A 57,500-nucleotide genomic window follows, 5' to 3' on the forward strand; every position below is an offset into this window, starting at 1 on the left:
CTTGGTCGTTGAAACGTTGGCAGTTATATAGGCTAGGCTAGGAGATGTTTATATAGGCTAGGCTCTGAGAGGTTGGTCTTATGTAGGCTAGGCTAGGCTAGGCTATGAGAGGTTGGTCTTATGTAGGCTAGGCTATAAGAGGTTGGTCTTATGTAGGCTAGGCTATGCATATAGAAATCTAAAATAAGAGGTTCTAAAATAAGAGGTTCATGATGAGAGGCTTAAATCCTAAAGCACACATAGAACTCTTTAGAAGTTTATAGAGAGATAGCCTCAAGTCATCAATAGTCTGAGGTTTCCTCTCATCTTCCTGTGGAGACCATCCCTTTATTTGGTTAATGGAAACTGGACGTAGGCCTTGGCCTGGTTGACTGAGAGGGAGTCTACCCCACTCCAAAACAATCTTACTTCATTACTTTTACTTGACGGATTCAATTGAATTGAGTTCCTAAAGTTGAACCCAGTGATCAGGATGAACTGGTCCTTTGTATTTCTGGTGGACATATGTGAACAAACGGCGCCCTCTGGTGGAGATGGAACCATACTGCAGTTGGACTTTGGCTGAGGGCAACATAACAGCAGCCGTGTGCTGATATAAAATGACCCCAAAACTCGTCAACAAGCTTCTTCCTCCCTCTCTCTCTCTCCCTCTCTCTCTCTCCCTCTCTCTCCGGTGTTCCTTACTGCATTTCCTCCATTCTAAACATCTGCGATGACTCTAAAGCATTGATGATGCAGCCTTTTGAACTTACACACATACTATTGGGGGCGGCAGCTAGCCTGGAGGTCAGAGAGGCCGGCCAGTAATCGGCAGGTCGCTGGTTTGATCCCCTCCAGGAGGGAGCCGGATGTGAGCTGGTGACTGGAGGGTCGCTGGTGTCATATCTAAAGTGCCTACCACTGCCGTTGTGCCCTTGAGCAAGGCACTTAACTGCTGAATATGGCTGACCCTGTTCTCCCTTGGGGGTGTGCATGTCTCAGAGGGGGGTGCAGTGTGTGTTGTCTTGAAGGGGGGGGGTGCAGTGTGTGTTGTCTTGAAGGGGGGGGTGCAGTGTGTGTTGTCTTGAAGGGGTACATACAACATTCCTACAATTTATGAGATTGCATGGCCAAATAAACAGTCTTCTCTACTCATACTATTGTTACTGCCCAATATTGTTGTTGTGTTTCTGCTTATTATTGGGGGGGGTTATAATTATGATATTGCATTGCATTGTTGATTGTTTGATTGTTGATTGTTGCATTGTTGAGAAGCTAGCTTTCCCTAAGCATTTCATTGCACCGTCTATGGCTGTATTCTGTATATTTTATTAAAAAAAACTTTGATTTGATTTGATTTGAAGTTGAGCCAATATGATCTCTGCAATGTCAAACTCCTACCCCTAGATGGCGTAGTTCTCTAGCCTATATTGCGAACTTCTTCATCCTTATGAGGAGTGATTGGTTCAGATGAAGACATGTCTGTTTGACATCTGCAGTGATTAAAGTGGACGTGGTCGTGGTGCAGTCCTAATTGTTTACAGATATTATTGTCTTTGAACATCTATGAAGGCGAAGCTCCACGGCTTGTGTTGATGATATTCACATCTCCGTTTGGGCTCCGTTCTTTCTCCTCCCTCCCTTTGAACTCGAACAAGTAAACTGAATTTATGGGTTAAACTTTCAACCGGTCTGCCATACCTTACAGTCTACGCATGCGTGGAGACAGTAAAGCCTTTTAGTGACCGCAGGACCATATTAGTAGAAGACTAGAACCGTGTCTCCTAACCGCGCTGCACCCCATGGACCAGACTCCTCACGGCTTGAACTGTTGACGGGACCCCAGAGCTGACCTACGGATGGACCATGGAGGTCCTCATCAACTAGAACGGAATAACCAGGAAGAGCAAAGTAACGACATACACAGCGAGTTTTTGGACAAGGTGCACTTTAGAGGGACTATTAGGATAAAAGAGATCGACATCCATTTACTGCATTTTGATTCAGCGTGAATGTTTAACATCTTAATCTCGGAAAATGGCAACATTAATAACATTATTTCTTCATAAAAACACTATTTCTTATAGCATGATAAGTTTAATATTGCATTTATCCATTTACAGTGTGTTTCTTACGTCATTTTCCATCCTTTCCGGATAGAAGAGAAGTGAGGTTGAGATTGACCCTGAACTTTCTTCCACAGTGGAAGACACCCAGGGCCACTCTCAGACAGGGAGAACCCAAGACGTGTTAACACTATAATATAATATGTGCCATTTAGCTGACGCTTTTATCCAAAGCGACTTATATTGCAGTGAGTGGATCCATTTCAGTCTAGATGGTCCCAGCGGGAATCAAACCCACAACCTAAGCGTTGTTAGCGCCCTGCTCTACCAACTGAGCCACAGAGGACCGCAATGACGTATGTGTGATATCCCTGACTCCAACGTCTTACTTTGGGCGTCATGTTCCGAGCCGTTGGAAGACTAATAGGTTCAGACGCTGTCAGGTGTGTCACAAAGAGCCCTCCTTACTTACCTGACCATCCAAAAATGTCACAGAATGCAAAGTGTATTTTTGGGAAAATAGTGTAGGTAAAATATATAGCCAAGGCCATATTGCAACGTTTACAGATCTTGACATATTACAAGCAAGCACATTATGAATAGGTGAATAATGTGCAGAGATATGGGCCTATATGTCACTGTATCAATGGCCTATGGTGACAAAACCTTTCATCTGGACCAGAATTATCCGGGTTCTTGTCTGCTATCCAGGATCAGATCGAGTTGACTGATTTCTTCTATACTATTCAACTGCCAGGTAGATCTGATCACGGACAGCATCATTCTGATCCAGATGGATGGTTTTGGAGCTCCGGTCCCCGGACGTCCCGATCGCGTGGATTTGAATTTGAACCTCAGAGTTCTGCATCGGCGCGCGCTTCAGGAAGGAGCTTTAATCCAAGTTAAAGACTGGTCGGTCGATGCGGATGATGTTTATAAATGCATTCATGGTGAAATAGAAAATGGAGGCCTATTCAAAGTTGTTCCTTTGTTTATATAATTTGCAATAGGCCTACAACAAATAGAGATAGAGTTTTACTTGTATGAAAGAAAGTGGAAAGCGAAAGGCCGAGGCCCTGTTTTTGAGGAATGAGACCGCGACAAGAGAAGCAGAAATGTCTGTGGAACGCTTATGGGCTTGAAATTGTCACTAGAATGGTAAAATATTAAATGGCAATATGCTTATATGATATACTGAAATGAGCACATAAACTAAGCGTTAATCAAATGGATATTTAAACTTGTTCTCCATAAATATGTTAGCTCCAATTCGTCATTATCGACTGGTAGACCTAATCATTTTAAAAGTTCGGTGATAAAAACTAATCTTCTGTAGTTCTGCTTTACTCATTTCACTTTAAATTTGTTGTGTTTGTCATGGAAACTTTCATCCCCGTGTGCGACTCTTTCTCGGCTAAGAATACGCCTCGATCAATTCATCAATTTTATCGGTTCATTCGTTATATTGCGTGGGCTGAACGTGGACTTTTTCCAAGTGAAATGCGTCTAGCATATCAAGTCCCTGGCAACCCACGGAACACGCGGTATATCAGACTAAAGGCTCGCATATGACGCTTATGAATATAGTCACCAAATTATAGTGTTGCTACACGCATAAGGACAACTGTAAGCCAACGTATTAAGAATCACCCTAACATGAAAAATAAAACAAATCTGACTCGTATTCACATTTTTATTTGACAACCTAATGATAATAGAAACTACAAGGAACGGCTGTCTGATCAGCCAGGAAAACGTCCTTCGACTCTACAACCTTGACGTAGCTACACGCCTGGTCTCTGACCTTGACATCATTTACCAAACAGTATGTTTATATGATACAAGGATAACAGATGTTTAATCGGAAGAGTTGGAACATTTAGAAATATGATTTACAGAGAAAAGTATATTTCATATTATGGAATAGTGGCCTAAAGGCTATTGCTTGTTTTGAAAATGCAAATAAAATCCGAAGCAAAACCAGAAAACAGTAAATAACCTCGACCTACTCATTAATGTACCATCAATGGGGAAATAGTAATATCCGATTTGCTAGCATGATATTTTAAGTGGTATTTAAAGCCGCAGAGCGAGGTGAACAGGCGCAGGCCAACGTGGCAGCAGACACGTTTCTAATATAAGACATTTTCATTTCGTGTTCCACGCCGGAACGATGTAGCCTGTTGGTCACCTTAACAGGCCTCTGCTTTACGTGTTCCGTCATCGCTATGTCGTTATTATTGGTACTATAGGCTGTGTATTTTGAAGCTTTATTCCACTATTTTTGGGGACATTCAGAAACACTTTTACACTAAGCTCAATATCGAATTGGCTATAGGCCTATGACGTCATGATCTGAGAGGACGCATGTGCTTCTTCGACATACATTGATTTCTTAAAATGCGAACAGAAAGGCGAGTTGTAAAAACATGTCACAGCGCCTCTCTAGATGTCTCAATGATCTGTAAATATGATTCGTCTGTAAGTGTAAATATAATAATTCTAAGTGTATTGTCTCTTGGCGTCTTAACAGTGTATTAGTGGTATTTTATTTTAATGTCGTGAAATATTGTGTTTGTGTTCCTCTTGTCTCTGTCGTGTGGTTGACGTTCTGTGTGGACCTCAGGAAGAGTAACCCTAACCTTAACCCTAACCCTAATCAACTAAACTAAGCCTAACAGAATAAAGAATAACATAAAATAAAATAAACCCGTTGTTGTCTGATGTGGAAAGGAGGGTTTCTCAGTGGCAGCCTGAGACATGAACAACATATCAGCAGCACTTGTTAACACGTCCACTACAGTGTGGAGGATAGGACGTTCACTACAGTGTGGAGGATAGGACGTTCACTACAGTGTGGAGGATAGGACGTTCACTACATTGTGGAGGATAGGACGTTCACTACAGTGTGGAGGATAGGACGTTCACTACAGTGTGGAGGATAGGACGTTCACTACAGTGTGGAGGATAGGACGTTCACTACAGTGTGGAGGATAGGACGTCCACTACAGTGTGGAGGATAGGACGTTCACTACAGTGTGGAGGATAGGACGTTCACTACAGTGTGGATGTTATATTCTAGGATAGAACATGAGCAAAATATGAGATGTGCAAAATGTAAAGCGGGGAGGGTCTGTGACGCAGTAGTCTACTGGTCAAAGGGGAGGTCTATTACGCTGAAACCCTGGGCCCTCTGCAGACGACATTATTAAATAATAATAAAAATAATAATAATAATAATAATAATAATAATAATAATATAAGTCTGCAGTGGAGGCTATTCGTCAGTAGCCTAACCGAGAGGCGACGTTGTCGTGTCGCCTCTGGCTTTCTGTTTACACCGGACAGCCGTATCATCACGTGACTACAACGACATGCACAATTTGGCTTCGTTTTATTGGTGTTGAGTCTGAGGGGTTTGTCGGTCCGCCATGAAGCCGCACACATGTTGACGCGCTTTTGATCTTCCTGTACATATAGATGACATTCCAAATGTAAGCGATGCTGTCTGCTCATTAGTGGGTTCAAATCTGGGCCTGTTTGGATGTCCTGCGCATGTGCTGTGGCCGTGGACATCGTCACACATGTCAGTCTATTGGCTGTTTTAGCCAACAACGTTACAACTGGTTCCACGTGAAAACAACTTGGTTACAGTTTGATGAATCCACCATCATGTGGAACATGTCTGCTGGCTTGGATGTGTTCTGCTGGTACAGGGCCCGTCCGATGAGAATGCTGCATGCTCTATTCCACGCGAATCAGCACAATGGTTAATATGACGTTTTAAATCTTAGGCCCAGAGATATGCCTGTAGCATCAGAGACTAGGACCGTGACCTCCACCGTGGACGGTCCCCGTGAACATCAGACAGACGGGCTCTGCATCGCCGCCTCTCGACGTCCCTTTGAGGCCTATACGGCAATATACTACCCGACCGGAACCCTACTGTCAGTGGTTGAATACATATATACATTATCCAACATATCTTTTAATTCAGAAATGAGCCTACAAAATGGTGACTGCATGTTTACAAAATTGTACACGAATTAGCCTAACTATTTTTTTTTCATTCCGTAGGTCTAAATGAAAATTTATTTTCGTGTAAGGTGTAGGCTATTTAATCTTTAGGTCTAAGTTGACACTAAATGACGCGAATTACTAATTACTGAACGTTGTATAACAATGTTACATAATAATTCTGTATTTGGCCTATCGAGCGGTTTTTGTAAACATTGATTAGGACCGTTATATTCTAAGCTATTGCGTAAACTAATGAAAATAACAAAGTAACTACAAACATGATATGTAGCTAACATGTTACTCATTAACTTACAAATTGGAGTCATTCTGATGGTATCGAATCTTTGCACAAATTTCGCTTTTTTGCCACTTCCATGAAAATTAAAATATTGTTGACCAATAAACTTATTACACTTCTAACGTGAATGAATTAAGTTTCACGTTATTTAAATGTTTGATGTTTATTTTGTTTTAGGACAGACGCGCCCAAGTTTGTTGACATGACAACACGGGTCATCTAAAAACGAGACGAAAACGAACTTTTCTAAAAAACCTCGAAAAACTTCAAACCTCGAAGAATCATGGACGTCGAGAGCATTGTTGCCTCAGTTGATAAGCGGGATGTCGGCCTTCAGTTGGTAAAGGCGTTAGGCCGAATAACACACACACATTCAGCTTGCTTTAGATTGTTACACATGTACGGTTATGAGATGTATGTTTTAGCTTTTGTCGACAGAGACAGTGTGGAGGATTTTCACGTAAAAATATTCAAGATGAATTCGCCCTTTTCCCTCTGAAGAGTTCTAGTCTGTGGATCATTTGGAAGTTTGACACATTAATCAATATCTTGATATCTCTTTTGACAATGTGCTGTCTCACTGTTTAGTTTGATCGTTGGATTTCTCACCGGACTCTTAACCAGTGTGTTTTAACAAGTGTATTTTATTTGAGTCTTTGAGGATTTGCACAAGCAATTCACAAGTCTCATGTTGGCATTAATAGACCGAATTCTTCGTTTTTACGCACGGGATTTCCAGGAGATGTATAAAACAACACTGATTGACTGAACAATTAAAAGCTAATGTTATACGCTAATGATTTTGTTAATTCCAAAGTTAGCCCTTGCCTTGTATTTGTTAATATGGACACTGGTGACAATACGGTCATCGTTTTACTTGTTAAATCCAGATGTAACGGACCGTGTAGATGACAGTCAGCAGCGGGATTCTCCCTCAGCCGAGCCGTGGGACCCGAGTACGCCTGCATATCTAGGGCCACCATAACAACGTTAAGGTCAGGTTAGTCAGAATTCATCTAGACATATACATATAATTATATATTAATGTATATAAATACACTATTTTATTCAAAGCCATTCTTGTAAAAGCCGAGGGGAAGTGTATTACATATAAGTATGTGGCAACTCGTAGCTGCGCTGTTGTCCTCCAGCAGTCTGCAGTCTGGGGTGGCAGCCCCTCCAAGCCCCTCCAAGCCCCTCCAAGCCCCTCAGCAGCCCGATAACGCACCATAACAGGCCGGGACGCGGCCGTGCTAACCGGGAATGTACACATCTCTGACGGGAATAAACCCGGGAGGTTAACTCACTTTAAACTGCGGTTACAATTCTAGAGACGTGTTTTTTTTGTGCCTAGTTATAGTCCCGAGGCTTTACTTGACGAAAATTCTGACCTACTTTGTACTGAATATTTTGGGTGACCTGTGTTGAAATCAAAAGAGAACAGGCCTACATCGTAATTCAGTGTCTGTTATTGGATTATCTGTTTAATGCATTAGAGCACTTTAATGTTGTTTTTATGTTGTACTGTGTGTGTGTGTGTGTGTGTGTGTGTGTGTGTGTGTGTGTGTGTGTGTGTGTGCGTGTGTAGATTAAGGCTTGACATACATAATCTATTTGATAGAAAATGGTACATTACTTAGAATATCATCATTAAGCAGCAACATGTTGAAATGTGCTAGGTATCTCTGCTCTCACATCCCGCCTTGTCCCCTGCTGCCTGCTGTCGCTCTCTACTTTACACACAGACACACACACACACACACACACACACACACACAGACACACACACACACACACACACACACACACACACACACACACACACACACACACACACACACACAGACATGCCACTATTGTTTCCTGATCATCAAACCGTGTTCCGTTGTGACTCCTCCAACCCCAGGGAGAGTGAGTGCTCCTCCAGCCAGTGGGGTGATGACTGGGCCATCCGCCTCCAGCCGGACGTCCCTTTGTCTATCCTGTAATAAAGTCATGTGTCTGTGGGTGATTGGGGATAGCTGGACACCCGGTCCCAGACCACAGCAGAGACGTTCAAAGCCAGGAGAGTTGTTTTGGACTTGGCAGTGTGGTGGAGGCGGGTTACCGTTGAACGGGACATGTGATCACACGACACCGGGGATTTGGACAGAATTGTTACATTTGTTCGATTTGGAGAGAAGAAAAATGCGTCCGATAAGGTAAAGATGGATGTTATTGTGAATGTGTTGCGTAACTTTTTCGGTGGGGAGGTTTTGTAAAGTGGAAGAGGAGTTGGAATTGTTTCATTTCATTCTGTTTATGCAGAGCTGATTCACATACATACCTCCTTTCTGCCCTCCTTCCTTCCACTTTCTTTCTATTTCTAACTGTATAGTTCTTCCTTTCAATTATTGTCTTTCCATCAATCTATCTATTTTCGTCCCTTCTTTTTCGCTCATGATTAAAACATTTGAGCGGGACGTCGTTAAGTCAAGTCTGGCTGAATTATACATTATAAATGTTAATATCTATAACAGACTATATCTCTTTACCTCGACGCGTTTTAATATTGGGAATTTCACTTCTATTGATCACATTGTCTGGTATAGATATCTGATATTATGTCATAAGGTGAACTAAAGTTTACTTTGGAACTAAAGACATTATGTTTGTATATGGGCGCTTGGCTTCGTTCATGTTTTTCTATGGTGGTTTTGACCGGAGCCAGAGGCTTACTGTAAGGATGTGCCGTCCACTGGTAGGCGGCTGGATAAAGCCCAGTCCCCAGTACGACCAGGATACTTGAATGCAATGACGCAGGATGGGATGCATCTTATTTTCAATAGTTATTAACATTCTAGATTAATTTAGCCTTTATATTGACCTATAACTTGTATTCATTTAACTATAAATGAATGAAAAATTAACTTGAAATCAGATTTTTCGGATCTAATCGTTGTTAATAGGTTAGAGATAACATCTCCCGTTTTCTACATTATTGTACAGTTATAGTGTACAGGTCGGGAGTGACTGCTCGGCTTCCATCATATATACGAGTGATCTTCAGAGTGTAGTCTGTCTGTACAGCTGCTAGGACACATAGGAATTGATAGTCGGTAAGCGTCCAGAAATAGATGTGCAATCTTAGCAAAAAGATCTGTTTTTATCCGATCTTAATCTGATCACAGCAGAGACTCAATACAAGGCTGTTTGTTGGTTAGAATTCGCCAGGACTGGGCGAGATAAGCATCTGATTATCGTGGACGTTTCAGGGATAGTTTACGAATGCCTAATTCGTGCAAGGAAAATGTTGAGACTTATATTGGAGGTCTCGACAGCAGCCAACCAATGAACTGACTCGCTGCTCTCCTATCTCGAGCCGATTTCTCCAGATAGATCTTAATGACCGATATTGATGTATGGTCATTTCTATAGCGGGATCACATGACACAATTACCTCAAAGAATCGATCAAGATGAATCGCACGTCAGCTTATGTTTCCAATTTTCTCTCCTCGCGGATCGCGTCCTCACGCCTATAGTGGAATAGAGACGAAGTTTAGCACACTTAGGGCTGCCTATTCACACGCGCTAATAGGAGACATGACGGAGTACGAGGAGCGCGGGAGCGGCGCGTCAAACATGTACATGCCCGGTTGTACGTACTACGTGTCGGCGCCTGACTTTTCGTCCGTTTCGCCGTTTCTACCCCAGAACACTTCCTGTCAGGTCAGTTTTCCATATTCTTCCAATATCGCTCCGGTCCAACCGCGCGAGGTGGCGTTCAGGGAGTACGGACTGGAGCACCCGAGCAAATGGCACTACCGGGGGAACTACGGTTCCTACTACTCAGCAGACGAGATCATGCACAGGGACCGTCTACCGGCGTCAGGACGAACGGAAATGATTTTCAAAAACGACTCGGTGTACCCCCATCACGGGGGGACCAGCGTCGGGTCCGGTAGTTTCTTCACCGGCATGGGAAGGAACGGGGTTCTCCCGCACGGATTCGACCAGTTCTTTGAGGCTTCGAGCGCCGAAAAAACGTCCAACCACTCCAAAGAAAATACCGATTCCGGAGATGAGTCCAGCAATAAACTGTCGTCTACAGACACTTCCGCGCAGGAGAAACGAGACGAAGCGGAGAATAAAGACGACGACTCGCCTTCGTCGAGCTGCCCGGAGGAGAGGTCCAGCGGCCCGGGTAGGTACAGGCATGAACAGGGGTTAAGGTACAAGTGCATTACTAGTGACTCTCTTTTTATGTGGCGCTTTATATGCATGCAAACGTTTTTATATACCCTTTAAGAAGTGCTATGGTGCTGTTAAAATATTTACGATAGGGAAAACTGTTTTGTTGGACGTTAGGGACAGTTTACTGGACGTGCTACCTGTTCATTGGGTTTTACCAGTTGAAAAGAATTCGATCATTTTATCCAATTAAATATAAATAGACATAGCCTACAGTGAGTAAAACGAGAAACTCCAAATGTATATTGCACAATACACGTGCAAGCTTAGGCCTATTTCTTTACTCTAAGTTAGGGTTAGGCTCTGTGGTGTGGACATCTAGTTTAGATCCATTTCTTATTTGTGTATAACTAGCAAGCTTTAGGAATTAACATTTCATTAACATTTTATAGCCTAAACATTTAAAGAGAAAGAGAGAGAGAGTGTGTGTGCGTGTGTGTGTGTGTGTGTGTGTGAGAGAGAGAGTGAATGGCAGAAAGCATGAGAAGGTAGACAGTTGTGATGTCTTAGTGTTGTGTTTCGGTACCGTGATGGTTCCTCATGGATAATACTGGACTACTGGATTGTTTGTGTTTCTCCTCAGACTCCAAGTCCAGGAAAAAGAGATGCCCCTACACCAAATACCAAATCCGAGAACTTGAACGAGAATTCTTTTTCAACGTGTACATCAACAAAGAGAAAAGATTACAACTGTCGAGAATGCTGAACCTCTCCGACAGACAGGTCAAAATCTGGTTCCAGAACCGGAGAATGAAGGAGAAGAAGCTAAACCGAGACCGGCTCCAGTACTTCACCGGGAATCCGTTATTTTGACTCTGATTCTAGACGGATTGTCAGATCAGATGGTGGTTGAACAGTGTCGGTGGAGGGACGTTTACACATTTACTGTCAAACAACTAACAGCGACACGCAACCAAAATAATACCTTCGAAAAGGACTTTGCAATAATTGGCTGCGAATTACGGGAAACTATGCAACACTTGTGGTATGACATGCTTCTGTGTATTTATACCTCAAGAACAAAGGATGAACCTCGTATTTAATGTCAGTAGTTAGTTAGTTGTTAGTAGTTCATTTGTAAGGCCTGATATCTTGACAATCTACTTTATGTTAAACTCTTAGTGTATATGGCTTAAATGTTGTTAAATGTACCACGTTATTTATTTCGTTGTTTTTGTTTTTGATTGACTTATACTTAATCGCAATAATTCAAAGAAAAGCATAATTTGGTTACAGTATTAATATGTAATTTCACTTACGGACTATCTATTAATTGTTTTCGTGGTGGCATGTGTATATGGGACGATTTAATAAAATCAAAACGTTTCAATGTTGAAATGGACGAGTGATCCACAAAATGGTTTAATTGTCTGTGTGTGTCTGTGTCTTCTGTTGTGTATGAGGCTACTGCTGTGTTGTGCGTGCGAGAGAATAGAAGAAATAAGCATTTGCTAAAAGAGAACGTCTGATTGTAACCAAATGTCTATCATTTCTATTCATGTTTTTATTTTTATTTTTTATTTTTTAAGTGTTTCAGACGTTATTTCAGTTAACGATATACGGGCCTAGCATGAGTGTTTTGTCCCACAGTTCTCCATTTCGTCGCGTATCCAGATGTCCTTTAGGATGTAGCCGGTCCTTAAAAAGGTCTAAATGAGCCTTTGTATTTCCTGTATATTCGACTCTGAGTCCAAGGCTGTTTACTAAACCTTGAACCGTCTAGACAATCCACTAAATGCGGCTGTAAATGTCTAAATTGGGGCTATTCGGACCGGCTGGTTTTTCCAAATGAGCCTTTGCGCGCAAAGGAAACGAAAAGGGGATGAAAAACGTCCATTATTGCTGTTTTGGCATAGAATATTTAACCAGTGGGCCTCCTCAACATATACTTTGTTTAAATTCAAACTTCCCAGCGTTACCAGCTCCTGCGCCCAGATTCCTCTGCTGTGGTCTCTGACAGAAGCACGTACAGCGCTATGTTGTTGCTACACGTCAGTAGTTTACAGTCTTTCTAAAACAACATTATAGAACTATAGTATATTTTTCAGAAATTGTCATTGAACTTCCATAATGTCAAGGTTGTCACCTTTCACCTCAGAGGTAAAAGTACAGCTCTGTGTCCGTTTAAACTAAACGACGCCCTCAACATATCTGCACTGCAGCAAAGACATTCCAACATGGCGACGCCCCCCCCCCCTCCAGCATACCTCCACGTGCAGCCTGTATGTCTGGATAGATTTATCATCACGTCACACAATCGTATTTGTATATTTCATTTTCAGAGGTGATATGGCGAAAACCTTAACGGGTAATGTTCTCGTGTTTGTCCACATCCACGCAGGGCAAATGGTTGGCTGGACAGAACTATCAATCTGGACACGAGGCCGCGACCAAATGGCCTTGTGAATATTACTCACGGGACATTCCCAAAAAGCCTCAGAATTAATCAATATATTTACATGAATCAATGTAATTAACCAATATATTTTTCTTTATGATTAATTTGACCAAAAATTACCTTATATTCTTTCTAAATAAGATGAGTGGTAGAAGATATAGATGGTTTCCGGACTTCGGGGGATTGAACAAGTGAACGTGGAAGGAACACATTTGGTTTATTAAACAAAAACAGAATAGTGTGTGTGTGTGTGTGTGTGTGTGTGTGTGTGTGTGTGTGTGTGTGTGTGTGTGTGTGTGTGTGTGTGTGTGTGTGTGTGTGTTAGCGGATTGTGTAGTGTGTAGACGAAAGGAGAGGCGGCTTTACCAAGGCTACTGGACCAGTAATTAAATGGTAATAGTCCGAACGGTTTAGGCCTAAAACACTGGTCCTAGTTTCAAGGCCAACAGCTCTAGAATGATCCTAGAACTCAGTTCGCTGAGGATATGGACTAGATCATAATAAGTCTTCCATTTTCCTCTCCAGACAAAGGATGATGTCGTGCTTATAAGGTCTGTTCTTGCAGCCTGATGTTGCATTGTAACCACAAGGTGGCGCTACTCACACAGTTTATCAGCACAATGCATCGCAGGCCTTAGTTCAATCTAACCCGCATTGCCGTGTTTACCCAGGAATAGGCGGCTGTGTAAATAGCAGGTATCTCTGTTTAATAAGGACGAGTATTCTAGTTAAACAGCCCCAGGGTGTGGAAGGGCAGCAGGCTGTAGCCATCCAAGGACGGGCTTTACCGGAGAGAGTGGTCGGCCCCTGAAGTACCGTAGATTTCTTCCATGTGTCTTCACATTTTTGGTTCAATTTCCTTGCTTGTCACGACAACGATATCCAGCATAATTGACATTAGCTATAACTTAATAATATCGACAGAAAGTCTTCAGCTTTCTTGCATGCCCCATCAGGCACAGTTGGTTTGATGAATACTATATTTAGCTTTTATGGAATGTTGTGATACAAAAAATGTGTATCGAAATAAATCGACGTGTTCTATCTGGTGTAGTTTAGAAGGTGATCCCGGGCAGATCTGTGCTGCTGATCTGTCAGGAAATATGGAGTCTCGTAATAACATTGTTCGACCGCTTAATATAGTCGTGTGTGTTTGAAGTGTAATTTAGTTTAAGTCTAAGGCTCAAAAACTGTTATATTGTATATATGTATATACATATACTATGCACTGGAGTTGTATTTTACAATAGTGTAGGTTGGAAGCAAATGCATTACAAACATTTAAAAACAGCTTCAAAATACATTAAAAATGCATCCTAATAAATCCGGAATAGCTTCAGGACCTCAAGACAAGAGACGCTCTCCTCCTTCAGACCAGGACTAAAACCTCTTCAGATGGGACTAAAACCTCTTCAGACGGGACTTCCTGTCTTCTCTGTGTTTTTGTTTTTCTGTTTAAATATTTAAATCCACTCAGCTTTGTACACATGAAAAGCCCTTTACAAATAACATGTATTAGGCCTATAATAATAATAATAATAATAATAATAATAATAATAATAACTAACCCTAACCCAAAATAAAAAAGCATCCGAATACATAATAATACCTAACACATAATAATAATAATAATAATAATAATATTTATTATTATTATTATTATTATTATTGCTGTTATTATTATTATTATTATTATTATTATTATTATTATTATTATTATTATTATTATTATTATTATTATTATTATTATTATCCGAATAGACAATAATGACACGAGATATCTGCTTGATAAATGCACCGGTTGGATATTAGCTTATTATTTGAACTTGAGATGGGTGTATTCCTCATTTCCGTTGGTATGGACATGTTTAAGGTCTGTTAAACCGTAGCAGCGTTCCTGGCAGCTTCTCTCTGAATCACCCTGTAGCCATGGAAACACTGGTGAATAGTCCTGTACTTCAGGACTGATGTGACAGCGACATGTGTCTGTGTCATTATGAAGCTCTTTGTTTCTGCATGGTTCCGGCTTGGACAGACAGTACACATAGGCGACCCGTGAGCGTCACGCAGACCCGTTTAGTTGTTTATTTTGTTGTGAAGACGTTTCTTGTTTAATACTTTTTATCACGGAGGATCAGTTAACGGACGTGTCCAGATAGGTATTTCATGTGTTGTTGGGGGTGTAGTAGAGTTGTTCATGATCGGTTAGGCGTCGTGTTGTAAAATGTATCGTCTTGGCGCCGAGACATATTTTAGCTCCAAACCTCGTCGTGTAAAGATACTTGGGACTAATGTTACAACCCCGTGGACGCCGTGCGTAAAGCTTCTTAATTTACAACACGAAAAACAAGGCTGGTATTTTTGTCTCGTTAATTGGAAGCTGGGTTAATTCAATATTTTCATTCTTATCAGACCTACGTCACAAAAGTCACAACGGAGAACCACGGGAGTCAGAAGCTGGAGGCCTGAGATGGCAGAGCCGACAGAGGCCGAGGCCTCCCGAGTCACCACGCCGTGGACAGCCAGGGGAACACGGGGAGATGGAGCTGGCTGCGGCCCCGTGTTCCTGCCATCAGCTGCTGTAAGTCATCTAGTATTTTAGTCTAGTCTTCGTGCACGTTGCTAAAATAAACTTGACACTACAGACTGTTACCAAACACGAAATAAAATGGCCCATGTTCTGTCCTCCAGGCTGCCAGTGTAAGTGTGTGTGTGTGTGTGTGTGTGTGTGTGTGTACACCAACATTTCCCGCTCCTAAAACCTTCTAACCTGCATTTTTAGTGGAGTTATAAATGTTCACATAGCCTCCCTCTCATAGACAATTCTAAACGGTTACCTTCAGTTAACCGTTACTTGGGAATTTCAAAATGAATAGTAGACAGTAATAGTAGACATCTCATTAGCTTGTATCTAATTAATGTAGATATTTGTCATCTCTTTATTGGCATCTCTATGCAGGCGTGCCTGTGCGTTAAAGTCACAATAATCTGATTCATTCATTGGATTCATTCATTAGCCACCATTTACTAACTGGGCCGCTAATCAGAACACCAAACAGCGACGAGGGAACGATGTAGAGAAACAACCTGAGAGCTTTTCTGAAGCTGTTTACGGCCTCCTGGTTCTGTTTATTCATATGAGCCCACACAGGCCCGTCGGGGCAGTTTGGACCGATGATGGACTTTGGTGATAAATATAGAATTCTCCAACCGCAGATCAACATTGCTGCATTCAGCTACGACTGTGTTTCCACTTCAAATGCAGAAAGCTTTGGCTAACCGCGAATGCGCTAAAATAACCTGGACTGTTGCTGTCTGTCGGCGGCAGCCTGAAGCTGTGCAAGTGTGACACAAAACATTGCATTCATATTGAATGGACATGTTCACGAAATGATGGTATGAAATCTGATATTTAATTTTTCTTAATGTCTCATGCCACGGCGTTTCATCTTGAACTTGAATCAAAGTTAACAGCGACATAAATGTGACATTTACAAGCCCAAGTTAATCGACGCGTCACTTTTATAAAGTGCCTGAAGCCGAGTAGACCTCACATTACACTACATCCTCATTACTGGGGGTGCTGTGGTGGGTGATGCTGGTGGGGGTGCCGGGGGGGGGGGGGCGCGGTGGTGGTGGTGGTGTGTGTGTGTGTGTGTGTGTGTATGTGTGTGTGTGTGTGGGGGGGGGGTGTTCAATGCTGCTTCTGCTTTATCAATCTCAAGTCCTCTACCGGGCGTTGCTGTTCGCCGCATCTGAGATCCCCATCAGCCACATGGTCACGTGACGCCGCGTCTCAAGGCCACTTCCAGTCCTCATTGGTGGTTGTCACGTGGCCGCGGCGCTAGGCAGGGGGCTGTTGTGCTGTAGACATGTCCGCGTATACAAAGGACATCTCTCTCTCCCTCTCTCTCCTTGAATCCATTCCAAAATGTCTTTCACCGACAGCTCGCCCGTTGCAAACACGTTTCTAGTAGATTCGTTGATCGGCGCGTGCAGAACGGACAGTTTTTACTCCAACAACAACATCAGCAGCAGCGTTATGTACCTGCCGTCCAGAGACATGGGGACCTACGGAATGCAAACCTGTGGACTTCTGCCTTCTCTGGGCAAACGAGGGGACGGGAACCACCATCACATGGCCATGGAGGTCCACTCGTATGTGCCTCAGTATGAGACCTGGACAGAACCGAACCGAGCCTGCAGGATAGAGCAGCCACCAACCCAGATGAACACACCATGCCCGTTCTCACACAGCATCAAGGAGGAGAGGAACTGCTGCATGTACTCCGACAGGACCGGTAAAGTCGCCTCGCCCGAGCTCCCCCGGTCCTACTCCAGCCTGGTCCAGTCCGAGGCGTGTTCCGTCGACGGTCCAGAAATCCCGGTTCCGGGGTACTTTAGGCTGAGTCAGACCTACGCCTCCGGGAAGCACCAGGACTACAGGGACCAGGCGGGTCCAGAGTCCATCCTCCAACTGAACGGAGGTCCCGGGTCTCACGCCCCGCAGCGGTCCGTTCTCGTCGAGGCGGAAAAGACAACAACCGAACCTCCAACCGTCCGAGAACCGAGCAGGACTCCGACTCCCGCGGAGAGCCCGAACCCAAAGTCGAGTTCGCAGGAGGAGCGGAACTACTCGTCAGAAGCGTCCGCGTCCGCCTCCAGCCCCGAACCACCTCTGAAGGAAGCGAGAGGTTGGTCTGATGAAAGGACGAGTCCCCGCCATCATAAACCCCGAAATAAAACACAAACAACCCCGGAGTCGTAACGTTTAATGGGAGTCTTCCTCCAGTCGCAGTAAAACGCTTTTACAGGAACACAGACCGCGGTGTGAAGTTACTGTCCGCGTAAATGCTGCTCTCTTCCTTGTTTTTAACTTCAGGCTATACTTATCATTTTCATCTAAATTATTATTTTCTACGATCTAACAGGCATTTTGTACTTTTTGGCCAGTAAATATTGAAAATAATACGCCTATTCAGTTTGTGCTTTTAAAGTAGGCATGTAAGCTAAATAAGACGTATTTGTATTCCTTATTAATTAATAAGGAATAATTACAATATTAATGCTATATAAGCCTTGTAGTACTGCTCGACTAAATCATGTTAATACACAAATAATGGAATTTTCCTCACAGGCCTGTATGGTTTGTTAACGTACAACTATACAATATGTTAATATGATTATTATACAAAACTGCAGACAGGAAAATACCACTGAGTAACAGATTAAAAATCTATGCTGTTATAGCAGGCTATTTATTATTAGTAGCAGTATTATTATTATTACTACTACTACTAGCCTACTATTATCATTATATTCTTTATTTTTTTACTTACTATCTATTTTACAAAAAATAGCTCTGTTATAAGCTAACATTTATTACTATTATTGTTATTATTATTGATTATAATAATAATAGCATTATTATAATGATTATTATTATTGTCCTCCTATTGTTATTATGACTAGTTATGTCATTTATAGTTTTAAAACCAGTATCTCTGTGATAACTTGTTTCTTTATGTGTTCAGAGTGTAAGACGGAGCCCGCGATCAGCTGGCTGACGGCGCGCAGCGGCCGGAAGAAGCGCTGTCCGTACACCAAGTACCAGACCCTGGAGCTGGAGAAGGAGTTCCTGTTCAACATGTATCTGACCCGGGAGCGCCGCCTGGAGATCAGCCGCAGCGTGGACCTCTCCGACCGGCAGGTCAAGATCTGGTTCCAGAACCGGAGGATGAAACTCAAGAAGATGAGCCGAGAAAACCGGATCCGCGAGCTCACCTCGAACCTCACTTTCTCGTGAGCTCTCGGAAGAGCCGACAGCACCTCGCCGTTTCCCCTCCTCCTTCTCCTCCTCTTCCTCCTCTTCCTCTTCTCCTCCTCCTCCATATGACTGGGATAAGCTGGAGTTATGGACACATCTCTGCCATTCATTTCCTGCTGCTAAACTGTGACATATTTCCACTTCTTCTTCGTGTTGTCTGTGATGTTGTACATAGTCGACGGTTATCATGTATTTAACGTGACGCGTTTATTTCATGACAATATCTTACCACAGGGTATGGACTGGCTCGTATGTGGCAGACTTTAGTACTGACATGTACTATTCACGTTGGTCTGAACTTAAAGACCCAAAAGCCTCTTTCCTGTATGCGTCTGAGACCGTGGCGTCTCCGTTGGAAGCACATTGTTAATAATAAGACGTTAGTAGGCCTCTTCAACAGGACTAGTCTGTTTCTATCATGGTGTATTCTTGTTTACAGCGGCTGTGTTGTAAATGTGGTATTTATTGTTCACCGAATTACACGAGTTTACCCTCGAGGCATGTTTTGTGGCATGTATTCTATTGAATAAATTATATCTGACCAAATATGTGTTAAGTTATATAAGTTATTATACTTATATAAGTTATAGTCATTCTTCAGTGATAAAAGCAGTGAAAATCGAGGTGTCAGATGTGAACCGTGGAGATGGAAACCGGGTTTGTTGACCGTCCGGTGGCGCGTGGGCCTTCTTTGTTGTGAGAGTAAAATCACGCGCAGGGAAAAAAATAATTGTCTCGAATATGTTTAGATTTTTGAACTAACTTTGAAATGTAAAAATGTAATACATTTGTAATACATGTAATACAAAATGTGTATGTGTGTGTGTGTGTGTGGCACGGCCTACGTGTTAGGTCTACGGACACTGCTAAACATTTCACGAAATTCTAAAAGCAAATCGACAGAATCATTATAAGGTGTGGATGAAAACATTTGACCACAATATTGAGACATTTTTGTTTTGTTTTTAACACTAAAATACACACACACGAAAAACTAAATATAGTTAAAATAATGTATAATTGTTTTTAATTTAATTTAGTAATGAGAGGTGTTTCTTAAAATAAGCTTATATTAATAAAACTTCTGTTGATTTAAATGGAGCCTCTTCCTTCCATGTAAAATTGGATATCGAAATATATGGTTTAGAAAATAAGGGATCACACTACTTCTGAATAGCCTCATAGGCCTAAAGGTCTGTAAAATACCCTAAAAGCCTTAAACTCTTCAGTCATGAAAACCCAAACAGGGACGACTCGCTGTCCGCCGCGCCGGTACACTGGTGTTCCTATAGAACTGCGGCTAGCCGCTGAACTTCCTTTGGTCCAGAAGGCCCTATAGAACAGAACCGTCTAAAACACCAGACCCAAACCAGACACACCAGCTCCCCACTGTTCCGCCGAACAGTCCTGTTTTTATTAAGGGCGGATTAATGCCTAATGAAACACACCTCGTAAAAGTTTTATTGACAGACATAAAAAACATGACGACAGTCCTCTTCATAAATACAATCAGTACACAAAGTTCACTTGATGCCAAATGCATTTACACTTTACCGGAGCCGGTGTCCGGGACATACACACCAGACAAATACAACACCGATTATCTGTCTGTGAGGCGAGAGATGTGCCATTCCTGGTTTTTACTCTGAGGAGTTACAGCCTACCTAAGTCTATAAAAGATTTTACAAGCACAATGTGAAGGACCAGGACCTCTGACGACTCCTTAAGAGGTTCTACACTCATCTGAAACAAAAACATGTATTTCAAAAATAGAGGTTTGGAGTTAAATGTACCCATTCTGTCCAGAGAAATACGCCATCTCTCCACCGCGACACGGGATATGTGTGAACCTTGTAAAACGGCTTAAATATGAATCCTAGATTCTCATTGCGCTGGCCTTCGACGGAGGTCTTGTTTAATAAATCCCGCATTAAACCTTTCGTTATTTACCGGTTGATTTACTCGCTGTATTGGTAAATATGATCACGTGATCCGCGGAACCAATCACCGGAGATGAAGCCAGCAAAAATACTATGCTCGTGGAGAGAGAAGAACCTCCGTAACAAAGTCGCTGTTTTATGACTCCGGTAGGATCAAAACATGTCGACTAGTAGTCCGTTAACGAGTTACTACGTCGACTCCATCATTGGGCACGAGACGGAGGACCTTTACGGTGGAGCGCGCTTCGTCCCGAGCTCGCTCCCGCCGCCCCCCAGGCCGTCCGGTGTCATCGGGGAGAATGTCGACTTCTCCTCCTGCAGCTTCCCCGCGTCCTGGCCGGCCCCCCACCCCCAGCCTCCCGGCAGCGCCACCGCAGTAGCGGGGATATATCACCACTACGTCCCGCAGCCCCACCTCGCAGCCCCGGAGACCAGGTTCCACCGGTCGTGGATAGAGCCGGTCCCCAGCTCCGGTCCCTTCCCGGGCTTCCACCCGGAGAGCAGCCCACATTACGAGACAAAGAGAGAGGAGAGTCCCCGCTACGACCCCCCGGCCCCCGCCGCCTCCTCTGGGTTTGTCCGTGAGGAGGACGAGCCAGAAAACAAGGAAAAGACGAGTAAAGAGACGACCGGCAGTGATGTGTCGAGTCACAGCGAACACGGAGAGGAAACGCTAAAGCAACTTGACCCAAGTAAGTTAACGGAATCACACCCTGGTTTACAGCAGAACCTGGCCGAGCAGGGCGTGTACACCCCGGGCTTTTACTAACCTATAAACCCATGGACCACAGATGGACAAACTACTGCTATTATCTGCTAGATAACTGTGTGGGTTATGGGTTGGCGGAGAAGGCGAGTTATCCCACAGCTGCTGTAAGGAAGGATAGTAGTAGTAGGATAGAAGGTACACGGCCTATGAGACACGTTATTCTTCCATCTTTCTCAGCATCGCGTCCCATAACCTGTGGCCAGTGGTCTGCACGGTGTGATGCTTTACAATGTGTGTGATGTGTCATATACATGCGTCCTTATGTTAACCTATGTTGTGTTGCCTAATATTGGCCTGAAAAATAGTACATTGACACACATATACACACACACACACACACACCACCACCACCGCCGCCACCACCGCCGCCACCACCACCACCACCACCACCACCACCACCATGCTGTTTCTCTTGTGAAGCATTAAGGCCTAAAAAGACTGTTCATAACTGAAATAATTCCTGCGCACATACAGTGATATCAAATCAAAGTTTATTTATCATATACACAGAATACAAACCTAGACGGTGTAATGAAATGCTCAGGGCAAGCTAGCTCCTCAACAAGCTAGCTCCTGAACAGAGCAACAATGAAGTCATAATTAAACGAAGTAACGCAGTGTTATAACGACAATAACCTGTTCCTTACAGCCAACCCGTCAGCCAACTGGATGTATGCTCGGTCCACCAGGAAGAAGCGGTGTCCTTACTCCAAATACCAGACGCTGGAGCTGGAGAAGGAGTTCCTCTTCAACATGTATCTGACCCGGGACAGGAGGTTCGAGGTGGCGAGGACTCTGAACCTGACCGAACGGCAGGTTAAAATCTGGTTCCAGAACCGGAGAATGAAAATGAAGAAGATGAACCGAGAAAGGAATACCAGGGATAAACTGACTTAAACCTGACTTAAACCTGACTTAAACCTGACTTGGGACGGAAGAAGACCTCACCTCCATTTAAAGTGTTAGGACGACATTTTGATAGTTTAACAGATATGATGTGTTGGTTTGTCCGGGCCTGTGTCTGCACTCTTCCACTTGTAACGAAATTAAGTCTTAAACGAAGAGCGCCTACTGCTAATATCTTCCGGATAAATGTTTCCGTAAATATATGTTTTGCCTGGTATCACACTTGGATCACCGTACCCGCATATGCTCAGAGAATGATGAGTAGGATGAGGAAATGTTAGAAAAATAAACGTGATCAAACATTAGATTCACAATGTACAAAGTTTACTTTTAGTTTAATTCCGTACATTTCTGACAGCCCACTTCGCAGCAAATTGCGTATTCTGGAAACACGGGTTCACGGCTCAGCTTTTTAAATCAATTTCAGCAGATCTAGATTTTCTGTTGTACATGTCTAAGAAAGCTAGTAGTGTTGTATGTATATCATGGGTATGTAGAGCTCCTGAAAAGATTTGTAAATTCTCCTGAGTTTTTAGTCCCTGATGCATGTGGACCATATTGTTAGTATTGACCGATATGTAGTAGGCTAACATTTAATGCATATATATATATATTATTTATTGTTATATCTAGACATATAAAATGTAATTGTCCATGCTCTGAGAGCAACAGACGTCATTACATTTAATAATACAGTGGGCCCATTCCTCAAATATATGTTTATGTAATAATTGATATTACTGATATTATTATTTATTATTATTATACGTGTATTGTTATAATTATTATACAATTATTTCAATTTCGACCAATAACGAAGGCAATCATCACGAAGCTTGATTTCACTCCTCTGTGCTGGAGGTTAGAACCATGGCTATTACCATAAATACTGTCTGACGCTATCATCAGCAATACTCTTTTATCCCGCCAGATAATTGTTTTTAGACCAAGATAATAAATAATAAAATGTAATTTAAGTGTGTTCATGTGTGCTAATTCCGTACTTTCAATATAAAATTCATTTTAACGTAATTTTACGGGAAACATCTGAGAGAAGGTGTTTGCAGGGAACTTATTGTCTGAATGTTCCTATAATGAGTTTAGAGCAGGAAGAGCCCTGGTCCAATAAAGCCAGAGATGGCTAGACGTCTGAGTTAAATGACTTTATGGGCGAAGGACGTCATTGTACCCATCTAAAGCGCCTTTACTTGGTGTTGGACTTTGTTGCTGACAAACAAAAATGCAGACACTTTTCCCGAGGGGTGTCTGGAGGATGAGTTGTGTGTCTGGGGGGGGCGAGGGGAAACCAGCCCTCCTGAATGGACAGAAAGTCACGTTTATTCACCAACTGCAATTCCTTTACAGCGGGGTGTGAGCCTGCTGTGCCGGTCTTCTGTTAGCGCCGCCGGCTTTATCAGGTGAAAACGCCTCTGTTGAATAGCCTACAATGGCGTTTGCTGTTTTACAATGTGACGTTCGTTGAAAGCATTAAAACATGGGAAAAATAGAGTAACCTAAACATATCTAAATAAGTGTACATAAATATATGGATATAGGACATTTGATTGAGAAGGGAGAGCACGTCCAGACAAAAAACGAACTGTAAATATTTATTTACACACACTTCCGAAAAGTCAAAACGAATTTCCTTAAGTTATGTTTATTCACACCGCGATTGCTATGCAGGCTACATGGTGGGTCCACGTTGTGTGAACATACATATTCTGTCCACTAGAGTGCGCCCTCGGCCTTCTGGGTTAACTGCTCAGACTATGAATGTTCAATTCAATCAAACTCGTAAGCCTACTACTGAATATTATTATCATGTGATACAACCAGCCGATAAATACCTGGAAGACCTTCATCACAGGTCGGCCTACATGCCAGTCGATGAGGCTTCTTTACATAATGGCGTAGTTTAGTAAGCAACTAAATGTAATACTTTGAATTGAATGTAAAATAATCGTATGTTCTCTGTCGTGTATGTTATGTAGCGGCTGCATGTACAGCTTTAAACACACAAACACACACATTCGTCCTCCAGCAGGAAGCTGTGGCGAGATCGATTGAATATAGCTAAACGGTTGAAAATAGCTAAACGGTCATGTGTTTTAATCCAGAAATAAACACCTTTTCAACTTCATCGTCAACAGGCTAAAGCTTATGGGTTGTAGCCTACACCATATATAATCTTATTGATGCTAGCCTACATTTACATTTACATTTATGACATTTAGCAGACGTCTTTATCCAAAGCGACTTACAACAATACATTTGTTTCAGTAAATGAATCATCTGAACATCAGTCATCATAAGATAAAGTAATCAATGCTCAGACCAGGGGCCATTGGCAGTCACAATGCTACATCTTTCATATTAAACCACAATTAGATTTCTGTGGATTTACAAGTCTCTTGTTGTGACTGAGAAGGCGATGGATTATTTGAGGTGAGATGGTGCAGGTTCTCAGCAGCGTGGGGACAGATCTAGATGAAGACTAAGGTCTTTATTAGGCTTTGTTTTCAGACACAGCCACTAGTCGCTTTCTGTCCTCCAGCCGCTGTGATTCTCGAACCACAGTCAGTCATAAATCCACCGCAGGCTGCTGCTGCCTTAAATCAGGGGGGCGGGGGGTCACCAACTATCTGACGCCGTATATAGACATTGATCGGTAATTTCTTCATCCATTTTTGTTTTAGTAAAATCGAAAATGTCAATCTGACGAATCCGATAAGAGACCGCGCGCCTTCACTGTGCAGCAAGGGGACGCGCTGCTCCAACCCTCGCGACTGTAAAGCTCGTGCTTGTGATATTGGCGCGTAACCAGGAAGCCTACATGAGCGCGCGGCGCGTCCCTGAGCCAGACATCTCAGATCAGAACTCAAGGTCGCCGCGTGCTCAATCTGCTTCCAAGTCACGCGCAGACGAATCGGAGACGACGGAATTCTCCGTTCTCGGTGGCCAGGAGAGGCCCTCCTCCGCGCGCCAGGTCCCGGTCCCACCGTAACCGGCTTTATGACAGAGGAAAGGACATTCTCATGGGAGAGATAATTCCATTTGGAGGGAAAAAACGACGGATAAATAAATGAACATGTTATAAACAGATGCAATAGAATGAAGAATGTCACCGTTCTAAGCAGAAGTGCCTTCATTAAATATGCTGCATTTTATCTTATGATGTTGAGATTGAACATTGAAACCAGATGTTATACTATTACATAATACTATTTGCTGCTACTATATTTACCTTCCCACTCCACTACTGTTGTTGTGTTTCTGCTGCTACTTCTACCTTATGTTATTGAGTTATTCTGACTGCATTGTTGAGGATCTAGATGGTGTTCCTACTGTCTGTCTGGCTCGCCAACACCGCGGGCGGACCGGATGCTGCAGGATTCTTTTATTGTCTTTTTGTTTTGTTGTGTCTGCAGACCGCACAGACCGCATAGACCGCACAGACCGCACAGACCTCACAGACCGCATAGACCGCATAGACCGCACAGACCGCACATAGAGTCCAGATGTTTGGTCCTTCGGTATGTTGGTGTCTTCTGAAACATCATTCTATCCTTTAATCCCGCCTCCTCTCTCATGTACTGTATTATTTTATTTTTTTGCATAAACCATTTTAACGGGACAGTGATTGAGTTGAATTGAATGTCTCTAAGCCAGTGCGTCATAGGCTAACGAGGCCTAATGAGAAGAAGTATTAAACTGGTTCAATATAAAACTGGTTCACTAGAAGTATTAAACTGGTTCAATATAAAACTGGTTCAATAGAAGTATTAAACTGGTTCAATATAAAACTGGTTCAATAGAAGAATTAAACTGGTTCAATATAAAACTGGTTCAATAGAAGAATTAAACTGGTTTAATATAAAACTGGTTCAATAGAAGTATTAAACTGGTTCAATGGAAGTATTAAACTGGTTCAACAGATGTCTTAAACTGGTTCAATAGAAGTATGACACTGGTTTTCCTAACCATGGAGAGGCTTACAGGCCACCATCCAATCAGTCAGATTCATATTCATCTCGAGACGTGATGCCAGCCACTCAGGCGGCCTCTGCGCGCCGCTTTACCGCATTGCACAAGTAGAGAAAGTGATATCCGCCATTATGCGCAAAAAACACGAGAGCTAGGCTGTGGCCGTGGAGCCACAAATTCTTTTCTGGGAGAATTTACGGCCTGGTAATCGACCTTTTTACGAGCCACTACCGACTGCTATTGGATGCCAGTGGTCATGTGTGGCGAGCTAGTTCCTCTCCCGCCTGACCCTCCCCGCACCGCACCGCGTCCCGCCCAGCCTTCCAGCCCCTCCGCGTCTCCTACAGTATCACCGCCTCATGACCGGATGCACACAAGTGCGTTAGCCGCCAGGTCTGCCGAGGACCTGTTTGATGACAGATGCAAAGACTGTCGGTTATCGGACGGTGTAGAATGAAAGACGGTAATACTTGCTTCCCTTTTCTGTTAGGCGACACGTTTGCATGTTGGAGAGCGACTGCGGTGAGGAGAATGGATTATCCTTTAAACAGGACAACAGGTAGGTTGAGTTTTACCTTTAACTTAAACTACATAATTATAAAATAAATATATAATTATAGCTTATTCTATTTATAGGCCTACATTTCGACAAGAAATGTGTCGCTATAAATGAAACACGCAGGCCTTCAAATCAGCCTGCATATCAGCACTGTTTCTGTTATACAATGTGCATGACACTCTGAAATGATAATATTAGACATTTGATTTGGAACATTTATTCACCAATTTCAGATAGGGATATTATTATTATTATTATCATTATTATTATTATTATTATTATTATTATTATTATTATTATTATTATTATTATTATTATTGTATAATTATCATTATTATCTTATAATTATTTGTGTTCATGTAATTGTCTTTACAGTGCTAAACGAAATTATGTGATTTAATGTCAAATTGAGTCCGTTGTAGTTGCTATCTTACTGTCTTTGTCCTAGTTTACACACGTGAACGTTACAATATCACAACATTAACATATTATAGAAAATCTGTTAAATGAAGTAATGTTAATATTATATAAGCTGTAGTATTGTATATATTTTAAATTATTCAAAACATTTACATTATTTTCTTCAACCCTAACTGTCGAAATAGTCCCTTCTGATGATTAACATTCTCCTGTATTATCGGTCGGTTTCGATAGGAACAATAGTTGAACACATATGAAATTGAAAATGAAGAAAATTCCCACCAGACTTTCTAAGCGTTGAGTTTGTATTCTCTATCTGTGTTAAACCAGGTTGGTTCGTTTTGTTGAGAATAGGAGGGTGTAAAACACCAAACAAAGACATTATTTCACTTCCGTTCGCCTGCCAGCTGCTAAAGTATTTACTGCCTACTGCAATGCGGCAGAAAGAGAGAGAGAGAGAGGGGGGGGGAGAGAGGGGGAGAGACAGAGAGAGAGAGAGAGAGGGGGAGAGATGAAGAGAGAGAGAGAGGGGGGGAGAGACAGAGAGAGAGAGAGAGAGAGAGAGAGAGAGAGAGAGAGGGGGAGAGACAGAGAGAGAGAGAGAGAGGGGGAGAGATGAAGAGAGAGAGAGAGGGGGGGAGAGACAGAGAGAGAGAGAGAGAGAGAGAGAGAGAGAGAGGGGGAGAGACAGAGAGAGAGAGGGGGGGGGAGATAGATAGAGATAGAGACTATTTAACTAATTATCTATTTTTCCTATAATACTTTAACTATTTGCACATTAATACAACACTGTACATCGTCAATAATATAACATTTTAAATGCTAAAACGTTGACATTGTTTTACGTTTACTCTTCTTTGAAACTCTTGTCTGTAATGTTTACTGTTCAATTGTTATTGGTTATTTCATTTTTATTTACTTGTAAGACCTTTAAATTGAATTGAATTGAAATAGAAACATAGAGAGAGAGGAGGGAGAGGGGGGAGAGGAGGGAGAGGAGGGAGGAGGAGGGAGAGGAGGGAGGAGGAGGGGTGATTCGACAAGATTCTCATAAACGGAAATATGTTTTGTGTGAACTGATGTGAAAATGTCTAGTAGTTGTTGTCTATTATATAATTATGGCTGACACACACGATAGAACGTCCACTGTAATGACACCTAACCACCCACCACACACACACACAAACACACAAACACACACACACACACATTATATCATGTACATAGAATACAGTCCTAGATGATGCAATGAAATGCTTAGGGCAAGCTAGCTCCTCAACAACTGCTGCAATCAACAATGCAATATAATAACATCATGTTCTCATGTGAACACAAGAAAACACCCAATGGCGTAACTGATGCATAGGTATAGTTCATTTCATTTGACATTGACAATGACCAAATCAACCAATGAAAATATAGCTAATCTCATATGCTGTCCAATAACAGTTTAGCCAACCTAGAGACTACATTTCAGCCTGATCGTGCGACCAAGTGTGTGTTTATGTGATTGAGGTACTTTACAGATCAAATAGCGTCTCCTCCTCTCCCCATAGTCCTCCCCCCCCACACACACACACACACACACACACACACCTGAGCTCCAGACGCGGCAGAGAACCACAGAGAGATGCGGAGGAGGAAGAAGAGGAGGAAGAAGAGGAAGGCGACCGGGCCTGGATGACGCCGATGACTGACACGAAGCACAATGCGGCTCCTGAAAAGGCTCCGCGTGTCACCTCACTACGACAACATTGTAAGTAGTCCTCAGAAAGTAAAGATCCCATTAAATATGTAGTAGCTAGTAATCTACTGAGTAACAAAACGTTGCTCCCTCATATACGGCTGTACCCTCCAAAAATAACCGGTTCCTGGAGGCTCTTTTAGAGGTTCTTCAAGTTGAAACTGTGGGCGAACCCTTTGAGGTTCATTGACCTTTTTAAAAGTTGTAAAATGATTTTCAGCAAAACACAATCAATTATAAGCCTTGTTTATACGAGTTAGAAGCTTACCTCTTTTAAGTTCAAGAAGTTATTTTCAAATTTGAGCCTGCCTGCTAAATCATAGCAGTACAGTGGAGAAATTGCTGACCATTTCTCCCGGTGTTGTGCAACGATAATAACAACACGTGGGGAACCTCGAAACCAATCATCGTGTAGCTGCCGGTCCTCCTTGTACCGTCCAGGTAGACGCGGGGCCGGACGGTTCTACCGGGAGGCTCTACCGGAGGCCTCATTAACACCCGGAAGATGTTCACAGTAGACCATATTAATATACCAACAGTCTTCAGAGTCACTTGAGATATTAATGTTGATATTTAGACATACAGTTATTGGAAACTGCGACCCAACTTCACCTTTCCAGGGTTTCTCGCAACGGCTCAAACTCAAATGTTGTTACAAGCGTTCAAAGGGGGTTCTTCAATGAACCACATAATTGAAATGAAACCACAGATTTATCTATTTATCTATTTACCTATTTACCTATTTGGGGTTAGGCTCAGTGTGAAGAACCCTAAGGTTCTTAAAGAAACTTTGAGCATCTTGGAGGAACCTTTATTGAACCCCTAGTTTTACAGTGTAGGTGGCGCTCTAATCCAGTAGGTGGCGCGGTCGCCCAACCGTCAGAGGAGGAGGGCGGGGCCGCGGCGGGGGCGAGGCGACGTCACACTGTCAGTCCAGTGACGTGTTCCATCCGGGGCGCCGTACGCACGTCAGGGGCGTGTTCAGTTAGACAGCCACTGATTGGCTGAATCTCCTGTTCATTATGTCGAGTGTTCCGACCTGCGTCGAGTGGAGGGAAAACGGTTATGCTCAAACCGTACATTGGTGTACATTTAAACGATCAATGTATATTTAGGATTTATGTTTTGGCAGATACATTTGGAGCCTGGTATAGGACATTACATTTGGGTTTCTGGTCAGTGTCTCAAACTGAAGTATTTATAGTAGCACAATTACATCATATTGTTCACAAACTTTTGATTGTAGTATTAATTAACCGCATAGGTGTTTGAGGGGATGTTAACGTTAATCATACAGGCATGGTGTAATAGTGGACCTGGCTCAGCGCCGCTATAAGTTGAGTAAACGGCCAAACTGCTGTTTAGTTTAACACAACGTTTGACTGTGGACGTCTAGAGGACGTTGTTTTCCCATGCCGGGGAGAGGAGGAGGCACAGCGGGGAGGTTTATGGTTTTATTACCATCCTTTTACGGGAATGAAAGGGTGGCGAGGCTAGAGGCAAACAACACCACAAACCTTAACACTCCACTGGACCCAAAAGGTCGGTCTGTTAGAGACATAGACAGGCCACCAAAGAGCCCACAACTAACCCTAACCCTCGTTAAAACAGATAGAGATATTTAGAGATATTCAGAGATATTACCATGTAGCCTAGGAACTTACCATGCTGCTGCTTCAGAACACATTCGGGCTGTATTTTATTTTCAATTCTAAAGTGTATAACAGAGGAGGAACATGCTAATTGCTGCCCGGTGTGTCAGAGCCGTCGGTGAATAAGAGCAGGTCTCAGGGTTATTTATGGGCTTCGCGCACTCATGAATGGCTCCGGGAGAGCACGTGATTCCATTAAACTTTGTTTTACGGTCGCGAGTTGACGAGCCAAAATATAACTCACATTTAACAGGCCGGAAGTGCAGATGGAATAACAGACCATCTCTGGATCACTCTCCGCTCCCACGGTCCACGGCGCCTCGCGGGGTCTCGCTCTCTCTCCGTTCTGCCGGTAAGCGTCTTACCGATTTACTTTATCTCACTAAACTCGCGCGGGGTAGAAAGGGTGTTTCCGTGTCATGTGAGCGGTGTGGCGTGGGTGCGTGCACGAGAACAAACTTGGAACGGTTTTTGTTCATTAAAAATGATCACGTATTTTCTTATCTGAACTCTCGTTAATTGCTTGAAAATGACGAAGGCGTGTTTGTCTCTGTAAACATTCCAAACGGTCTCTGTGTGATCTGGCCTGATGTGGCACAGAGCTCTTTTCGGTTATAGTTAATAATATTGATAGTTATTTGTTGGAATATAAAAGCTTCGGTCTGCTACATTAACCCACAAGAGAGCATAGACACTGGTCTTGTGATAACCATTTATTGTTTACCTTCCGTCCCATACATGTATGAGTTTGTATTAAGACATGTCGAAACATCACCGTCCTGCGTCTCGTGTGAATGCAGATGAAGTTTTATTGGAAGTTTAAATGAGGCGCATATTAATGCAGTAAGCTGTTCATATGAATGCTCCACCATGCGTCCTGCTGACTCCATCTACCTGCAAGCGGCATCAAAGCCTCCGAATATATACAATATCCGAGTATGAAAAAAGCCTACAATAAACCAACATTTACATGGTAAATATTTACCATATTCACTAAATGATTTTAGAGGTTATATTTTTGCTTGATTTCGATACCGAGTGAACTTTAGAAGTGCAGTTCTTACAATTTACCGAGTCCTATAGGCTATATCTGATTAATAATAGTTTTCTTTGTGTAAATCGTATTCATTTTCTAGAAGTAAGCATAGGCCTCAATAAATATTGTGTTAATGAATTAGATGCTCCACTAACGAAATATTTGTATTTTATATTTTAAAGCTACTAGTTATTTGGGTTTCTTACAGATTGTAGAAACGGCTTTGCATATCAGGCTTATCATGTATTCGCTTAGTAAAGGCCTGTCTGTGCATTTTGATATCATTGCAAAAGCGCTCCTTGCAGAAGAAGCAGACAGACTGAATTCTCATCACATCAGTTTAGTTAACAGTTCTTTTCTAACCTCCATTTTCATCAGTAACTTTGACCCGTCTGAACGAGCCGCGCGAGGGGGTGAACCACGGGTCACCCTGTCTCCCAGATATGAACATGTGAAAGGTCGAAACTACGTGAAGCTTATTATTTACTTCTATGTTTCTGTAAGTATGTCTTTAGATAGCAGCTAGCAACAAAATGGCGAATTAATAATTCCAGTAGAGGTTAAGAACGCTCAAAGTCAGCTCTAATTTTAATTATATAAATTCTTTAGAGACTTAAGAAATGATCGTTTTCACTGCATTTCCATATTTTGTAAAGTAAAAAATATAGGTCTAGGCTAAAGTTAAGCCCTTTTCAAACAGCAAATATGTAGCAATAACTAGGCTAATAACTAACTATGTAAAAAAATATATAATTCAACCCCCATCTTCAAATCTATTAAATTCAACTCTCTAAATAGAAACCAAAATCTAGGCTTATGTGACACAACGTTTTATTTCAATTAAATCGTTAAAATGTTCCTCAAATACGTCAACACACTCCGGGCCCAGGAGCGGACCAGACAGTCGCGCGGGTCATACAAGATCCATGACCTCTCGTTGGTCCCCTCGCGCGGCGTGGGCTGTCGAACACACACACATAATAAACTAACGGATACACCGGGAAAGGCTTCAGGTTTGACCCCGTGACCTCTCATCAATAGTGTATTATTGATCTATGCAGAAAGCCATGGACATATAGAGAGAAACGAGGTCGGCAACATAGTTTCTGTTTTAGACGGGAGTCTGAAGGATTTATAAACTCTGTTTTAGACGGAAATAATAGAGACATATTTCATTAGAAAGTACTGAATAGATTGCATTAGAATACAATGGAATAGAATGGAATGGACAATACTTGTTTTGCCTTCGAGAGGAAATCTTGCACAAACTAGATGCAGTGTTGGTGCATTTGACGATATAAATTCTGAGAGAAGCATCATTTACTTTTCTGACGCTGTTTTTGCGTCAGTGCTGCTCCGTCGTCTATATATACCCTGTAGAACCGAATTTGTGTGAAGAGATCTCGGTCACAGATTCGGTTCTAGGGGAGTATATGGTCGATGCAAAAACGTCGATGAAATAATATTTTGGGGATAAAATCTCTACACGGAATGTTCTGGACTAATATGGAATATCAGAAGAGCTGCTCCTAGACAATAATTACTAAATACAGTAACATACATGTATGAGTATCTACTGGGTTACTGAACAGAAATACAGGGTACAATTTAATGAATGCTTCCATATCAAATGAATCAACGAAACAATGAAATTAGTGAACATATTGAATTAAATTGCACAGAACTAAATTCTAAGCACGTTTCTAGTCATTCGAATTCGACTGATCTTATAAACAATAGATTAAAACCGACCACAGAACTTCAAAAGAGACCTTAAAATGCTCCCTGCACAAAAACGTCCATATTTCATATCTTGCCACATGCAAAGCTCAGATTTCACCCTAAGGTGGTTCTGATGTTTAGCTCCAAATAGTCTGCTGTGTCACATGTTCACATGTTCAAATATTCATCCGTTGTTGTTTTCCAGACACATTTCTGGAGCTCTCGCTCTCTCGCTCTCTCTCTCTCTCTCTCTCTATATATATATATATATATATATATAGATAGATAGATAGATAGATAGAGATATAGATATAGATATAGATATAGATATAGATATAGATATAGATATAGATATATAGTTTAATTCAACATGTGTTGATTGCTGTAGTGGACTCTGCCAGTGTTATGAGTCTTTGTCGTGTCTGTGAAGATGCTGAGATTCCTCTCACTCCTAGATGACCTCCTACGTAACAAAGGCCGTCCGTCACCCGTCCTCCATTCTGCACCGCCTGGCTTTTTGTGCCAAGGAACGTTTCAAACCTTTTGTTAGTTTTTTCTACCTATAAGCGCAGATTTGGGACACATTTCTTTCAATATGTGGTGATTAGGGTTTAAGTCACAAAAACATGAGAAACATATGAATCCATAGAATGAGAATGTATTCTTATATGAAAGCGAAGGCTGAGTGTTATTTGGGCACCTTGGCGTTTTTCATGACTTTTGTCTATATCGCAATTTAGTGTAATATTTTTAATTAAATAATACGGGCCTATATTTTCCGATGTTTGGTTTAATTCTGCAAAAGATTTTTCAGCAAAGTTGGACGTCGCTGCTGTGTGAAAACCAGTACTCCTTAATGGAGTTGCTACACGTCCATTGGCTGATCAGGTCACGTGGACTCCTAACTTTATTCATCTGACAGCGAGTAGGAGGGTTTTATGGGAACGGAAAAAAGACAACTCGAGAAAAATTAGTATTTTCTACCTCCAGAAATTAATGACCATGAGTTCGTATATGGTGAACTCCAAATATGTGGATCCCAAATTCCCTCCTTGTGAGGAATATTCGCAGAACAGTTATATACCTGAGCATGGCTCTGGGTTCCCCGACTATCAGGCGGGGCTCTACCCCCGGGCTGGCCACACTCAGCAGTCCTACACATGTGACACTGTCCAGGACTCCTCTGTGCTGCAGCGGGGTCATGAGCAGGGGCAAGCCGGCCAACCTGCGCCCTTCGCCGGCCAAACGGAACAGTGCTCTCCGGTCCTGACGTCTGGCCCACGGACCTGCGGGCCGCAGCAGAACTCAAAGACCCAGTCCAAGTCCCCTGCGGTAGTCTACCCCTGGATGAAGAAATCACACATTGTCACGGGTAAGACTTCTCTCTTCTTTCTCTCTCTCTCTCTCTCTCTCTCTCTCTGTCTCTGTCTCTCTCTCTCTCTCTCTCTCTCTCTCTCTCTCTTTCTCTCTGTCCTCCCATTTGGGTCAGTGCCGTTCTTGCACCTCTCCCGCCCCGGGAACGGCGTTGTGAGATATTTATGGGCTACTTGAAAGGGACAGCGGTTACACCGACCATAAATGTTTATTACTGTGGGAAACAGGCCGCGCGCTGTGGACAACCTCTACCGCCTTTCTTAAAGTCTCGCGGCTCCTGCTTTCTTCTCCCAGATTGTTTTCAGGTCAAATGAATCCTGTTTAAAACCTTTCTAATTTAAAGCAATTTTTAAAGCAATGTATTCACAATTAAAGCTAATTAAACCACTGGAATGTAGCCACATATATTCGTTAGCATTGTGAGGAGAGGAGCGGGTGTTTTGACGACGGTGTTCGTGTCTTAATTCACTCCCCGATGTTGTTCCCACGCAGTGAACCGGGACCACGCGGGACCGGAGCCCAAAAGGTCGCGGACGGCGTACACGAGGCAGCAGAGTCTCGAGCTGGAGAAGGAGTTCCATTTTAACCGGTACCTTGCGCGCAGGCGGCGGATAGAGATCGCGCACACGCTGTGTCTGTCGGAACGACAGATCAAGATCTGGTTTCAGAACCGGAGGATGAAATGGAAGAAAGACAACAAACTCCCCAACACGAAGGGCCGGTCGGCCTCCACCTCCGGCCTGAAGATGGACTCACAGCCTGAGATCACGGCGCTGTGAAGACCTGGAGGGGGGAGATATCATATCACACACCGGGACACACGGTGGTCCGCATGGAAGGGCATGGTTTCTAAACGAAATTAGAAACACCGGGAACCGCGCAGAGGAACAGTGAAAGCTTCCAAATAGCAGTTTCTAGTAGCCTATCTCTGGGACTGGACGGGGGGACATTAACCATCGGACTTCATCTAAAGCTGGAACAAGGTTACAGGACAAAGTGGCCAAATTATTGGTAAAAAAAATAAGTGTATTTTCTCATATGGAGGACCTGGCGTTTTATCGTTGTTATATTTATATTTATCATCAGTTTAATATGCTATATGTGTATTTCCGTTCTTTTATAAATTGCAAAACAGGGTTGAAAATATGTTGCCTGTTCATCTATATTTCATATTTAATTTGCAAAAAACTATATGTGAAGCTTTTTTGTGTGAAAATGCAGCTGTTGAAAGATTGGATGCATATGATTTAAATACAATAAAACAAGAAGTAAATATAAACAATCCAAAAGAGTTTATTTTAAACTTGTTTTATAACAGTATCCATATATATAAAATATATATATATATAAAATATATATGTATAAGACATGTGTATGTTTTATGCAACCGTCTCCTCTAAATAGAGAACGTGTGAGAGTAGAGAATGTGTTCTAGAACGAAGGGGGTAGTATGTGTTCTAGAACGAAGGGGGTAGTATGTGTTCTAGAACGAAGGGGGTAGTATGTGTTCTAGAACGAAGGGGGTAGTATGTGTTCTAGAACGAAGGGGGTAGTATGTGTTCTAGAACGAAGGGGGTAGTATGTGTTCTAGAACGAAGGGGGTAGTATGTGTTCTAGAACGAAGGGGGTAGTATGTGTTCTAGAACCAGAAGGTGCTGCAGAGGCCTGTTGGACCGGTAACGGTGGTAACGGTGGTAACGGTGGTACCACCGTTGTTATTCATATGGATAATATGTTATTATTCATATGGAATGATAGAACAGAGATGTTTGTCTTCGCTGTTTTCACCTTCGAGATGTTTACATTATTGCGCAGGTATTTCTATTAATAATTAATAACAGTCAATAGGCCCATGCTTTGATGAACCAAATAGTCAGAATCGTATTGAAATCCAGTTATACTGAATAACAGATTATAGTTCCGTGCGCATACTACACTAACCAGTAGTTACATATTAGCCCCACGTGGTTATTAGAGACAGACCGGCCTAGAGCATTATCCCAGCTTTGTCTCTCACCACAAAGCCTGAAGACGTTTTCTCCTGAACTTATTCAGGACTTGACAGGGGTCTTCTCTGGCGGTTTGAGGGGTCGGGGATGCGGGTTCATGCAGGGGACAGAGCCTTGCCCACCGCCCCAGGACTACCTGACCTCCAGCCCTCTGACCCTCAGACCCGAGAGACCTGCATGAGAGTCATTCTGTAAATAGTTCATATAAACATCATGTGACCTACAGTACGTGATGCGGTCTGACACGCGAATAGCCTAATAAACCGGTTCATCCCATATGAAATCTCCCTCTCTCTCTCTCTCTCTCTCTCTCTTTCTCTCTCTCTCTCTCTCTCTCTCTTTCTCTTTCTCTCTCTCTCTCTCTCTCTATATATATATATATATATATATATATATATATATGGTACTGTATATATATATATATATATGTATATATATATATATGTATATATATATATATATATATATATATATATATATATATATATATATATATATATAAAGTATGTATAAAGTAAAAATATGCACTTTCTCCTGCACTGTGACTGTCGATGTCACTTTTTCTTATCGTAGGTTTTACTTACGATGACTGTTGTATATTTGATTCACTTACTGATTGTAAGTCGCTTTGGATAAAAGCGTCTGCTAAATGACTTCAATGTCAATGTAAATCGACTGTGTTTATTATACACGTAAGGCTGCATGCCTAATAATGATCAGGGTTCACCTCAGGCTTCATTCGGCCAATAGATGTTCATATCACCACCCTGGAGGACTTCGCTGCTTTGATCACGTCAACAACTCAGATTTCAAAACAACAAACATGGCAGGTTTGTGGCGCGAGGCTCCGGTCCGCCTGTAGCCTTGTGTCGGTTAGCGGTGTTGATTGAATTGCAGTATTGGGACGAACTACCTGATTAACATGGGCCTCTTCTGCTGAGAGCCTATTTGACTAATTTTCGCCTAAAAAACAGACCCAAATTTACCTTGAGGTTTTGTGTGGATCTGCTCAGATCATAGTTCAGAATAATATACTACACATGACAAGGACATAAAGTCATCAATAATCAAATTAATAATACAATTAAAGCAGAATTTGGCCAGTATATGGGCCCGTCCGGCTTAAGAGGTTTTAACACTGTGTGTGTGTGTGTGTGTGTGTGTGTGTGTGTGTGTGTGTGTGTGTGTGTGTGTGTGTGAAACTGTGTATTATTATATTAATTACTATAATAACTCCATACCGACGTGCGGGAAGACACTATCCCAACACGAGGCAGAAGCGGGTCGTTTTGTTTAGTGTTTATTATAAATTATAACATTATATAATAACATTGTATATGTTTAAGTCAGGGCCTATCTTGAGGTGGGATTTCACACAGAACCAGTGTGTGTGTGTGTGTGTGTGTGTGTGTGTGTGTGTGTGTGTGTGTGTGTGTGTGTGTCCAACCTTGGTGGGATTCTATGCCAGGACTGTATGAATTATAGTATTTTAGTAGACTTTATACTTTAGTTTATTATTATTTTGTGTGTCGAGAACATTCACGTGCGTAAAAGAAGAGAATTTTCACGGGCGTAAAATATGCACAAGCATGTAACCTATTAACACCTTCCGGTACCTATCATCAATTCTTAATGATAAATTGAGATGATTGTTGTGTTATTGTTTTACATTGGTATAGTGAACGCTCGTTGACCTGCGCTGTATGGAGGCGTTGTCTGGGTTACAATATTTGAATCTATAACGACATGATTTGGGATTTTCTCAATATCCAGTATAAGGGAAGGTTGAAACGTAGAGCTGTAAACCACGGGTGTTTCTGCTGGGTTGGTGTAAATGAGTCTAGTCGGCCAGTTAGGAGCCTTTATCCTGTTACAGCTTTCAACGGCTTCTGTCCGGTGGTGTTTGATGATCAGCTGTTTGTAGGAGCTGTCCTGGACCCGGTCGAACGGTCTCCGTGTAAGTCGCTTTGGATAAAGGCGTCTGCTAAATGCCATAAATATAAATGTAAATGTAAATGTGCTCCGTGTTTGGGACCGTCGGGTTCTCTGTCCCCCATTCTCGCCACACGACCACGTGACTCAGTCATTAATCCGCGAGGCCCCTGGAACCCTGGCGTCATTAATCGCGAGCACTCGATCAAACTTGAATACTGTGGCGATTCCCTGAGAATAAAGACTCCTGAAACACCGCGATGGGCCTCTGTTGTTGATTACCATCTGAGATATTGGAGGCTTGGTAGGTGAGATTTAAGTTTTATTTCGACAGTAACGGTAATGACACCGTGGTATACAACGACCTTCTGAGAGTGACAGGCGAGGCTGACCTTTACTACAGAAATCAGCTGCAAATCAAATCAAATTGAAATCACGGGAAAAAACAGTTCGTGCTGCTCTCTTGGCTAACAGAGGCCTACTGTATATTGTGTAATTTGTTCTATAGTATGTGTGTGTCAGTTTCCTTCGACCATATTCGTTTCAATTGTAATTTTATTATTTTGGGGGACATTTCTCGATATGTTTCAGCTGCTTGGTTTTAGTAACACAAATATTATTAATTTGGAACTCAAATGTAAGGGAGCCAGGCTCATTCAAGAGTGTACACCTCATTATAAAATGCAAAAAGAAAAGTGCTTTATTGAGACATACATCATACCATGAATTTTAACCTCCATCCGCCGGGCGGAGGCCCAACAAAACAAAGGCCAGCCTCCCCGGCAGAAGAATAGGAGGGTAATGGTATTCCGCGCCTTTGACGAGGCTGACAGTTGTCCACGTCGCTGTAAATCATTTCTAGTAATTCCTGAAAGGGTGTGAGGCAGTTGGGGGCCGAGCGAGGACAGTAAATCTTTCTCTTTTATTACCCCTGGAACATATGCTGCGATGGCGGAGCGCTGGCACTCTCTCTTTCTCTCTCTCTCTCTCTCTCTGTCTCTCTCTCTCTCTCTTTCTCTCTCCCCGCTCTGCACTCCATAGCGCTTCTTCCAGTTCATGCATTACAAACTAGCATTTCTTTTGTTAGCCTAAACCGGCACACAGTTGACAACACATAACATGTTTATTTCTTTCATATGTTCATTGCTGCCAACATGTTTGTGATTATGAGATCAGAAATAGTCCATTTGAAGCTGTAGCCATTTCATGCATGAATATAACAACAACGTTTATTTCACACCTTGCGTCACATCACTGCGCAACATAACAAGAGAAAGAAATCTTCAAATGTGTACATTCCTGACGCCAAACAACACATATTCATGACCAGCTGGACGTCTCCATGTCATGGTGTTGTGACGTAGGCATTGATAGGGCCTATAATCGTAAATGTCTCACTAACGTCGACGATTGCAGTATCTAATGGTATATTGAGCTCCATAATCCATGTTTTGACTGCAACTATCTCTCTGAACAACGGGAATCTGGGTCATTCAGAAAACGCGCCACCAACGAGGCACAAAGGCACTGAAGGCCGGTAGTCAAGCGGTTTTATAATCTACGTAGCCTCCGTAATTATGTCATAACATCACACTGCAAAAGATGTAAAAACATCATAACTGCTCTGAACTGTAATTCATTCAGTCCATCAATTCAGTCTCCTTTTATATTCTTACATGTAATGTGCCTCTGATTCTGTGATACAATAACACAATCTAACACAACACACACACACACACACACACACACACACGCCCGTGGCGTCTAGAAAATGTACAGAATTATGTTGCGTTTTAGAGTAATACCGTAATACCGGCCCGTGTACTCTACTGAGGGTTCGGTGGATATTTCTGCCACCAGAACAATATCAGCCCCCTGGTCACGTGAACGAATCTGCCTGGATGTTTAGGGATCTTTATAATGTTCTTCTCAACGGTTTTTGATGATGGAATGAATAAAGGATGGGATGGATAAAGGATGGATAAGGGATGGGATGGACAAAGGATGGATAAGGGATGGGATGGAGTCCGTCACCGTGGACTGTAGGTTGGAGGATCATCAGTGATGTTCCAGAGCCAGGCTACCAGCTACTGGTCGGCTAGCTGGGAGCTCCTCTGTCCGTTCTGCTGGGAATACTGCCTGAATTCGTATATGGAAATGTCTGAAACGGCGCTGGCTGCGAGCTAGGCTAGTAGTCTGTCTGCCTGCCTGCCTGCCTGTCTGTCTGTCTGTCTGCCTGTCTGTCTGTCTGTCTGTCTGCCTGTCTGTCTGTCTGTCTGTCGACATGAAGGATGTGTGGTAGAGAGCGGAGGGGAAGGTGCTGAAACAGAGACGGAAGAGACTTTATGATAAATTGATTTCAAAGGTAAGCAACTGCATGGCGCGAACACGCAGCTCTTCATCACGACTTTCTGTTATAGGCAATAAATGTGATTTATTCCAACCGGGCAAGGACGGTCGTTAACGACGTCCTGTTGTCATGTCGGCTCGCTAACGGTTCCGTTCTATGACTGTTTTCAATATTAGAGCAGGCATGAGCTGAACGGCTGGACCCGGTGGACGGGTCGGTGTTTTGACGGTGGATTGAGCTGATATTGCGGTTTGATAAAGGAAATAACAAGGAACAGGGAAGTCTCAACGAGTCGTTCGTTAGACCGTAAATCATCTTAATTTGTGGTGTTATTATCAGAGTGGGTCTGCCTCTGATTTATGCATTCAGCACGATGATCTCACAATCCATTGCGTTTTCTGCCGTTCTGGAGGCTAATGGTTAGCTGGGCCTTTATTTTATTCCTTCTGGAATTTTCTTTTTCAGATACAAAATGGAATAACCACATCGACTGGGTTCTAATTAGCTCCTGTATCATATTTTCAGTCGTTATTTTTGTTATTTCTCTATCGCTGTGATATCGAAAGCCTATTTTCCTCAGCGGTGTCCGGTTGTAGTAATTGAATATGATCGCATGAATATGAATAGTCGACTAAACCACCTCCGTTCTGATTACGGCCTCGTTTCATTGTGCATTTCCATTTTCGACGTAATTACGTTAAACACAATGAGTTATAATTAACCTAAAATTCTAATCAAATCAAACCCACCCTCGGCGTTTGCTCAGATTAAATGCAGTGCTTTATTTATTATGACTCCTCAACCCGTGTAGCCTGGGAAAATCCCCCGTTTCCGCGCCACAGAGAGGCCATATACACCACTTACACTCGGTTTGCTCTGCTAAATTATTATTATTACAGACTCAAACAGTCACTCTGACAATGTTTAATAATTGTAGTTCAAATTCAAGATATAGATAGATGTAAAATCGGAGCTCATTCAGAGACTATAGGCCATTTTGACAAGCCAGCCGTTATTCGAACCCATTGTGTTACCGTCTTTACAAACCTCCTTACCGTAACCACCGCGTGGGCGAGAACACAGCTCCCACAGAATAGAGCATTAAAGACGAGTAGTACAGACGTTACAATCACCTCCTACTTAATACAACCACGACAACATCATTCTCTTTAGGGGGTGGCAGTAATTCCGTAGGTTGGGGAACGGACGCTTGCTTTTCTCCGTCACCGAATGACAATTCTGAAGAGAGAAACCCAAAATAATTCCAGCAGAAAAAAAACCTAGCACGTCCAGTTTTCCAATATGGATATAATAAAACACGTCTTTCTCTCTGGTCGTAGGTTAGAAGTGGAAAACCTTGGAGCTGAGTTTTGGATTAAGTAGAGAACGCCGGTGAAAAGTTTAGCAGAGTTGCATTTTGTGTCTCTTGAAACGCTGTTCGTTGTTCATTAATCTGTGAGTTATGGCCGCGCCAGCCAAAGGTCAGCAGAAGGCTTGTGACTGCCAGCTATCCTACTATCCTACTATCCTACTATCTTATATGTGAACTGTAACTACCAGAAGGAGACATAATAGCCATCTGAATCCTGGCTGTGGGGCTTCAGACATGGTTCCTTTTATAGGCCTGGAGATGAAACTGCGTGGTTGGAGGAACTATCATGTTTCTTTGTTGATACCGCCGAGATGCATACTGCAGGTTATTATTGTCTGTACGATTCATGTCTTGGTTGTTTTTGGAGGAAGGAAGCACATATTCAGATTATATTTATATATAATATAATATAATATAATATAATATAATATAATATAATATAATATAATATAATATAATATAATATAATATGTGCTTCCTTCCCGGTTACGTATATATTATAATATACCGGTATAATAAACCAGTAACCATCTATTTTGAACTACGGTGGTGATTATCCTTCACATGTAAACATCCACAGGACTGAATTTGGAATACATCAAATGTAAATAGAAGCCGTTGTCGCCATACAAGACCACCGTACGCAGCTCAGCGCACACCTCGGCTTACTCGGGTCTATTCGTTTTCCAGCAGGATTCTATTCTCAGTGTCTGTTTCTGTTGTTATTGTAGGTCTGGGTGTTGAAGAACCCGTTCAAACGACAAGGAGATTCAAATCAACCAACGGTGAGAAGTTAGCCTGCCAATGCTGTGTGTGTGTGTGTGTGTCTGTGTGTGTGTGTGCATAGGCAGGGCTCGGCTCATAACAATCAAAACGTATATTTCACATTTTGTCTAACAATACATATTTAAATAATGTCTTTATTAGTTACAAATTGACCAGCCGACCATTAAAATACACAGAATCCAGGAGATGAGATCTCTCTCTCCACACGACAATAAACGGTTGAAAACGTCAGAAAATTTGAAATGCATAAATAATAAATAAACTCCTATAATTCTCCCCCTCCAACGGCAGCTCGGGGTTTAAAGCTACAATCCTTCCAGTTGTTTCGCCACAATTCCCTTAATTAAAACGCACGGGTAGAATTACAAAAATAAATAGGACAACACAAAATTATAACGTGGGATGTTAACGAATAAAACGTGTAAACACGGAGCCGACATATCAGAAACGCTGTGATTGTGGGAATCACACCGCGAGGCCTATGATGGCGACACCGTGTGTGAATCCTGCGTCCTCCCACGCAGAAACACGTCTGGAGTGTTCCTGTGGAAGACATTTAAAGTGTGACTCTTTTCTTTCCAGATAAAGGCGTTTATGTGGCGGGGGACAGCGGTCATAAATCCACCCTGCAGGTATATTGGCATGCACCGCGGCGCGCGGCTCCGTTTGAGGCCTCCCTCGCGCATGCACGATATGGCCACACTATATTTGCAAGAGAGGAATCGGTTATTAGATCCGTTTTTGTTCCGCTTGCATCATCTCACCTCGGCCTCTCCGTGTTGGCATTTCATCTTATAAGATAGGCGTTAAAATGTGAATCTCACCACAGCGACCTGCACCTTAGATTAGACACCTTTAATGTTAGGGCCTCTTCAACCCGCGAAATAACATTCAGACTCCAATACGAACAAATACAAGCCATATGAACGAAATTCTGTATTACCATAACCAACATTGTCTTGTCTAAGAAACCCATTAGAATATGATGCCTTAGCCTATGTGAAGAAATAACAATCTGCTAACCTAAGAACAGAGGAAAACTAAAAACGACTAGAAGCTCTTATTGTTCACGCACGAGGACGGAAGAATGCGGGCGGGCATATATAAATGCTGATGAGGGCGTTTCTGTGTCTGAATGTGCAGAGAGAGGGTCTTTAAGAGACACGTTAAACTTTAACCGACCCCCTTCTGTGTCGGCAGCGGCTTTCAATGGGACGGGTTTCAAAGGAACGGGGGAGCGAGCGCGTAACGGTCTTTCATTTGTCCGAGGACCTCGGCTTTCATTTATCATTGAACCATCTATCCTCCTATCCGTATAGCTGAGGCTATATCTTTTTTTTTAAGATACGAAATATGACAAAGTGTTATTCAAGTCCATTTGTGAGTTTCTCCAAGACTCTGGGCTGCTGTATGTTGACATATCCGTGTTAATGTCTCTCTCAGCAGGCCGGAGAGAGAGCGACACTCCGGTCACTTGACGGCACATCCCGCTGGCCACCATCAGGACCTCGCCAGATTAGATGCCCACTATGCAGAAAGCCAGTTACTATGACAACTCTGGGGTCTTCGGGGGCTACCACCCTGCCTACCCCAAGTCAGACTCGTCCTACCCGTACACGCACCACGCCTTCCCCTCCTCTGACGCCGAGGACGACTTCCAGGGTCCCGTATGTCCGTTACAACCCCCCAGACATAAACACGGAGACAAAAATGGCGGCTGCGCAGAGCCAGCCGTTCAGGAGGAGAGCCAGCCGCTCGGCGCGCAGGCGCAGCAGCGAGGGCCTCTGCCACCCGGGTCCCCTCCATCCCTCAGACAGCGGCCCCACCCCGCGGGCAGCCCGCCCGCCACCGCCACCACCACCACCGGCAGACCGGCCACCGCCAAAGGCGTTTTCCCCTGGATGAAGGAATCCCGACACAACACTAAAGCAAGGAACAACAATGCCGCCAGCAAAGAAGGTACTTTTGGTAACACTTCTGTATCTGACTCTCTCCGTGTGTGTGTGTGTGTGTGTGTGTGTGTGTGTGTGTCTCCCTGTGTGTGTGTGTGTGTGTGTGTGTGTGTGTGTGTGTGTGTGTGTGTGTCTCTCTCTCTCCGTGTGTGTGTGTGTGTCTCTCTCCGTGTGTGTGTGTGTGTGTGTGTCTCTCTCTCTCTTCGTGTGTGTGTGTGAGTTGCCTATAATGTTATTGTTCTTCTCAGGTGAGACATGCGAGGAGACCAGTCCCGCGGGCGCGGTCTCTAAGCGTCTCCGCACCGCGTACACGAGCGCGCAGCTGGTGGAACTGGAGAAGGAGTTCCATTTCAACCGCTACCTCTGCCGCCCGCGCAGGGTGGAGATGGCCAACGTCCTCAGCCTGTCAGAGCGGCAGATCAAGATCTGGTTTCAGAACCGCAGGATGAAGTATAAAAAGGACCAGAAGTGCATGGGACTGATGCACTCGCCCATGGGACTCTCCCCGGACTGCAGCCCGCCTCTCAGCGGACCAAATCTCATCGCGTACCCGGGATACCTCCAGAGCTACGACGCGCCATCGCCGCCTTCATTCTCCAAAGCGCAACCGGGGATGTATGGCCTTGCCGCGTACTCCGCGCCGCTGAACGGATGCCTGTCGCAGCAGAAGAGATACCCCGGGCCCGAATACGAACACCACAACTTCCAGGGGAGCGGTGGTTTTGCCAACGCGAACACACAGGGTAACAATATGTTTGTCGGGGGCGGTGGGGGTAACTTCGTCGACTCCATGGCGGGTTCGGGGCCCATGTTCAACCTGCCGGGCCACCTGTCGCACCTTTCCTCTGTCACGATGGACTACGGCTCCGCCCACATCCCAGGAGGACCGCACCACGGCGGCGGCAGTGGCGGCGGCACCGCGTTCACGGACCTCAGCGCGCACCACACACCTCAGGGACGGATGGGCCTCCAAGAGGCGCCAAAACTGACGCATCTGTAGCGGTGCCGCGGTGTACCGGAGCGGTGACGCGGTGTACCGGAACGTCGTCCTGTTTACCTCACCGTACCGACTGCTAGCAGAAGGCTAGGCTAAGGCTAGTCTACTACCGACATATTCCGGTGTCATTCATAGCCAGGGTTTTAATTGGGGGTTTAGGACTATTGCGGGATGGATGGAGAAAGATATTGATCATTTTTTAAAAGAAATTTTTTTAGGGGGGAAAACCCTAAAATTGTAGTCCCGCCGTCTACAAAACTCAACTGAGGCTAGAAACGGTTTTCAGTCAGTTCTCTGGATTCTTAGTGTTCTAGAATGAGTCCCTTTCACATGGCACATGAAATATCCAATGTATTAGCTTGGATATTGATATTTATTACATTCTTTTATTTTTATTTTTTACCTTTAACTTAATTTATTTTTGTAAACCTTGTTGCATGCATTTAAGTTAAACGTCTTATTTATTATTCACGCTTATATATTATTCACTATTGTATTTAAAACGTTTGTTATTTATCACTTCCACTTTATCATTTGAGGCACTTAATGCAGTGGAGGCATCTGTCATAGTTATGTGACAAATAAAGGCCACATCAAAATATGTTTTTTTTATGTTGGGGGGGATACATGTATTTGAAATGTCTAGTTTTGTCAAATCAATGATGTTGTTGGACTGTTAAAACGCACAGAATTAAACTTCTTTCATAACATCTTGTGGACTGCTCTTTGCCCCTCTCATCCCTACACACACACACACACACACACACACACACACACACACACACACACACACACACACACACACACACACACACACACACTTCTATGAATGTATTTTGACCCAAACTGAAGACTTGAACTCCTGCGTCCGTCTACCCCAGCAGGTCATGTGATGTTGTTTAACAGGCCTAACATATCTGACCAATCACAGACAATGACAACATGAATCCAACCATGCTATGTCTGACTGTGATGGGCTGAGACGGTCCCTGACCTGAGGTTGAACATCTGAAGGCTGAAGCAGGTTCTGGTCATGCTGGTCTATAGTGTAGACAGGGAGGCTAACTGGATAGCACCCTCCTCTATGCAGTCCTATGGAGATGCAGTCCTGTGGAGAGATGCAGTCCTATGGAGATGCAGTCCTGTGGAGAGATGCAGTCCTATGGAGATGCAGTCCTGTGGAGAGATGCAGTCCTATGGAGATGCAGTCCTGTGGAGAGATGCAGTCCTATGGAGATGCAGTCCTGTGGAGAGATGCAGTCCTGTGGAAATAAAACTGTCCTTCTTTCACTGACTGATGGTTCACCGGCTGGTTGGCCCCTTTGACAGGCATCAAACTTGCCAAATATACTTTGCAAAGTAATTTAATAGAAAGTAAAGGGAGTTAGCCCTGTATACCCCTCGGGGAGTTGAAAGTGCATTTATTTCTTTTTTGGAAAGCACATTTGGCAAGCGTTATGCCTGTCAGAGAAGACAGCCACCAGAGGAACAATCAGAGTGAGTGAAAATGATTTTATTACAAACTGTGTCTTTATTATTTTGATCCGTCTATCTGTCCATCTGACTGTGTTGAGGAGGAAGCTCTCGGGCTAGCTGTGATGTCACAGGGGGAAGCTACTCACCTCAGCTGCTCTAAGTGGAGAGAAAGGACTTGATGATGAAGAGCCTCAACAGACTAACAATAACAGCCTTGTAGCCCACCATAAGACCTTGTAGCCCACCATAAGACCTTGTAGCCCTACCATAAGACCTTGTAGCCCACCATAAGACCTTGTAGCCCTACCATAAGACCTTGTAGCCCACCATAAGACCTTGTAGCCCACCATAAGACCTTGTAGCCCTACCATAAGACCTTGTAGCCCACCATAAGACCTTGTAGCCCTACCATAAGACCTTGTAGCCCTACCATAAGACGACCTTGTAGCCCTACCATAAGACCTTGTAGCCCTACCATAAGACCTTGTAGCCTACCATAAGACCTTGTAGCCCTACCATAAGACCTTGTAGCCCTACCATAAGACCTTGTAGCCCTACCATAAGACCTTGTAGCCCTACCATAAGACGACCTTGTAGCCCTACCATAAGACCTTGTAGCCCTACCATAAGACCTTGTAGCCCTACCATAAGACCTTGTAGCCCTACCATAAGACCTTGTAGCCCTACCATAAGACCTTGTAGCCCTACCATAAGATTGAAAGTGGCTGACAGCATCAGCACTGGGTGTAGAGATGGAAGGACTCATTTAGGCCCACAGGCTAACTTTTATTTTGGCAGGGAGTATCATCGAGACCCAGGCCTCTTTTACAAGGGAGCCCAGCATACAAAGACAAAGACAGTTTATTGGCCATGCAATCAATTCACATCAATTGTTGGAATGTGGTAATTTTTGCCCCCCCCCCTCCCCCTGAGACCACACACACCCCCAAGGGAGAACAGAGCTCTGGGTCAGCCATATTCCAGCACCCCTGGAGCAGTTAGGGGTTAAGTGCCTTGCTCAACGGCTCAACGGCAGTGGTAGACACCTGGATATGATGCCAGTAACCCTCCAGTCACCAGCTCACATCCAGCTCCTCCTGGAGCAGGGATCCAACCAGCAACCTTCCGATTGCTGGCCGGCCTCTCTGACCTCCAGGCTACTTGCCGCCCACACACACACTTTACAACCATACATCATACAAAATCACAATAGTATAAAACACAATCAAGAAAAACAAACACATTTTTCAACAAAGAAAAGTTGAGTGAACAGGGACTATTCTCTTCACACTGAGAGTCCATGTATGATAAGCCATGGAGGCAAATGGATAGCCTATATTGCTCACCCCCCTCTCCCCCCCTCCCCCCCTCCCCCACCCCCATCCAAATGCAGCTGAACATGGTTACGGGGGCGGAACTAAAGGTAACACGGAGCGGGAGACATTAGCGCGACGTACCGCTGCGTCTGACGTCATCTCGGAGAGGGCTGATGCTGTGCGGTGTCCTTCACCTTGTGCTCCGACTCGGACTCCCGTCAGTCTCCCATCACCATGTCGCTGGCAGCAGAGGCCTTCGTCTCCCAGATCGCAGGTAAGAAGAAGAAGAAGAATATGAGTGACATGTTGTCGTGAGTGTAGCAGAGCTGGCTCGTCTGGAGGACGGCTGACACGGACAGCTAGCTAGCTGGCTACTGGAAGGTTAGCTGTGGCGCAGACCTCCAGGCTCGTCGTGATGAGGGGGGTCTATTCTCTCTGTCGTCGCCCTGCCGTCATTCACCTCATACGACCATCAGTCGGTGTTACGCCTCTCACGCCAGTGATGCGCAGGCTTGCTAACACAGCTAGCCTAGCTTCTGCTAGTTCCAGTCAACAGCAGAACAGCTGATATTTCTGCTTCCTGACCAGGTCACAGACAGGGTTGTACCATAGTAGCGAGCTGTCACCTGAATGATGTGTGTGTGTGTGTGTGTGTGTGTGTGTGTGTGTGTGTGTGTTTCCCACAGCTGCGGAACCCTGGCCTGAGAACGCCACCCTGTACCAGCCTCTGAAGGGTAGGCCGACCAATCACAGCCCTGTACCAGAGTTAACAAAACAAAAGCTGATGATGTCATGGTGATGTAATAGTGATGTAATGATGATGTCATGGTGATGTAAATAGTGATGTAATGATGTTGATGTCATGATGATGTCATCTTCTTCAGAGGACCAGATCCTGCTGTCAGACTGTGCCTCCTCATTGGCTGTCCAGGTGAGGTGTCACACAGCTGCTGACATATCACAGGCTTATTGTCACGATGTGTGTGCGTGTGCGTGTGCGTGTGCGTGTGTTACTCCTGGTGAAACATGTATTATTGTTTCTATAAACTGTTTCAAGACACTAAAGCCCTTCTCCTGTAATCAGATCCTCTGTGTAGATGTATGAATGAGCTGCCCCCCCACCAAGGAGAGAGAGAGAGAGAGACACAGAGAGAGAGAGACACAGAGAGAGAGACACAGAGAGAGAGAGAGACACAGAGAGAGAGAGACACAGAGAGAGAGACACAGAGAGAGAGAGAGACACAGAGAGAGAGAGACACAGAGAGAGAGAGACACAGAGAGAGAGACACAGAGAGAGAGAGACACAGAGAGAGAGAGACACAGAGAGAGAGAGACACAGAGAGAGAGACAGAGAGAGAGAGACACAGAGAGAGAGAGAGAGACAGAGAGAGAGACACAGAGAGAGACACAGAGAGAGAGAGAGAGACACAGAGAGAGAGAGAGAGAGAGAGTGTGTGTGTGTTATTGTATTACTGTGGTGCTCTCCTGTGTTTATGAATCCCTCTCTCTAGTGGAGGTGGCATGGCTATGAATTACTGCTGCAGTAGCCTGCTATAGGCTGGTAGAAACACTGTGTGTGTGTGTGTGTGTGTGTGTGTTACACTAACCTAGTTTGGAGCCTAATGTGTTGGCTGGGTAAATAATGACCCAAAGTGGTTTCCATGACAGCAGGTGTGTGGTCTTTCAGTGCTGAATATGAATACCGGTCTGTTGGCCTAGTCTATTAGAGGTCCACTGACACCGTGTGTGTGTGTGTGTGTGTGTGTGTGTGTGTCCAGGCCTACCTGAGGATGTGTAACCTGCCAGTCCAGGTGGCCTGTCGGCCCAACGCAGAGTACATGTCTCCCTCTGGTGAGTTCACCTCGCTGTGTGTGTGTGTGTGTGTGTGTGTGTGTGTGTGTGTTAACCCCTTCCTCTCCCTGCAGGTAAAGTGCCGTTTGTCCACGTAGGGAACCAGGTGGTGTCAGAGCTGGGCTCCATAGTCCAGTTCACCAAGGCTAAGGTACACACACACACACACCCACCCACACACGCACACGCACATGCACACGCACACACACACACACACATACATAGCGATGACTGCTCATATCCCCCCCCCCCCCCAGGGTCACTCTCTCAGTGATGGTCTGGATGATGTCCAGAGGGCTGAGATGAAGGCCTACATGGAGCTGGTCAACAACATGCTGCTCACTGCAGAGGTACACACACACACACACACACACACACACACACACTCTAAATATGATGTAAATCCCTCTGTGGCTCTATGAACTCTCTCTCTCTCTCTCTCCCCTCCCCCTCCATTCTCTCCTCTGTGTTCACCATTCCCTCCCTCCCCCCTCCCCCCTGCCCCCCCTGCCCCCGTCCACCGTCCACCGTCCACCCTGCAGTTGTACATCCAGTGGTGTGATGATGCCACAGCAGCTGAGGTGAGCTCTCTGTCTGACCATTCATCTTCATTAGAGGGAGCAGGAGGTGTGTGTGTGTGTGTGTGTGTGTGTGTGTGTGTGTGTGTGTGTGTGTGTGTGTGTGTGTGTGTGTGTGTGTGTGTGTGTGTGTGTGTGTGTGTGTGTAAGCTGGGAGGGATTTCTGTGGGGGGGGGGGGGGCACTCACACATCATTGACTACACACACACACACAGCCCTCTTCTTTCCTTCATGGTGCTTACACTGTGTGTGTGTGTGTGTGTGTGTGTGTGTGTGTGTGTGTGTGTGTGTGTGTGTGTGTGTGTGTGTGTGTGTGTGTGTGTGTGTGTGTGTGTGTGTGTGTGTGTGTGTGTGTGTGTGTAGATCTCTCGGCCGCGCTACAGCAGCCCGTACTCCTGGCCCCTCAACCACATCCTGGCCTATCAGAAGCAGTGGGAGGTCCGGAGGAAGATGACTGCCATTGGCTGGGCCGGGAAGAGCCTGGAGCAGGTTGGTGCCTTCAGCTGTCAATCAATCTCACTCATCGTCCAATGAGAACACAGCAGCACTAACTCAGTCTTTTATTCAGTCGTTGTGTCTGTCTCTCTCCTGTCTGTCTGTCTCCTGTCTGTCTCTCTTGTCTGTCTCCTGTCTGTCTGTTTCTTGTCTGTCTCCTGTCTGTCTCTCTCCTGCCTCTCATCTGTCTGTCTCTCAGGGGTAACTGTCTGTCTATCTCCTGTCTGTCTGTTTCCTGTCTCTCTCCTGTCTGTCTGTCTCTCATCTGTCTGTCTCTCAGGGGTAACTGCCTGTCTCTCTCTCTCTCCTATCTCTCTCTTGTCTGCCTGTCTGTCTCCTGTCTGTCTCTCAGGGGTAACTGTCTCTCTCCTGTCTGTCTCTCACCTGTCTGTCTCTCAGGGGTAACTGTCTCTCTCCTGTCTGTCTCCCACCTGTCTGTTTCTCTGGGGTAACTATATCTCTCCTGTCTGTCTGTCTGTCTGTCTCTCTCCTGTCTGTCTGTCTGTCTCCTGTCTGTCTCACCTGTCTGTCTCTCAGGGGTAACTGTCTGTCTCTCTCCTGTCTGTCTCTTAGGGATAACTGTCTGTCTGTCTCTCTCCTGTCTGGGGTAATTGTCTGTTTCTCTCCTGTCTGCCTCTCAGGGGTAATTGTCTGTCTCTCTCCTGTCTGTCTCTCAGGGGTAACTGTCTGTCTGTCTGTCTCGCAGGTGTATGAAGATGTGAGTCAGTGTTGTCAGGCCTTGTCCCAGAGACTGGGGACCCAGCCCTACTTCTTCAATAAGCAGTAAGTCTACATCACATGACGACCATCACATGACTCTGTTCTAAACCACAGCGGTCCTTCTTTGAGGTGGTTGTGTGGAGGCTGTATGGAGGCTGTATGGAGGCTGTATGGAGGTTATGGAGGTTATGGAGGTTATGGAGGGTTATGGAGGTTATGGTGGGTTATGGTGGGTTATGGAGGTTATGGAGGTTATGGAGGTTATGGAGGTTATGGGGGGTTATGGAGGTTATGGTGGGTTATGGTGGGTTATGGAGGTTATGGGGGGTTATGGAGGGTTATGGAGGTTATGGGGGGTTATGGAGGTTATGGGGGGTTATGGGGGGTTATGGAGGGTTATGGAGGTTATGGGGGGTTATGGAGGTTATGGGGGGTTATGGGGGGTTATGGAGGTTATGGGGGGTTATGGGGGGTTATGGAGGTTATGGGGGGTTATGGGAGGTTATGGGGGGTTATGGGGGGTTATGGGGGGTTAAGGTGGTTACGGGAACACTCCTTTCTTACACTCTCCCCCCCCCCCCCCCCCCCCCCCCCAGGCCGACAGAGTTGGATGCGCTCGTGTTTGGTCATCTGTTCACCATCCTGACCACCCGGCTGCCCAGCGCTGAGCTGGGGGAGAAGGTGAAGAGCTTCAGCAACCTGCTGGCCTTCTGCCGCCGTGTGGAGCAGACCTACTTTGAGGACAGCAGCCAGGCAGGAGCCTCCTCCAGGGGCCTCACCAAGGGACCCTCGCTCATCTGAGACCCCCACCTGGGACCCCCAACCACCCACCCTGGGACCCAGCCTTCCCCCCTCTCCCTCCCTCCCTCCCTCACCCTGCGTACCTGTTGATGCTATAAACAGGAAGTGACACCTTCCTGGTTTCCTGGTCTCTGTTCTCTGTTTAAATCCATGAAAAGCTGTTGTGTTGTTGTTGTTGTTGTTGTTTTGTTTTTCCACCGCGTGTTGTCTTTTGGAACGTGCCTCGACTAATAAAGTTCTGACCTTCAAACTAAACACCGTCTCTCAGCTGTGTGTTGGTAGCGGGGGGGGTAGCCCTGCCTGAGACATGGAGGGGGGGCGGGGGGGGTAGCCCTGCCTGAGACATGGAGGGGGGGCGGGGGGGGTAGCCCTGCCTGAGACATGGAGGGGGGGCGGGGGGGGGTAGCCCTGCCTGAGACATGGAGGGGGGGCGGGGGGGGTAGCCCTGCCTGAGACATGGAGGGGGGGCGGGGGGGGGGGTAGCCCTGCCTGAGACATGGAGGGGGGGCGGGGGGGGGGTAGCCCTGCCTGAGACATGGAGGGGGGGCGGGGGGGGGGGGGGTAGCCCTGCCTGAGACATGGAGGGGGGGCGGGGGGGGTAGCCCTGCTGTTTTGCTGCCTGTGTCACTGTCACTACCTGGTGTCTGTCGCCCACTAGTGGCAGGATTACACACAACACCGATGACCAGAGTCTCTGTTTCAAGAGTGGAGGGGATGTTCAACACACACACACACACACACACACACACACACACACACACACACACACACAACGAGAGAGAAAGAACGTATGGGTCTTACATCACTAGTTGTCATCCTCTCTCTATATATCTGTAGTTAGCCCAGGTTATTCCTAGCGAGTGGGTAAGTGATGACATCATCTCCCTGCGACCATTCCTCAACCCCAGCCCAGTGTTTATTCCTGCAGCTGTCAGCGTTCCAGGCCAGTGAGTCCACTGGTTATTCATCAAATATCGTTTTAACAGATGAATATGAGTGGCTCAGAGTGTGAATCTGTGTACCAGCCAATCACAGTGTGTGGTGTGTGTGTGTGCCCTAGACAGCCTCTTCAGCCCCGGCCCAGTCCAGTCCAGCCCAGCCCAGCCCAGTCCAGTCCAGCCCAGTCCAGTCCAGCCCAGTCCAGTCCAGTCCAGTCCAGTCCAGTCCAGCCCACAGGTTTGGAAGATAATGGCGAAAATAATAATCTGGGAAATTCCTGTAAACATTAGTTAAACACTGAATTTATAATAATTACTAGAAAAAATACAGACGGAGAGAAACCGAACGTGTGGATGACACACCTCCGTACTCTAATGCTCTATCATGATTGGCTCTCAAAGTCCAAGTCTGAACCAATGGAATGCAGTCCTTATACTGTGTATGTGGACCTCCATGCCTCAATAGATGAACATGAACAGCTCTTAATGAATAACACCCATCAATCATTTCCTCTGCAATTCTGATAGAGACAGAATTTATGTCAGTGATTTCCCCCCCACGGATCAACCAATGATAATAGAGGAGATTAACGGAGTGTTGTAATTAAGCTGATTGGATGGGTGTGCAGTGAGAAGAGGTGTCAGCACAGAAGCTCTCTCAGTCATAAATACACAGCAGAATCAGCATTAGCATTAGCATTAGCATCAGCATGACACGCAGCAATATCTCACCAGCTTTTATCTCTGAGGGTGTCATGGTTCCATCTGGACGCTAGGGGGCGGCAGTGACCACCTCAAGAACTCTGGCACAACATGTCCACCTTATTATTTCATGATGACCTTCTCTATTGAAGCTGTGTATTTCGGGTGTTCCAGTAGCTTCTTTATTGAAGCTGTGTGTTTCAGGTGTTCCAGTAGCTTCTCTATTGAAGCTGTGTGTTTCGGGTGTTCCAGTAGCTTCTCTATTGAAGCTGTGTATTTCGGGTGTTCCAGTAGCTTCTCTATTGAAGCTGTGTGTTTCGGGTGTTCCAGTAGCTTCTCTATTGAAGCTGTGTGTTTCGGGTGTTCCAGTGTGGTAGCTTGACTAGAGTACATGTCAGTCCTCAGCCTCTCTCACCTCTCTCATCCTGAGGAGCATGGTAGCTCACATAGGGTTCAGGGTTTAGGGTTGGCTTAGGGTTTAGGGTTGGGTTAGGGTTGGGTCAGGGATTGGGTTGGGCTAGGGTTGGGGTTGGGTTAGGGTCAAGGTTAGGGTTGGGTTAGGGTCAAGGTTGGGCTAGGGTTGGGTTAGGGTCAGGGTTAGGGTTGGATTCGGGTTGGGTTAGGGTTGGGGTTAGGTTACGGTTTGGGTTAGGGCTAGGGCTAATGTTGGGTTAGGGTTGGGTCAGAGTTAGGGTTGGGTTGGGGTTGCCTTAGGGTTGGGGTTGGGTTAGGGTCAGAGTTAGGGCTAGGGTTAGGGTTGGGGTTGGGTTAGGGTCAGAGTTAGGGCTAGGGTTAGGGTTGGGGTTAGGTTAGGGTCAGAGTTAGGGCTAGGGTTAGGGTTGGGGTTGGGTTAGGGTCAGAGTTAGGGCTAGGGTTAGGGTTGGGGTTGGGTTAGGGTCAGAGTTAGGGCTAGGGTTAGGGTTGGGGTTAGGGTTGGGGTTAGGTTAGGGTTGGGGTTGGGTTAGGGTTGGGGTTAGGACTAGGGTTAGGGTTAGGGTCAGAGTTAGGGCTAGGGTTAGGGTTAGGTTAGGGCTAGGGCTAGTAGCTTCCTATTCAGCACAAGACAGATCTGTTTGCTGTAACAGCTGATATTACTGCCTGCTGATCAACATCAATGTTCTCTCAGGAAATAGATTATATTTACAAGAAAGTATCTCAGAAATTACACCGCCTACAAAATGTGTCTTGTAAATTAATGTCTCAACAGTTTTCTAATATAATTATACTTTTATATTACTCTTTTATAAGGATTTATTTTAGTGTTCAATGGTTAATACTTGATGATGATTTTAGGCTTCACTCTTGTATTTGTAATCCAGTAATATCCAATATTATGTCATGAAAGTTAAACCAAAACATTTGTTTGTTGTCGTTCAGGATGCCCACCGTTCTGCCATCAGAGGGCAAAGCCCCCCACCTGGGCAGCCTGCTCCTGTCTGAGTCAGAGATACTTTTCTAAATATATATGATTTATATATTCTAAATCATGTGAGCTGATTTTTTTTTTCAACACAGATTTTTCTTCAAGTAAGAAGAGAATAATAGTAAGAATGTAAACATGTGTCTGCATACAATCCTTTTAAAAATGAACTTGTATTCTTCCACATGAGACATGAGAGTGACTGAGAACATGTTCAGCAGAGTGATGAGGTGGAGGGCGTGGCCAGAGGGCGTGGCCAGAGGAGCAGCAGGTACACACAGCGAATCACATCTCAGGTTCAGTCAGCACCATGCCGGTGGGGGAGGTAGGATTTCAGTCCATTCTGAAAGTTTTAATGTGTAGGAAAGTGTCACTTATAATGTGAATATCCTTCTCATTTTCAGTTTATTGAGAATTCATTGAAAATAAATTCCCCGTTTACAATTCAATTTACAACCTGAACGGACCCAACCTGCATCCTTGGTGGTTTCCTTCCCTTGTCTCCTTCCCTTGTCTCCTTCCCTTCAGCTGCACTAGTATGAGACTGGAGTGTTATCTGTCTCTTTGATTGGATAACGTTCTGCAACGTTCCACCTTCTAAATACACCCGGGTGGACAGATCTCAGCCAATCAGAACACCTCCCTCAGTTGGCATGGCGATTAGTAGAATCAGATGTGGTGATTGGTTAGTAACCGAGTGACCCTCGGGGTCAGAGTATGGCCTGGCTGGCCCACCAGCCTGACCTGCTGTAGGGAGGTTCTGTTTCTCTGTTTCCCAGCAGCTGCTGACCACCGTCTTGGTTCTTCTGGGGCTGAGGGTCATTGAGGAGGCTAACTGCTACGGCTAGCAGTCCTCATCCTGTTGCCCCTATGAC

General features: G+C 44.3%; 5 protein-coding genes and 1 pseudogene across 8 annotated transcripts; all 6 read left to right on the top strand.

Moving 5' to 3' along the window:
- The first annotated feature begins 9,760 nt into the window (after positions 1-9,760).
- LOC310819835 (homeobox protein Hox-D11a-like) lies at positions 9,761-11,408 on the top strand (annotated as a pseudogene). The gene is made up of 2 exons: positions 9,761-10,548; positions 11,179-11,408. The product of its transcript is annotated as a homeobox protein Hox-D11a-like (transcript).
- A 5,516-nt stretch (positions 11,409-16,924) lies between these two features.
- Positions 16,925-18,799, top strand: LOC310819690 (homeobox protein Hox-D10a-like; the record flags this gene model as incomplete). The annotated part of the gene is made up of 2 exons (XM_083691024.1): positions 16,925-17,687; positions 18,528-18,799. The coding sequence occupies 2 exons, from the start codon at positions 16,925-16,927 to the stop codon at positions 18,797-18,799; spliced, it is 1,035 nt and encodes a 344-aa protein (XP_083547150.1).
- A 2,121-nt stretch (positions 18,800-20,920) lies between these two features.
- LOC310819482 (homeobox protein Hox-D9a-like) lies at positions 20,921-22,426 on the top strand (the record flags this gene model as incomplete). The annotated part of the gene is made up of 2 exons (XM_083690784.1): positions 20,921-21,452; positions 22,179-22,426. 2 exons carry the CDS (start codon positions 20,921-20,923, stop codon positions 22,424-22,426), a joined length of 780 nt encoding a protein of 259 aa, XP_083546910.1.
- An 11,832-nt stretch (positions 22,427-34,258) lies between these two features.
- LOC310819603 (homeobox protein Hox-D4a-like) lies at positions 34,259-36,195 on the top strand. Its single transcript, XM_083690910.1, has 2 exons — positions 34,259-34,927; positions 35,422-36,195. The coding sequence occupies exons 1-2, from the start codon at positions 34,552-34,554 to the stop codon at positions 35,706-35,708; spliced, it is 663 nt and encodes a 220-aa protein (XP_083547036.1). The 5' UTR covers positions 34,259-34,551; the 3' UTR covers positions 35,709-36,195.
- Positions 36,196-41,156: 4,961 nt separating this feature from the next.
- Positions 41,157-47,008, top strand: LOC310819439 (homeobox protein Hox-D3a-like). 3 transcript variants are annotated; one of them, XM_083690734.1, is made up of 4 exons: positions 41,157-41,235; positions 43,324-43,377; positions 44,825-45,337; positions 45,579-47,008. In XM_083690734.1, exons 3-4 carry the CDS (start codon positions 44,899-44,901, stop codon positions 46,328-46,330), a joined length of 1,191 nt encoding a protein of 396 aa, XP_083546860.1. In that variant the 5' UTR covers positions 41,157-41,235; positions 43,324-43,377; positions 44,825-44,898; the 3' UTR covers positions 46,331-47,008. The 3 variants fall into 3 exon arrangements, with proteins under 3 accessions (XP_083546860.1, XP_083546859.1, XP_083546858.1); XM_083690733.1 differs by having other exon boundaries at positions 41,170-41,235; positions 44,822-45,337; XM_083690732.1 differs by lacking the exon at positions 41,157-41,235 and having other exon boundaries at positions 43,237-43,377; positions 44,822-45,337.
- Positions 47,009-49,266: 2,258 nt separating this feature from the next.
- mtx2 (metaxin 2) lies at positions 49,267-53,814 on the top strand. Its single transcript, XM_083691071.1, has 10 exons — positions 49,267-49,393; positions 49,806-49,853; positions 50,004-50,050; positions 50,898-50,970; positions 51,045-51,121; positions 51,228-51,320; positions 51,513-51,551; positions 51,913-52,038; positions 52,751-52,827; positions 53,361-53,814. Exons 1-10 carry the CDS (start codon positions 49,354-49,356, stop codon positions 53,563-53,565), a joined length of 825 nt encoding a protein of 274 aa, XP_083547197.1. The 5' UTR covers positions 49,267-49,353; the 3' UTR covers positions 53,566-53,814.
- Positions 53,815-57,500: the final 3,686 nt, after the last annotated feature.

Source organism: Argentina silus, assembly GCF_951799395.1.
Source record: "Argentina silus genome assembly, chromosome: 19".
NCBI lineage: Eukaryota > Metazoa > Chordata > Actinopteri > Argentiniformes > Argentinidae > Argentina > Argentina silus.

What these genes read in the sequence shown, in the direction of transcription:
- LOC310819439 (XM_083690734.1), top strand. Translation starts at nt 44,899, where the DNA reads ATGCCCACTATGCAGAAAGCCAGTTACTATGACAACTCTGGGGTCTTC. An exon ending in CAATGCCGCCAGCAAAGAAG is followed by an intron (nt 45,338 to 45,578) that starts GTACTTTTGGTA and finishes TGTTCTTCTCAG; the next exon opens with GTGAGACATGCGAGGAGACC.
- LOC310819603 (XM_083690910.1), top strand. Translation starts at nt 34,552, where the DNA reads ATGACCATGAGTTCGTATATGGTGAACTCCAAATATGTGGATCCCAAA. An exon ending in GAAATCACACATTGTCACGG is followed by an intron (nt 34,928 to 35,421) that starts GTAAGACTTCTC and finishes GTTCCCACGCAG; the next exon opens with TGAACCGGGACCACGCGGGA.
- mtx2 (XM_083691071.1), top strand. Translation starts at nt 49,354, where the DNA reads ATGTCGCTGGCAGCAGAGGCCTTCGTCTCCCAGATCGCAG. An exon ending in ACATGCTGCTCACTGCAGAG is followed by an intron (nt 51,321 to 51,512) that starts GTACACACACAC and finishes TCCACCCTGCAG; the next exon opens with TTGTACATCCAGTGGTGTGA. An exon ending in CCGGGAAGAGCCTGGAGCAG is followed by an intron (nt 52,039 to 52,750) that starts GTTGGTGCCTTC and finishes TCTGTCTCGCAG; the next exon opens with GTGTATGAAGATGTGAGTCA.